We start from the raw sequence: 57,238 nt of genomic DNA, 5'->3' as shown, positions 1-57,238 counted from the left end.
TAAATTATATCTTTGCCAACTGGGACATTTTCTTCATTATTTAGTATTCTTAGTTGTTTCTGATTTTGGGTTATATCATCTGTTTCTTTTCTTGCGGCTCTTATCGAGTTGATTATTTCCTGGGTGTGTTAGCTGTGTTTGAGCCTCTTTTTGCTTACCTCTGGTAGGCCTTTATAAAATCATTTTCCTTCGCTGATCGAAAAAAAGGTAAACATAATATTCATTTGATAGGAATATTAATATCTCATTTACTTAGTTTCTCATTAGGAGAGAAATAAAAGGATAATTCTCCCCTATATATTCCACAAACTGCATTTGACTAGAAATAGATTTGGCATCTCGTTCAAGTCGTGGATTGGACGCACCAATGGGAGCTCCCACACGAGCTCAAGCCCCGACTAACCCTTCAAGTCCACTATATAAATTTTTAGTTTATAATTTTGTTCTCATCTATTATGTTAGCCCAAACTTTCACTACAAAACAGAAGGGCTTCAGGGACGGTCAGAAAAGCGTCCCAAAAGACCAAAATCCGTCCCAAATACTCATTTGGATGAGCGTCCCCTTATCCACCGTCACTAATGCTTCTGGGACGGCTGGGATCTCTTGGGACGGTTTTGAATGCGTCCCAAATGTATTTCTTACGGAAATGAAACCGTCCCTAGTCTCAAACTCCAACGTCACATATTGTCCCATGAGCAACGCTTTTTAGCCGTTGCTAAATTTTGAAAACACTGCAAATGAACTTTTCTGATTTCTTTGGACTTTCCGTTTACCCTTTTAAACATTCGTTCACACAACATTTTATCCTAAAAATATTCTCATTCATGAAATCAAGTTGTTCAGAGTAAAGATTCAGTCATTTATAATAACAAGTCTCACACAAAAACGAAAAACCGCAAAAAAAAAAGAAAAAAGTGATATTCTCGGACTAACGAAAAGGTGATATCGCGTACATTTATGGCCAAGAAGCTGATGCAATGGAGGAACAACATGAAGGTATACGATTAAGAAGCCTGAGTCCTGAGATCCAGACCAAGTTGTTTCTATTCATCAAGACTGTAATCTTCACCAAAGTACCTATCAACCAACCAATTTGCTAATATTCTGAGTCTTCGTTCTCATAGAACTGAAATCTTTCCTTAGCATCTTCCCGTTCGACAAGCTTTTGGCCCCTCTCTATCAGGCATCCCCTCATGACCTGCATAAATAATATAACCATTTATACAAGGCATTGGGAGAAAGCTCCAACATAAATCAAAAGGAGTCGGGTATTTGGTGCTTGAAATCACATTTGGATCTCAATCCTTTTTGATTTCGATGTAGGATCCAAATCTTATCGTTGTTATAATAGCATTTCAATATTTTCCTTTTATATGATGTTACAATGTAAACGCAGCTTCGATCAAATCAGAAGCTACGGACATCATATGGCGGAAGACTCGAGTTTTATTTTTTATAACTTGATATTATAATAATCCAGTATATTACGAAAATGGACCATGGTTATCTGTGCGAACTCCTAGCAAATAAGGAACACAGATAGAATCACTGCAGAGACCAAATGAAAATATTTATGCTTACCATCTCTAAGAACTAAAAGCCTAGCCTTGCGGCTTCAATATCAAGAGATCTGACCAAATTTACAAATCCTGGAATGCATCCTCCACTAACAAGTGAGCAACTGCATCATCAAACAAGAAAAAGGTTTACCCCGTTCAGGTTCTGCTTTGACCACTGATTATTCGTGTTATGCCTTCACACACATAAAGATGCTAACTTCAGCTTACTGGATATACAACTAATCAAAAACTCAAGTCGAGCTACCAACTAATATTCAGATAAGATAAAATGTAGGAGAAACTCAAGTCAAGTTGTTATTTTATCTTCATGTTAACTGCAAAATGGAACCGCTGAGTGTTTTGTTTGCCAGCTTCATTAACAAGCTTTTTAAATTTTCCGCTGAGTGTGAAAAAATGTACGGTATTTGGGTTCACGTGGATGCAGGATATGCCGGAAGTGTTCGTATTTGTCCCGAGTTAAGGCACTTCATTGATGGTGTGGAGGAAGCAGACTCATTTAGTCTGAATGCACGCAAGTGGTTGTTCACTACTTTTGGAAAATGCCTATAAGTGGATTGATGCAATCATTAAAAGTTGGAAATTCAGGATGGTGCACCCCATTGGAAAGAAGCTATGTCCCTTGACCCCAGTAGCAATATGCTGGAGCATTTGGAAGTCCAGGAACCCAATTGTTTTCGACAATGCTTCAGTCTCTATTTATTCAGTCATCAAAGAAGTTAAGAAGCAGGTGTACTTTTGGTGCAGCAGTTCCGTAGAACTCAAAGGGTTATGTTTAAATTATATCTTTGCCAACTGGGACACTTTCTTCATTACTTAGTATTCTTAGTTGTTATTTATTTTGGGTTATATCGTCTGTTTCTTTTCTTGCGGCTCTTATCGAGCTGATTGTTTCCTGGGTCTGTTAGCTCTGTTTGAGCCTCTTCTTGCTTACCTCTGGTAGGCCTTTATAAAATCTTTTTCCTTCACCGATCGAAAAAAAAGTTAAAGCATAATATTCATTCGATAAGCCTATTAAGATCCCATTTACTTAGTTTCTCATTAGGAGAGAAATAAAGGGATAATTCTTCCCTATATATTCCACAAACTGCATTCGACTGGAACAAATTTGGCATCTCTTTCAAGTCGTAGATCGGACGCATCTGCGGGAGCTCCCACACGATCTCAAGCCCAGACTAACCCTTCAAGTTCATTTAGAAGAAACCTATTTTGAGGCATACTCATTTTTTTTGAGGCATACCCATCCATTATATTATCTAGGGTGGGTTTATAAGGGGTGGTGTCTAAAGGTAGTGTAATTACCTATATATCCCTAAATAATTTCAATTTGTCATAGTTCCCTTATCCTCAAAAACCTAAAATTAAAAATCAAAATAAACTTTAAACTTAAACATCTAGGACTCCAATTCAATAAAGAAATTAATCAAACAAAGGAAACACGAATCGAAGTGAGCGATGTTGGAATGCGAAATCAAAATCTCAATTGCTCTTAGATGTATTTTAGAATGTATGCGTAACAAACCCATCTTGTTTTTGATTGATTTTATTTTGTTTGATCGGTAGAATATGATTTCAAAGATGAAATTAGGGTTTTCAGAAGATCAGTTCGGCTGATCTTGCAGTATCAATTTTGAGCCGAACTTAGTGTATGATTTAGAGAAACACTATGTTTGGCTAATGCGACTTTACAATATTTTCAGCCGAACCTCAATTTTCCAGCCAAACCTCAATTTTCCAGCCGAACCTCAATTTTTCAAGCCGAACCTAGTGGATGATTCAGTTTCTGAGTGAAGTTCGGTTGATAACTTTTGAGCCGAACCTCTGTTTTTTTGAAATTATACCTAGGTTCGGCTGACAAGTTATCATCCGAACTGTTCATCTGGTCAGCAGATCTGGGTTTTAAAAATTCAATTTTTTGGCAGATTCAACTTATAAAAGGAAATTAAACCTCGATAGAAGTTTACCTGTGATTTGAATCACACATTTTGGTCACTTCTAATCACTAAAATCTGAAAAGTCAAAACCCAAGCTTTTCTTCTTTACTTCTTCTTCTTCCTCTCAAAAATCCCAACTCTCTCACATAAATTTGATTTTTCTACTAATTCACCACTAATAATTTAATATTTAATCAACCCTTAAAATTCATAATTAATCAATTCTAATCATAATCATTTACACTAATTATGTAAGGGTAGTTATGCCATTATCAAAAATGGTGGATAAGGGATGATGTTGTTTTTTATTTAGTGATCCTATTTTGGCATTATCTAGTATGCCTCAAAAAAATCTAGTATGCCTCAAAATAGGTTTCATTTAGAATTTTGTTTTGGACTCGTCTAGTATGTTATCCCAGGCTTTTAAGCACACAGCCCAGGATTGAGCTGAGAGTGAATGGTGTCTCTGAGAATAAAAGGTTGCCAATAAACTTGGTAATGTAAGTTCTAGGGATCACTGTTCTGTCCAATCATAAAGTTAAATGACAAAGAAAAAGAAAAAAAACTTATAACAAGGAAAAGTTTCCAAAAAAAATAAAAAAAAAATGGGAAAAGATTAGTAAAATAAGAGAAGACTCGTACTTGTATATTTTTGCTTACTTGTATAACTGTTTATAGTTCGCACCTGTAAAATATATATCCAAGGTCATTTTGTGAAAAAATCATATTGAATTTTACAATTTCGAACGTCACTCAAAACTTTGAAATTTTTAATATCGATTGATTGGTTTTTTATTCAGAACTTGCAACTTCTATTAAGAAAGGCCGGTTGATGGATCAGATACATTATTAACAGCTGGTACAACACTGGTTCCTCATGGGTAAAGGGGTTCTATGACATGAACACCACCGTCTGATAGTCCCACTGCAAACTGATTCTTTGTTGGATGAGCGTCAATCACAACCGGATAAACACCGGGGCTGCAATACAATGAAAACAAAAATTATAATCACATAATTATCAGTGTATCACTTTTGCAGACATCAAAATATTGCTAAGAATGAGTATGATCTTATTGCTAAGAAAAATTATAATCACATGTCGTGTACTAAATATTCACGTTCAGTGGGTTAACGATTATCTTCTCTGACCATTATATTGCAGAGGCAATTATTGATGCCTGAGCTCCACTAATATTTTCTTAGATATAAGTACTTAGCCACCAGAATGTGTTGTGGCCTATCTTCTATGCGTATAAATTTCAATATTATGCAAACACCCCCAATATATCACACATATGCTACTTGTCATTCTCTTAGATTTAGCTTTATCAGTAAACAAATGGCTAGTATGTGTTATCTGGAAGTAAATATGTATCGACCAATCTGTGAATCAAAATAACAAATCCATACCTCGAAAATGCAGGGAGATAAGCAGGTGGTTGAATGCGGCACATAGGTTGAAGATGCAAAACATTAAAAACCAAAATGGTTGCATCAAGAAAACTGGCAAATACCAATTCGCTGTCGTATGACAATGTTGCATCAGTGATATGCGCCGTAGATTTAGGTACAACCCACTGCCAGTGACAAAACAGATTAAATTGAACTAAATGCTTTAAAATTAAATTAAAAAATTACCTCCAATTGATGAAAAAATTACCTGTTTTACACGCATCAAGGTTGTTGTCTCGTAGATAGCAAGGTGTATCTGATGCACCACAAGGAAGTGAATCTGATCTTTCTGATATTGCACACGGATAGCTGAAGCAGAATTCCTCCCTGCTGGAACTTGCAAACCGTTGTTCTGCATAACCCATGTATCCCATTTCCACACACAAATCTACACCACATAACAAAATCAGATAGTCGTCAACTTCAAGATTGACGCCATAATTCTGCAAAAGCCAACAAAACTTATAACAAGTGCCATGCCACGCTATACAAACCTGAGCCTCTTCATCCAATGAAACTAGCACTTTGAGTTCTGTAGAATATGCCAAACCTGTGATTTTCTTAAAGTGGCCTTTAAGAGTTTGATTAACCTGCAACAAAGAGGAAAATAACAACTTTAAGGTGATTCTTTCCAGATCATCATAGATGTAGATAATTCTTTGTACGCAATAACCATACCACATCTTGACGGACATCATATATAATGATTTTTGAATCCTCCGTGCCGATAATCAATATGTTGTTGTCTTCAGGGTAGAAAATGATGCAAGTACATGCAGGTGGTGGGGGCATGAACGAACTCATTATCTATGTTGCACGGAAAGAAATCAAGAAACAATATATCAAAATTCAGAGCATTACATAAAACCATAGTAAAATACTGACACAATTGTTTGCTAGATTACCTCAAATGTTGACGTCACGAATACGGAAATCGGTCCACCCGACGTTGAAATGAGATAAAGACCATTCTTTGACATGGCGAAACAAGGCTCAATTTCTTCATTGGTAACGTTTTCTATATCATTTAGCATCAGCTTACCACTTTTCGGCTCCCATATTTCAGGGAGAACACTGGCTGACGCCTGAAAAACAAAGCATCTTAGTATAAGAAAAAAACAGTGCTCATGTTCTAACCTTCACAGGGGACAGTAATGTTAAACATATTACCTCGTTTTTCCCCCATTTCCAAAGAAAATGCATCGCGTTTGATGCTAGCGCTAAAATTGAACAACCTGAATTAATATACATCAGCCTTGATATCTGCAAATTTTTTGTCGTCAAAGAATTAGTGGAAAGCAATTTTGTAAATCTATATAAGGACATGATTTAGCAATAAATCAGTTGGCTTTTGGCTGACCGTAATTATAGAATAGCATATTTTACAATTACAAGAAAAGGAGACAAATAATATGATGGAGCAATTATACTAAGAGTCTAAGAGAGAATCCTACCTTGTTACATTTCAACGTATTAGGAAGACGCAATGATCGACAGTGACCCTGTTCTTTAAGTTCATTGATATGGATAATATTGACTTCATCATCAGCTTCCTTGGCCAGTTTAAGCCATGGATTCTCCGAGTTCTAGCAAAATCCAATTCGATATTGTTCAAATTACTGGTTTGACTACAATATCTTAATGTTCTTAATATGAAGGTTATGATACAATATAAAGACATCGCGTGCAAGGAAAAACAAAGCAACATTACAACTATCAAAATCTCCAGAAATAATACATGATAAAATATAAAGAGCAAACCAGATTACCTACCTGATATTTCCCGAATAAAGGTACACTTCCATTGTTTTGTTGGCTATGAATTCCAAACCCTGCAGGGACGAGTCCTAATGCAAAGGGATTGGATATCTGGTTCTGTTGAGGTGGGACAGGTCCCAACGTAAAGGGATTCGACATCAGGGTGTCCTGTTGAGGAGGGTGTTGCTGCCTAATCAAGCTGCATTGTTACATACTTGTATCAATTACTGGTTAACGAATCCATACTAGCATACAGTTATAAACCATTCTTTTGGGCTAGTACAGAAAAAATGCCTCAATACATATAAAACAAGCAATCACCTCTGGTTAATGATAGATTTCAGCCTCGACTTCTCAAGGGTAGGAAAAGTTAACTTGTCCTTGAAAAGTGGATTAGCTTGAATCAATTCTTTGGCTGCATCAAACAAAGTTGCACGTGCAGAATTTTCATCGACATACATCTTAAGATGCTCATTTTCCCTACACAATAACCAAAAATTACACTGTTCAAATGCCTGCACCAGACTAAAAGAGAGATATACAGAAGGTTTTAACATAAGTTCATATACCTGAAGTTCTCCAACCCCAAAAGTCCAGTCATATCCGAATAAACAAGTTCGTCGAATGTCTTAAAAACCTTCAAGTCCTTCATCAGTAGATCTACAGCCTTTGCAGGCTCCTTCCTAAATATATTTAAAAGAATTTCCAGTTAGTGGGCACAGCAAAATTTGCAATCAGTATGCACAGTAGGATTTGCAATTAGCACCCGTAGCAGTATTCGCATTCAGTACTCACAGCAGCATTTGCAATCAGTATTCATATAGCAGTATCCGACCCAAAATTCGGGTATGATTTGCAAGAAATTACCTGTCTAATGCCTCCAAGTACCTTTGCTTCCTAATCTCAAAGAAAAGCTTAACCGAGTACCGATTACTGGTTAACTCAGTAAACCCAAGAACGTAATTCTCAACTTCTTCCCAATGTCCATGCCGTAATTCGTTTTCGAAATGCTTCATGTTAAAGTAAATTCCAGATTCTTGCTCAAACCTGTTCAAAGCAACAAGAATTCAATCAATTACAATATCAAAAACCCCTTTTAAAAACACTCTCGAGATTCGAAAGAAGCCCTACTGGTGAGCAGCCTTCATATAAGGCCCTTCATAGAGTGCTTGTAGTATCAGAAACAACGCCTGATTTTTATCAGAATTCGACATTATTCTATTAAATTTTTCGCCTTTCTTCTGCAAAAAAAACAACCATTGAATAATTCACCCAGAGTATCATACAACTATCTAAAATCAATGATTTTTGTACCAAAAAAATTAGGGCTTATAAAGATTACTAAGAACATGAGTCGATTACTAGAAATTCAAGAGTTGAGCAAGAAAAATGTAATGAAGATGTTCAAAAACTTAATCAGAAAGAAAAGAAAAATCCTTTGAAGGCGATACTAACCTGAGACGGTGAAGAAAGAAAAGATCGAATTTTTTTGAGAGATTAAAATTATCTGTGAAGAACATAGTCTGGGGAATTTATAGACCGAGTGGGTGATAAGAAAAAACACACACGCAAGGGTTTTATAATGGTTGTGGCTTATCATGTGATAAGTTATCAAACTGGGGTACGGAAAATCTTTAGTTTCGGAATTTGTGTCCGTGAGCGTGGGGTCGGGTTTTCTTTATCAAGGGTAGTTTGGTAAGGAGAGGGGTACACTAGACAGCTACCAACAAATCACTATGGGCATATGTTATCTATAATTTTGGGTACAGTGGATGTTGCCAAAGCTAAAATACAGCATGTTGGTATCAGGACGGAGCCAGGACTTATACGCTATGTGATTAACCGCGTCTACGTTTTCATCTAATCGGTATTTAAAATTTCAATTTTGTCATACAAAGTCGCCCCAGTTAATCGTTAAAATTACAGAAAAACCAAGCATATTTTTACTGAAATTCAAAATTAAGTGGTACATATATGGGCAACATGCACCTGCCTGCGTCCTTGATTGGTATTGACATTTATACCAAAATTCGTTTTGGAAAGGAGAGATTTGGCATTCGGAATTAGACGCAAGTCTAGCACCACATAACTCTCTTTCTAAGAGTGTTACAAAAATCTAGTTTCAAAATTCAGTATCAAAAAATGATACACGATATGGTCGGGTAACCCTAAAAGTGATATTAAAGGAAATTGAAGATGGGATAAAATTTGGTAAATTTATATTTTTGACCGTTACGAAATTTACGGATGTTAAAGCTAAATATCCATTGTGAATGATTTTTGATACTATGAATTTATATAATATATTTTAAAAATTATACGTAGTTTACGCTAAATACTTTACTACCATCCATTTCTACTTACACTTTATTGAAGCATATATTTTCATACTAGGCATTTCAACTGTTATTATTAAAAATTGAATCAATTAATTCTAAAACTTACTATATTTTAAATATTTTATCAGGACGGAGCCAGGACTTGTACACTATGGATAACAGTGTTTACGTTTTCATCCAATCTGTATACAAAATTTCAATTTTGTCGTATAAATTTCCTGCCATTGGTCACTAAAATTACAGAAAAACCAAGTATATCCTTACTGAAGATCAAAATTAAGTAGTGCATATAGACCCCACAGGCACCCTGCCTCCATCATTGATTGGTATTGTCGTTTATACCAAGATTCATTTTGGAAAGGAGAGATTTGGCATTCAGAGTTAGAAGCAAGTCTAGCACCACATAACTCGCTTTCTAAGAGTGTTACACCTAGACTATTTCAGAAATTTAGTTTCAAATGGATACACGATATGGTTAGGTGATTTTTGAAGTGATATAAAAGAAAATTGGAGATGGGATAAAATTTAGTGAATTTATAATTTTTTGACCGTTACGAAATTTACGGATGTTAAAGCTAAAAATCCATTGTGAATTATTTTTGATACTATGAATTTAAATAGTATATTTTAAAAATTATACGTAGGTTACAATAAATACTTATACTACCATCCATTTATACTTACGCTTTATTGAAGCATATATTTTCAAAAGTTAATTCCTAGACATTTCAATGGTTGTTATTGAAAATCGAATCAAAACTTACTATATATTAAATATTTTACTAGTTGATATTTGTATGCTAGACGCGTTTATTCTATCCTATTTTATATTAATTATAGCGAAAATATAGTACCAAAATAATGTAAATATCTCTTTGATAAGGGGAAATACATAATTTTATAATAATGGTTTGATTTATCTGACCGTAAATTACGGGATGATTATGAGCACAATCAAATGGAACATATACATTTTTTTGAGGTGTGTTTCCGGTGAGTTATAGGATGATCATGTGCATTGTAAGATGTGAGTAAAATTTAATTTCGCTTGGCTATAGGTGCTTGCGAATTATATAATGATCCAGGTGTTTTTGGTGAATTATATATTTTTATTTTTTATCGAGCAAAAAGACTTTATTGATAACAAAAAAAGGTACAAGAGATTGATCATCCTAAAACAAGGAATAAAAAGAAATGAGAAAAAATGGTCAACAATCAACGTTACAGTTAGAGCACTGCTCGGTCGAACTCGCATGCGTTGCTATCTCAAGCATGTTTGTCAATATTAGTGATCAAAACTATAAGTCTTGATTTCTAGCCTATTTATAGATGTCTCGGACTAGGACATAGTTTGTGTAGTTGACCTTAGACTTCACGACGCACATCACTTGAAGACAATGAACTACTAAGGAGAGCTTGTGGAACTTCATCGACAAAAGGTATGTGGAGACTTAAACTCATCTATCTCTTGGAAAGTCTATTTCTACTCTATCTCTTATATTTAGACATAAGTCGTGTTACGATATAGTTTCTCTATACACATTTGATATTTCGAGCTGAGTATATATCGCTTACATATTTCTCGAAATATGTGTTGGTAAGCTTTCGCTTCGACCAAGTTCATCTTATATCGTGAGAAAATTGCCGAGTAACATCTTAAATGGTTTGTGTGATATAATCATTTGGTATAAGACTTGGGATGTTTCGATAATGATTATTTCAATATCATGAAAATTGCTTTGATGCTAATATTGTGTGAAAACGGATATTATCATTATAGATGAATGTTTCAATGATTGAAATAAAGAGTTGAGATTATGTAACCATCTTTGGATATAAGCATATACAGTGTGTTCGCACATTAGTGTATAAATCCATACACCGGGAACCAAGAGTATGCATATGTGTGTATACGAAATTGGTGAAGAAGACGGGTTAAGTATGCGTACCCATACGCATACTGGCGGAAGTTTTCCAACCGAAAAATTCTGCTGAGTTTGGGAATTAACAAGCTCTTAACTAGTTACCTTAAGTATGCGTACCCGTACGCATACTGGCGGAAGTTTTCGAACCGAAAATTTCTGTTGAGTTTGGAAACTAAACCAACTCAAATCCGGTTGCTTAAGTACGCATACCAGTACGCATACTTAAGCTGGTTACTTTATCAAATCGGTCAGTTCATGAACTAAAAAATTAATCAATAAGGAATGCAATCTTTGCAAACCGTGGCTATAATGTTCATGTATCGATTTAAGTAAATCAAACCGATTTTTCTTTAATTATGTTCTTGTATAAATCCATGAGAATATAGCAGTTGATCAACTCTTTAACTAGTTTCATTTGAGTCATTTGAACTAGTTATGGTTAAGATGAATAAGGTTGATATGAGAGCAATCATATGGCTAACCTCGGTTAACTATTTGTGAACCAACATGGTGTACACGTTTAGGAATGGTTACATAAACCTAAATGAGAGTACATCTCATTTTTGTGTAACAAGCTAAGTTCGATCTAACGTTTGAAAGATATTAGCTTGGTTGAATCAGGTTTTTCATCTAACGGTGAATATTGAATGCTTTGTTACCAAGGTAACTTGGATTGCAAATCCTGATTTGAAAACCATATAAAGGAGAACCCTAGCAACCTGGAAACCTAATCCCCACACCTTCTGTGTGTTACTAGTTGCATAACTAGAGTCGATTCTCCTTTCACCTTAGGTTTCTTCTTGAGACCATGTAGGTTTACGACTTGAAGACTTCATTGGGATTGTGAAGCCAGACCCAACTATTTTCTTTGTAGTTTTGTGATCTGATCTTGCTGTTTCTATCGTGATTGAGTGCAATTGCAAAATTGGCTCGAGGTTTATATATCTGATAGGCAAGATAGAAAAGTAATCACAAACACCTTCGTCTCATCGTTTGTGATTCCACAATAACTTGTTTCGCTAGTCGATTAAGTTTATTGTGAGGTGATTGATAATACTAGGTTGTTCTTCGGGAATATAAGTCTGGTTTATCAATTGGTTCATGTTCACCTTGATTTATCAAAAGACAGAACAAAAACTCTTGGGTATTTCTGTGGGAGACAGATTTATTCAGTCCTATAGAATTTTCTGTGTGAGATAGATTTGTTTATCAAGTCTTCGACTTTGGGTCGTAGCAATTCTTAGTTGTGGGTGAGACCAGCTAAGGGAATCAAGTGTGTAGTATCCTGCTGGGATTAGAGACGTAAGGAGCGCAACTGTACCTTGAATCAGTGTGAGATTGATTAGGGTTCAACTACAGTCCAGTCCGAAGTTAATTGGTAGTAGGCCAGTGTTTGTAGCGGCTTAATACAATGTGGTGTTCAATCTGGACTAGGTCCCGGGGTTTTTCTGCATTTGTGGTTTCCTCATTAACAAAATTCTGGTGTCTGTGTTATTTCTTTTCCGCATTATATTTTTTTATATAATTGAAATATCACAGGTTGTGCGTTAAGATCAATCAATTAGAATATCCAACATTTGGTCGTTGATTTACATTGATTGACACTTGAACATTGGTCTTTGGTACCGTTCAAGTAATTCCTCTTATATTCAATCGGGCTAGCAGATTTCTATTTGCTGATTGCGGATTGAATTAAGTGTTAGAGATATTAAACTCTTTGATATACTTTATTCTAGATTGAGTCTAACCGTCTAGTTGATTCTATAGAAAGTGTATTGGAGTAAGTCCTCTCAGATTTCCAAACGAATTGTTGGATGTGGTTGTTAGACCCCCGCAATTTCAATTGGTATCAGAGCAGGAAAACACATTAAAGACCTTACAAGTCTGTGTTTGTAGAGATCTGATATGGACAGAAGTGCTATCTCAATAAATGCACCACCAGATCTAGGGATTCCAGATTTTTCTTTCATGACGGATTAATATGATATATAGAAGAAATTCTATCCAAACCTCCACCGGGTTTAAAATCCCTTGAAGTGTATTCAGGTCTTGAAAAGAAACTTGAAAGCTTATCTTCTAATGCTGAGTTATATCTCCAGAAAGAACAAAAATATCTTGACAAGCTAAATCAAGTTACGATGAATAATATCTATGTTGAAGTCGACATTGATTTACTAATCAGTGAGAGCATTGCTCATCCTCTTCATAATCCAATTAGTTGTAATAAACCAAACAATTTACAAGAGGAGTTTAAATCTCAGTCAGCTGAGTGTATCACCTCAAAGCATGAATCAATTCATTACTTAATTCCTGATACTCCCTATCAAGATAGTTGTATTGTCTTCATGTATGAAGAATTTAGGATGTCCTCTTTTCGAAAAGGGTTTCTCCTTGCTATACTATAAACTATCTACAAAAATTGTCTTTTATAAGTTGGAAAACAAGAAATCAGAAACACAATTTTTTTTTGGGTTCTCTTGAAGTTCTGTGATAGTCTTATATACACAGTTCCTTGGGTTTCTCTCGCTACTAGAAAATGTGAAAGTTGTTGGAAAGAAACCCTCTCTTGGTGTCATGGTGTGCAAAGTGATGGTCTTGTGAACTACGAGATAAAGTCTTTGAGCCTTGCTGCGAAAGTCCTGGTACATAGTTCTACAATGACTCACAAAAACAAACGATCCCCTGCTTCACACGTGCAGTTCACAAACCCTGAGCTCGTATGAATAAATATCGTTCCAAGTTCGAACATATCCGGTTCGAGTTCCACCTTTGTCACATTAAAAGAGAAAGTCTCTCTCTTCGTTCTCTTCATCTTCTTTTTCACAGTTCGAGTACGATTGAGAAACCCACCTGTTCATGTACCAATCTTCTCATCCTTCTCTTTTCATGATCAGTTTTTGATTGGTTTGTACATTTAGAATCAGAAGAAGCTTTTGCATGTTGGGTCAAGAACGCTTCTTATTTTGCTCACCGTTTTGGAACTCCACCATCAACAAAAGTTCACGGACCAAGTAAGTTTTTCATCCTCTCTGTTGTGTTTTTTTCCAAAAATGGCTTATAGGAAAAGGTTAAGCCGTTGTGAAAATTCATGTACTCAACCTAATCGAAGCTTTGATAGTGATAATGAGTTTGAAGATGATGATTTTGGTTTAGACATATTACAACCATTTTATGATCTTGCTCTTTAAATTAGCTTTACTAGTCTTCTTGCTAGGAACAAATATGTCAAGTTTCTTAAAGGGAATTTTGTCATAGAAAGGGTTTATGATCGTACCGTTAGCGAACCTGAGTTTCACCAGTTTATGAACCAACATGAGTGGGGTGATATTCATGATGGTCTTGGATCGTCATATCCTGAGATGACTTTCCAGTTTTATGCTAACCTGCATGCTGCCAACAAAATCAGTGTTGTTTCAAGATAATGGTTGGTGGGATATCGTTTGAGGTAAATCGTGGAGTGATTGCATACTTGTTGAATTTATCGCTTGATCGCTCTTTTGCAATTCCTCAACCTAAGCATCTCAGACCAACTTAGGGCCACCTATCTGAAATGCTCCTAAATAGAAGTGAATCATGGTCTGGGGGCAAGTTGTCTGTCGACAACATTAGCTTTCATTTGAAAGTTTTCAGTAAATTGGTTATTGCAAATTTGATTCCCAGTACACTAGATAAGAATCTATGGAGCAGGACACTTGCTGGGATGATTTTTTATCTCATCTCTGGAGAAGAGATTGACTTATGTGGTCTGTTTATGATGTAGTTTTTAAGTGGTAGTAAAGTTCGTTCAACTCGGATTATGTAGACTCGATTTTAGACTCAAATTAAAATAGAAAACTTAAAAAGAAATTGTATTCAAGTTCATAAAAATCACTGAGACTTTGGATTCCACCAATCTCCAATTTTTATGTGATTTAATCTAGTCAATATTTATGCAACTCTTTACGTTTAAAGTGATTCTAATATTTTCGCCTAGACAAGTAGATTCTCAAAACAATAGTTGTAAATCGAAAGCATGGACCATCAAAAGATTTAACCTAAGCATGACCCATCAATTGGGAACACAGCCACTTAATCAGAATCATATATTCGATTTCATTTCAGTGCAAATAATAATAAAAAAATTACGAAAATTAAATTAAATAGAATTTACCACATAATAATTGGAAAAATGGCTTCCTTCGTCGCCTCGGAAATGGGGTTTAGCTCCTCATATTAATCACTTGCTAAAAATATTTGTTTATGGTTCAAAAGTTGATTAAAAGATGAAAAACTATAACTCTGAATGTTTGCAACGGCGTATTGGAGTCGCAATACGAATGACTGACTGTGACAAAGAAGTTACTGTAGCAGAGTTACAAATTTGAGACGCTGTTCTTATTTGCAACGGATGTTCTTCAGCAGCAGCAGCAGAAATACGGGTTTCCTACAACTTGATCAATTCGCCTCTGTAGTGTTACAAACTCCTTTGCGACTGCTCCAATAAATTCGTTTCCTTCCCTGGGACTTAAACACACCTTTTATACTACTCAGAAACCTAAAAATAGCGATTAATTCTCTCTTTTTCTTTTCGTGCAAGCCACGGCAATAATCTCTTCTGCCGACTTCCTTAATCGTTTCTGAGACTTCCAAACCATCCTAAACTCTTCCTTAGATAGAATACTACCTTAGGAAAAAATATCACGCGTTTAGTCTCCCTGGAGATCCTAAAATAATTCCACAAAGTTTCCGTGCAAAACTCAAACTATGTTTCCTTTCTCCGGCTTATCCAGCCCAATTCGATTGATTCCAGCGCACATACCAGGCCTTTTTAGTTGAATCACGTCCAGCCCAGCAAATTTCAGTGATTGAATCTCACTAAAACATCTTCGAAAACCAATCGAAAGTTTGGTTCTTCGCTGGTTATTTCTTCCCGCCTTTTTCTGAATTTAAACGAAGAAGATGACCTCCCCCTATCCTGTGATGGTATCCCTTTAGCAGCTGCCTGGAAATGGATACCCCTTAGTAATTGGTCACCCCTTATCCATTTGAGGGGTCCGAATAGCAAGTGTCCTCCGGGGGTGCCCCGCGCAACTTTTCGAGCCGATTTTTCCAAAAATGTTTGTTGGCCAAAAATACCTACACACACATAAAACACCATAATAAGTACAAAAATGAGCACTATCAATATATAGAATCGAGACAAATTAGACACAAAAATGTGTCTATCAAATACCCCCAAACCTATTATTTGCTAGTCCTCAAGCAAAAATAAAATAAAATAAAATCCTAACTCACTGACGCAGGCATCGTCGATTGCATTTAGCGTATGCAATAAGCCTTTAAACCCCTAAGTGTCCCTAGTGGCGGAGTGTTGTCTCCGGAGGGCTTACAAGAGGTATACCCACAAAACCTTTACTCCAGACCTTAGCTATCTACGCAGAACCTTGGAAGGCACTAAAGAATCTCCTTGGTTGGCATACTTATTGACTACAGGAGGAAGTACCCTGATGCGAAATTCCAATTGTTGTACACGAGTTTGCACTCAAGCATACTAAAATTCATATAAAGTGACAGAGCTCTACTCAGATAGTCGCACTATGGACATCAATATCCAGAGTCAAAATTAATCACATGGATAGATCAAGAAGATGGATATAGAGAAAAACATAGATGGTTTTGATGTTTACTAAGTGAACGACGTTTCCCATATCTGTCTGAAGGCCTCCGCCAAAATGAACCTATCCTAATGGATTGAGATGCTAGTCTGACTAATATCAACACAACTGGCATATACAAGGGAAACAGTGATCGATAATCCTAATTCTAGTTCAACACAACTGGCATATACAAGGGTACCAGTGGTCGACTTTATTCACTTTTTTTTTCTTTGTAACTCAATCACTCTAATTCACCCTAGCATTGGTAACAACTTGAATCGTGGGCCCCACCTATCACTTAGAGAAACATGGTTTAAAAACAAAATAAAATAAAAATAGAAGTGAAAAGGACTCAACGAGATATGGTGAAACTATCATGTTATTTCTAACACCTGAGCTCTGTGCTTTTATGAATAGACTCTTCTAGATGTTTCCATCTAATCAGATTGGTTCCTCAACTCCTACGATCAAAATGCTTCCATCCACTTAGATTAGTTAGTGCAATCCTCAATAGGCATAAATTTCTAGGTTCTGGAGTTTATTTATTCATACTGCAACTAAAAAGTTTCTCCCATACCCCCAAACTTAAATCTAACATTGTCCTCAATGTTTAAAAGATAAAATTAAAACCATGAACAAGGAGAAATTGTTACCATTTGAAGCAAAAGAGATAAGGAAAGATATTACTATGTTGCATGAGATTGGGTTACCTCCCAAAAAGTGCTAAATTTAAAGTCTTCAGCCAGACGTCAAATACCACAAAATGGCTAATTACCTTTCAAATCATATATCAATAGTCGAAACAACTGTGGGTCAACAAAAGAAAATAAAATTGCCACAATTATCAGACAACTGCACCAAATCAGAAAAATGAACAGACATAGCACATCCTCATCCAAGGTTTCCTGCAAGACAACTTGGTTTTTCTGTTGTTCCCATTTGGGATTCATATGAGTGTCTTGACAAATTGACTCATTCGAACAACAAGTCTTTAGAATTTCCTCCTGGACAATATCAGGAGGATCCGGTTGCGGAGTCGGAAGTGACTCAAGTAATACCTCAGGTACACTGGATCGAATCCCAAGTTAGGGACTTCTAATGGAGATAATTGACCATTATTACCCCCAAACTTAGGGTAGTCAGTATTCTCGGACAAACGTCTAACTATTGCTTGAATTTCTGGATCCTCAGAGTCTTTAAAATACTCAAGAGCTTCTTCTAGTTCATTACCCCCAAACTTAGGGTCAACACTACTCTCCGTAAGGCCTAGCACTATGGCTTGAATCTCAGGGTCCGTAGAGTCTTTAAAGTACTAAAGAGCTTCTTCTAGTTCAAAAGTTTGGTCACCTAACTGACTTAAGAGAATTTCCTCATCAAGTTCATCTAAGGAATCACCAAATAAAGTGTCGTCCCAATTATCCTGAGTTAGATCCTGAACTAAAGTGCTAATCATATTCACTTCTCCTAAATCATTGGAAGGTTGTCTATTAACATTAAATACATTTAGTTCAGTGGTAATATTACCAAAGGATATGTTCATAAGTCCGGTCCTACAGTTGATGACAGCGTTAGCTGTGGCTAAAAATGGGCGAACTAAAACCACCGGTATTTGAGCACTAGGATCCTGAACAGGCTGAGTATCTAGAACAACGAAATCCACTGGATAAATAAATTTATCAATCTCAATCAAAACATCCTCTATGACACCACGAGTTATTTTGACAGACCTATCAGCTAATTGCAATGTCATTTTAGTCGGTTTCAACTTACCAAGACCTAGCTGGTTGTATACATGATAAGGGAGTAAGTTCACACTAGCTCCTAAGTCAAGCAATGCCTTATCTACTGAATAATTACCGATCACACAAGATATGGTGGGGCATCCATGGTCTTTATACTTAGGGGATGTTTGGTTCAGAAGGATTGAACTTACCTGACCAGCTAAAAAAGCTTTCTTATGGACATTAAGCTTACGCTTTCGTGTACAAAGGTCCTTAAGGAACTTGGCATAAGCATGCATTTGCCTAATTGCTCCTAATAAAGGGATGTTAATGTTTACCTGCTTAAATATTTCTAGTATTTCGTTGAAAGTCGACTCTCTCTTTGTTGGAGCTAACAACTGTGGATATGGGGCTTTGGGTACAAAATGAGACCTGTCGGGAACCACATTGGAATCACTAGAAATTTTATCGGTTTCTTCAGTTAGTGGCTCCTTATGGGGCTCATCTTGGTAACTAGAAGGTGGATCTACAGTATGTACACTATTAGGCATGGCTACCTTATTGTCTACCGTTTACCACTCCTAAGGGTTGTGACAGAATTCACTTGATTAAATGGTTTTGCGCCTACTTCATTAACTCCTCTAGGGTTGGGTATCGGTTGACTAGGGAACTTACCTTTTTCTCTTAGAGACTCATTGATCAGACTAACATGGTCTTTCAATTCAGAAATGGCCTGACTATGTTCTTGTCCTATCCTATTACTAGCTTCTATGCTTTGTGAAAGCAATTGACGCATATTTTCAGTATTTTGAATAAACGAGGTGAGAGTTTTCTCTAGACTTAAAATTTTCTTATCAGACTGATTCTGAAACTGAGTTGATCCTGAAGTATTCTTAGTATAGCCAAAACCTGGGGGAACATTATAATTACTAAACTGACCTTGGTCCTTAGACCATGAAAGGTTCAGATGGTTTCTCCAACCAGGATTATAGGTTTCTGAATATGGGTCAAACTTCTGACGGTTATCAAACCTAGTGTTATTATAGAGAGCATTGGCTTGCTCTTTATTATTCTGGCATTCCCAAAAAGGCTCTACTCTACCACTAGTGTGACCTAATTCTAAATCTTCTAACCTTTTTGCTATAGCAACAATTTTGGCATCTGATTCATAGCCTCCTTCTACCCTATTAACGTTTCCTCTACCTAGAAGAATTGTTCTCTTGGATTCCCTAAAATATTCCCATTGCTGGGTCTTTTCGGCGATTTCATTCAAAAATTCCATCGCCGCATCAACAGTTTGGTTTTCAAAACCACCAGTGCATAGAGACTCAACCATGGTTGTTGTCGAATAATCTAAACCCTCATAAAGGATCTGAACTAGCCTAACGTTTTCTAAACCATGATGAGGACATTGGGCTAATAAGTCATTGAACCTTTCCAAATACCTATATAACGATTCTCCTTCCTGTTGAGAAAATGTGCAGATTTGCGTCCTAATAGACGATGTTTTATGCTTAGGGAAAAACTTGTTCAAAAAGGCAGATGTAAGTTGCTCATATGTTTCTATTGAACCGGAAGCCAAACTATATAGCCACGATTTGGCTTTATCTTTCAGGGAAAAAGGAAATAACCTAAGTTTCAAAGCATCATCACCAAGGTCTCTAATCTTTAGGGTACTACAAATTTCCTCAAAATCCCTAACATGGAACTGTGGGTTTTCATTTTCTTTCCCTAAAAAGATTGGGAGCATCTGTAGGGTCCCAGGCCTAAGTTCATAATTTGCTTCAGTTTCGGCTAACCTGATACAAGAAGGACGAGTAGTCCTAGTTGGGTTCAACAAAGCTTTCAAAGTTGCCATTGCTGGCACTATCGGGATATTTGGGATTCTATGCAATCACAAAACAAGGCTGACTCAACCAAATAAAACTTAATTTTCTAGCAAACAAAAAGCATGATGGTTCCACTTAGATTGTTTCTAGACCAGCTTCTATTCTTTCGAAAAGGAACTTGTTACAATCTGAGAAAACCCCTCTGGAATCAATCCGAGTCAAAGTAAGTTGAATCGAGGCGAGGGAAGCTCAGTGGAGCTTTGATACCCAAGGCCTCACCGGTTACAAGGTGGCGCAGTCACGCATTCAACTCACAGAAACCATCATGAACTTCGAAGGATGCTCAAAAGAGTAACCAATATTTTTCGAACGACTTTCCAATTAAGCTCGTTACCCTATCGGTCTCGTTCTAGTCAAAATTTTAGACTTAGGTTCTCGTTTGGTTTCATTTTCCTAAGGCGGGCAAGAAGAGAACGGTGATGAAATCCGAACCATTATCTTGTATGGCCAGTCCTTGCCCTTTACTAGGAAATTAAAGCAGTCGTTTTCAAGTCCTCAGCATATATGCAAACGAAGGAATACAGTAAACCCACTGACAGGGGATTCACGGGTGTTTCGAAAAACTTACCTCCCGTACCAGACGGGGGAAGAACCGCTGAAGTCGACTCGGGCCACGACTCCTATGTCATGTACGAACCCGAGGGGCCGAGGCGATATCGTAATCACCATCCTTCTCTGCACACAGTTTTTATTTAAACCAACCCTTCCGTAGGGTTTAAAAATAATAATGTCCCATTCCAAAAATAAAGTCCAAAAGTGTTCAAAAATAAAAAGAAAAATTACAAAAAATAAAACCCTATTTATAGTTTCTAAAAATAAACCAAAATAACTATATACAAAATCTTCTTCTTCACACCTTTCGGATTCCTCTTTTCTTTCCTTCTTTGGCGATGCTTTCCTTTTATAGCACTTTTTCTTTCCTTGTAGCTTCGCTCGAAATATGAAAAGAATCAAAAAATACCAAAGGCGTAAAAGAGAACAAAAATTCTAAAAGAAATAAAATAAATCTAAAACCTAAAACCTAATACAAATCCGCGTCGGCGGCGCCAAAAATTGATGTAGTTTTTAAGTGGTAATAAAGTTCGTTCAACTCGGATTATGTAGACTCGATTTTAGACTCAAATTAAAATAGAAAACTTAAAAATAAATTGTATTCAAGTTTATAAAAATCACTGAGACTTTGGATTCCACCAATCTCCAATTTTTATGTGATTTAATCTAGTCAATATTTATGCAACTCTTTACGTTTAAAGTGATTCTAATATTTTCGCCTAGACAAGTAGATTCTCAAAACAATAGTTGTAAATCGAAAGCATGGACCATCAAAAGATTTAACCTAAGCATGACCCATAAATTGAGAACACAACCACTTAATCAGAATCATATATTCGATTTCAGTTCAGTGCAAATAATCATAAAAGAATTACGAAAATTAAATTAAATATAATTTACCACATAATAATTGGAAAAATGGCTTCCTCCGTCGCCTCAGCAATGGGGTTTAGCTCCTCATATTAATCACTTGCTAAAAATATTTGTTTATGGTTCAAAAGTTGATTAAAAGATGAAAAACTATAACTCTGAATGTTTGCAACGGTGTATTGGAGTCGCAAAACGAATGACTGACTGTGACAAAGAAGTTATTGTAGCAGAGTTACAAATTTGAGACGATGTTCTTATTTGCAACGGATGTTCTTCAGCAGCAGCAGCAGAAATACGGGTTTCCTGCAACTTGATCAATTCGCCTCTGTAGTGTTACAAACTCCTTTGCGACTTCTCCAATAAATTCGTTTCCTTCCCTGGGACTTAAACACACCTTTTATACTACTCAGAAACCTAAAAATAGCTATTAATTCTCTCTTTTTCTTTTCGTGCAAGCCACGGCAATAATCTCTTCTGCCGACTTCCTTAATCATTTCTGAGACTTCCAAACCATCCTAAACTCTTCCTTAGATAAAATACTACCTTAGGAAACAATATCACGCGTTTAGTCTCCCTGGAATTCCTAAAATAATTCCACAAAGTTTCCGTGCAAAACTCAAACTATGTTTCCTTTTTCCGGCTTATCCAGCCCAATTCGATTGATTCCAGCGCACATACTAGGCCTTTTTAGTTGAATCACGTCCAGCCCAGCAAATTTCAGTGATTGAATCTCACTAAAACATCTTCGAAATCCAATCGAAAGTTTGGTTCTTCGCTGGTTATTTCTTCCCGCCTTTTTCTGAATTTATACGAAGAAGATGACCTCCCCCTATCCTGTGATGGTATCCCTTTAGCAGCTGCCTGGAAATGGATGCCCCTTAGTAATTGGTCACCCCTTATCCATTTGAGGGGTCCGAACAGCAAGTGTCCTCCGGGGGTGCCCCGCGCAAATTTTCGAGTCGATTTTTCCAAAAATGTTTGTTGGCCAAAAATACCTACACACACATAAAACACCATGATAAGTACAAAAATGAGCACTACCAATATATAGAATCGAGACAAATTAGACACAAAAATGTGTCTATCAGTTTACTCGACAAATGATTCATATGGTGTCTCAGAAGAAAAATCTTGGGTTTCCCTGCCTCATTAGCAGAATTAGCAGTCACTTCAAGGTTATTCCCATTGGTACTTGCACTGATCAAGCTACTCCCCTATCTCAGGGAGACATTAACAAAATGAAGAAACCTGCCAATCCTGAAGTCGCTCGTCTACTTCAAAGGAATGAGTGCTTGGAGAGACAATTGACTCATGCTGTGACAGTCCACCCTGACCTAGATGAATCAATATCCAAGATTGCTGAGAACTTTTATCGCAATCTGGACTAGTGTCTTTGCCTTGATTTCTGTTTAAGCTCTTTGTCAAGTTATTATCTGTTAAACTTCTTGTGTGATGATCTATGTCTAAACCTTTTAATGGTTGTAATAACTCTTATGTTTAGACTTGAATGACTTTCTTTCAATTAAACTGCTACATATGTTAGATCCATAAGGAGTACAAATACTCTTGTTCAAAAGTCGGTATAAAAGTATTGATAGAAGATAGAATGAACTTTTGACATTACAAAAGTTAAAGCCTTTTATGTCATTGTTTTGATGGAAGAAAGGATAAAACTTTTGTTTACAAGGATTAAGTCTATTGTATGTCATTGTGCAAATAGTGATGGAAAATAGAATGAATCCTTGTCTATTCCGCAATATTGGTCGATCTCCGATCCACATTTTTGTGCATATACTGTGTTGCTCCATAAGTTTTCTTATGTTTGAGCATGACCAATTGAATTGATCATTCTCTTGTGGTCAGTTTAGTTATTGCTTCGTAAGTTCTCTTATGACGAGCATGACCAATTGAATTGATCACTTTCGTGGTTAATTTAGTTGTGTAATTCCAATTGAAATAATTATGGGTTTTCTTGTGGTTAATTTAATTGTGTATTTCGATTGGATTAATCATGAATTCTTTTGTAGATAATTTCAAATTCATGTTTTCATATGATTTGGTAATGTCCAAAGAAATCCTTCTTTCCTTGTGAAAGTAAGGTCGCCTTTGTTGTTCTTTCGGGAATGACATTTAATGGGGGAGAGTTATTTTTGAACTTGTTCTTAATTGCCAAATCTTTGTGGGGTGTGAGGCTGTGGAATATTATAGGGTTATCTTGTATCTTTATAAACTCCTTGATGAATGCATTTAGCTTCGGCTTTATGATGGCATCTAAATAAGTTCATATGGTATTATCTTTTGGTCATGAAGTATCTCCGTGAAAATTTCATTAGGACCCCACTAATTTTCGTACCTTTGCCAATTTATATTGACAAAAAGGGGGAGAATTAATGTATAGTGTGATACTGCAAATACATATGGTTTACGAATCATTATGTAAGGGGGAGTGGTTTTCATGTCAAGATGAAGTATTGACTAAGGGGGAGTGATACATATCACCATAGTATTGTTCTCAAAGTTGTGATACAATTGAACTTTGATGTTGTGTAATAATACTATGACATTGTTATCGCTACGGATCTTCAAAAACTATGATGCTGAACTTACAACCTTTAGGATCATGGAGTACTTGGAAGTGACGAAGATTTCGAGTCGAGTTGAAGATGCAAAGGAGATCAAGCATTTGGATGAGAAGCTACAATTTTTATTTATTTTGTAATCCATATGTATTGATAGTTTTGTCACTAAAATTGACAAAGGGGGAGATTGTTAGAGCACTGCTCGGTCAAACTCGCATGCGTTGCTATCTCAAGCATGTTTGTCAATGTTAGTGATCAAAACTATAAGTCTTGATTTCTATCCTATTTATAAATATCTCGGACTAGGACATAGTTTGTGTAGTTGAACTTAGACTTCACGTCGCTTATCACTTGAAGACGAAAAACTACTAAGGAGAGCTTGTGGAACTTCATCGACAAAAGGTATGTGGATACTTAAACTCATCTATCACTTGGAAAGTCCATTTCTACTCTATCTCCTATATTGAGACATAAGTCATGTTACGATATAGTTTTCTCTATACACATTTGAGAATTCGTACTGAGTATATCTCGCTTACATATTTCTCGAAATATGTGTTGGTAAGCTTTCGCTTCGACCAAGTTCATCTTATATCATGAGAAAATTGTCGAGTAACATCTTACATGGTTTGTGTGATACAATCATTTGGTGTAATACTTGGGATGTTTCGATAATGATTATTTCAATATCTTGAAAATTGCTTTGATGCTAATAGTGTGTGAAAACGGCTATTATCATTATAGAATGTTTCAATGATTTAAATAAGGAGTTGAGATTATGTAACCATATTTAGATATAAGCATATATAGTGTGTTCGCACATTAGTGTATAAATCCATAAACCGGGAACCAAGAGTATGCATATGTGTGTATACGAAATTGGTGAAGGAGACAGGTTAAGTATGCGTACCCGTACGCATATTGGTGGAAGTTTTCCAACCGAAAAATTCTACTAAGTTTGGGAATTAACAAGCTCTTAACTAGTCACCTTAAGTATGCCTACCTGTGCGCATACTGGCGGAAGTTTTCGAACCGAAAATTTCTGCTGAGTTTGGGAACTAAACCAACTCAAATCCGGTTGCTTAAGTACGCATACCCGTACACATACTTAAGCTGGTTACTTTATCAAATCGGTCAATTCATGAACTAAAACATTAATCAATAAGGAATGCAATCTTTGCAAACCGTGGCTATAATGTTCATGTATCGATTCAAATGAATCAAACCGATTTTGCTTCAATTGTATTCTTGTATAAATCCATGAGAATATAGCAATTGAACAACTCTTTAACTAGTTTCATTTGAGTCATTTGAACTAGTTATGGTTAAGATGAATAAGGTTTATATGAGAGTAATCATATGACTAACCTCGGTTAACTATTTGTGAAGCAACATGGTGTACACGTTTAAGAACGGTTACATAAACCTAAATGAGGGTACATTTCATTAGTGTGTAACAAGATAAGTTTGATCTAAAGGTTGAAAGATATTAGCTTGGTTGAATCAGGTTTTTCATCTAACGGTGAATACTGAATGTTATGTTACCAAGGTAACTTGGATTGCAAACCCTGATTTGAGAACTATATAAAGGAGAACTCTAGCAATTGGGAAACCTAGTCCACACACCTCATGTGTGTTACTAGTTGCATAACTAGAGTCGATTCTCCTTTAACCTTAGGTTTCTTCTCGAGACCCTGTAGGTTAACGACTTGAAGACTTCATTGGGATTGTGAAGCCAGACCCAACTATTCTCTTTGTAGTTGCATGATCTGGTCTTGCTGTTTCTATCGTGATTGAGTGCAATTGTAAAATTGGCTTGAGATTTATATCTCCGATAGGAAAGATAGAAAAGTAATCACAAACACCTTCGTCTCATCGTTTGTGATTCCACAATAACTTGTTTCACTCGTCGATTAAGTTTATTGTGAGGTGATTGATAATACTAGGTTGTTCTTCGGGAATATAAGTCCGGTTTATCAATTGGTTCATGTTCACCTTGAATTATCAAAAGACGGAACAAAAAATCTTGGGTATTTATGTGGGAGACAGATTTATTCAGTCCTATAAACTTTTCTGTGTGAGATAGATTTGTTTATCAAGTCTTCGACTTTGGGTCGTAGCAATTCTTAGTTGTGGGTGAGATCAGCTAAGGGAATCAAGTGCGTAGTATCTTGCTTGGATCAGAGACGTAAGGTGCGCAACTGTACCTTGAATCAGTGTGAGATTGATTAGGGTTCAACTACAGTCCAATCTGAAGTTAATTGGTAGTAGGCTGGTGTCTGTAGCGGCTTAATACAGTGTGGTGTTCAATATGGACTAGGTCCCGGGGTTTTCTGCATTTGCGGTTTCCTCGTTAACAAAATTCTCGTGTCTGTGTTATTTCTTTTCCGCATTATATTTTTTTATATAATTGAAATATCACAGGTTGTGCGTTAAGATTAATCAATTAGAATATCCAACCTTTGGTTGTTGATTTACATTGATTGACACTTGAACATTGGTCTTTGGTAACGTTCAAGTAATTCTGATAGACACATTTTGTGTCTAATTTGTCTCGATTCTATATATTGATAGTGCTCATTTTTGTACTTATTATGGTGTTTTATGTGTGTGTAGGTATTTTTGGCCAATAAACATTTTTGGAAAAATCGGCTCGAAAAGTTGCGTGGGGCACCCCCGGAGGACACTTTCTATTCAGACCCCTCAAATGGATAAGGGGTGACTAATTACTAAGGGGCATCCATTTCCAGGCAACTGCTAAAGGGAGACCAGCACAGGATAGGGGGAGGTCATCTTCATCGTTTTAAAAACTGAAATTGGCGGGAAATTTTGTGCATGCAACTGGCAGAGTTGGGGATTGATTTCGAAGGTGTTTTAGTGAGATTCAATCGCCAGAATTGATTGGGCTGGACGTGATTCAACTAAACAAGCCTCGTATAGTCGTTTGTTTGGATCGAATTGGGCTAGAAACCGAGTTGGAGATAAACAGGGAAAGTGTTTTTACACGGACCCTATTGAGATTATTTTTAGAAGTTCTAGAGAGACTAAAGACCTAAAACTCTTTCCAAAGATACATATCTATGTAAGGAAGAGTTTGAGACAATCGGGAAAGCTCAGAAACGCGTGGAACAATTTAGAGAAAAGATTATTGCCGTAACTGTCAAGGAAGGAAAAAAGAGATTTCGATGAGTTTTTGGGGAGATTAAATCGCTCTGTTGGCATATATAAGTTGCTGGGAGTTCAAGGGAGAAGGTCGAGACTTTGGGGGACCGAGCTGAGGGCTTGGTGAAGCTGCAGAGGTGAAAATCAAGAGTTGCAGAGAAGACGTTTTTGCTGCTGAAGAACAACGTCGTAGAACACTTCGCAACTTAGCAAGAAACCGTTACCTAATCTTTCAAATACAATACCTTTGTAAAAGCTTTGCAACAACTATTCCTGTTAGAATTTATTTGTAAGGGCAGCTTCCGTAACAGTGGATTCTGTAACAATTATATCTGTTACAGATTCACTTCTTCAATAAAAACACCTATTTGAGCCATGATTAAATATTTTGAGCGTGTTTTTGACATGAGGAGCTAAACCCAAACACTGGGATGATGGAGGAAGCCCTATTTCACAATCACTTGGTAACTATAATTGATTCTTTATGACTTTTGCACTTGTTTTAATCGATTTATGATTTTTCTTGATTAGTTGTGATTTTGTTTGATGTCGCATGCTGGGTTTTAGGAACTTTTGATGCGTCATGCTTGTGATTTACATCTAATGCTTTATAAAATCTACTTTTGGCAAAGAAAAGAGTCAACAAAAGAGCTAGAATTGTTATGAGTCATCATATGAACCAATTGAATGTGATTAGTGGTGAAATCCTAAGTCTCAGTACCTCACGATATTCGTGACAACCTTGTGAATATATTTTTAGTATTTTTATTCTTATTTCTTAAATCAAACCTTTACACAATCCGAGTTGAACGAACTTTACTACCACTTTCAAAACAACATCAAATTCCTCTTATATTCAATCGGGCTCGCAAATTTCTATTTACTGATTGCGGATTGAATTAAGAGTTAGAGATATTAAACTCTTTGATATACTTTATTTTAGATTGAGTCTAACTGTCTTGTTGATTCTCTAGAAAGTGTATTGGAGTAAGTCCTTCCAGATTGCCGAACGAATTGTTGGATGTGGTTGTTAGACCCCCACATTTTCAGTTACATTTGAGAATCTAATCTCTAAAAAGGAGAGTGATATACCACCAATATTTTCGTTCATGCACCCATAATACAACCCCTAGATAATCGTTGCTACAGATTGTAATCAACAAGTACAGTATCATTAATGTACTTATTTTCTTTCACTATAATTAATTATAAATGAGTTTATAAAGCGGAAATAAAAATAAAGCAAACACACCAAGATTTTTTTTAACGAGAAAAATACAATCTTGTAGAAAATCTTGGTACCTGGTCCAACCTAATAAACATAGATTTAAATTGTTACACCTCTTGCATAATATCAGACTTAACCATAGATGTAAAAGAGACAAAGTATACTCTTAAAGTTTCCATGCTATAGTTATATTTTAAGCATCCGTGAAACTCCTAGCAGAACATAAATTTTAGAAAATTCTCTTGTGAATCTTCTAGCATAATGCACGTTCTCTTCAGAAGACGCTCTTGTAAAATAAAACTAACATAATATAGTTTCTCTTTAAAAGATGATCCACAGTCCTCCATGAAAACTATTGTTAACCCCACCTCCAATATGATATCTATTTGATGTCCTTTAAATATTATAATCAAAGTAATGTAAAATAATTACCAATTAACCCTCAACAGTTATGATTTAAATTGTTTAAAAACTTGTATAGATTCTAGTTAATTCTATCTCATAAGATCCATCTAAGTACAAGCTTAGATCCTAGTCTTGTGGAACTAACAAGGTCTGAGACAAAGAACTAGCTTCTTATAGTTTCTATAAATCTTATTCCTCAATCTATAGTTCTTTAATGGTCAGTCTATATCAGAAAAGACAGGCCTCAAAATAAAAAAATAACTATAATAATCAAGGTAAGATCCCGGATAACAAAGATCCATCAGGTAAAAGATAGTCTCACCGGACTTCATAAAGCACAAGTAAAGACTTAAAATTTGTAACATAATTATGTTTCTCGGGGAAACCTAGGTATATGGAAAACGACTCTTGCAGTAACTTGAATGTGCATCATGCATGGATTACGAATCCTTGTTCTAGAGAGTCTTTTATTTATAATGAAATATAAGCCTAGGCTTTTTAAAGTTCAAGTAACGATTACTTGCTTTCCTAAGTTCGTGAACTATTTTCCATGTTTACAAATTACTTCGATCCCAAGTAATCTGAATACTACTTAGAGTAGCTTTTTAGTTTGGTCCCAAGAAGACTTGTTTCCATAGTCGGAATATTCTATCAATAGAATTCTTTCCTTTGATAGAAGTCGTAAGAGTGGTGATAAAGTACTTTCCAAAGAAGGATGCTTCTAGAATTTAGCTTCTATACGATTAAAAAAAGCACTAACTTACTCACAATAGCATGGTGCCAATAATGAAAACTATTAAGCGCATGAAAAGTTTGTCTTATGATACAAAGAAGAATGGTGCATACACGTATTTATCAATAAAGGCCATGAACCGTAAGTTCACGAGTTAACCAATATGGTCTGTGAATAAATCAAGTACCATACGGTTCAGTAACGAACCTTACAGTATGGGAACTGAAAAATTCAATTCGCAAACTCAAGAAACTTTGGTGTTAACTGAAGCAGCCAAGCATTTTACTATTCACTAACTTCATAAATCAATTGGCGAACGCAAGTACAATTTGGAGTTCAACAGAAAACTCGTAGAATCGAAAAATTTACAACCTCTAGTACATATTAGACGTCTAAAATTTGTACAGTTCATGAACTCAAGTTGCAACTTAGAATGTTAGGCACTTTTTGTGCAAACATAGTTTTTTTGAACAATTAGATTTGTTCTCAACCTTAAGTTCATCTGAAAATTCATTCCTGAAGTTCTAATTTTGGGATTAGTCAAGTACAAGCTTGAACTCGAATCTTATTCTTTGTATCTCATTAATAACTACATCCAACGATATTGTCTTAGACGATAGAAAAAAATGAGTCAAATAATATAGTTAGTATTCACTACCTTTGTTAATGAAGTTCTTACTGATATTTTTTTGTGTGATCTTCATCCTTTAATCTTCAAGGATATTCGATGGATTCTGACATTCAGCTACCTAAATCTAATCATATTCCGAGACTAAGGTTAATTAGTAGACTTAAATCAAGAAATTTTTTGGTCATCTAACATTGACAACAAGCTTGAATACCTTAAATCCCTAGAAAAATGGGACATATGAATATACATTATACTTGGATTTTATAAAAAATTACAATCTCATTGTTTTTCTAATTACAAAATACTCTCGAATTCTTTCAAACCATAATAGATTACTATAGGTATCTTGTTCCAGATATTATCACTTTGGATATCATTATAAAGCTGGAACTGTCAAGAATGAATCGTCAAACTGAAACTGGCGTCGCAGTGAAATGCCAATTAAGCTTGTCTTAAAAATACAACCAAATATTTCAAGCAAAAAGTCAGTGCATTAGAATATGGCGAGAAGATTCATCTTGAAAAAAAAAGGAAAATCAGAGTACACATCAATTCCTCTTTTTTCCAGCAAGTCCCTAGCAAACAAATGATTATACATCAAAGACCCCATTAAACAACTCATTTTGTAAGATATTTCTTGCTTCAAACAAAGGATTAATGGGTTCAGATAAATTGTTGTTGGTGAGACTATCATAGGTAGACTTTATAGAGTTTTTTTTTTTGCTAGGGATAACCCACTCTAGCACAACATCTTAGATGTTTTTTAAATTGACAACATCTAAAACACATGAGACCCTTCTATTTCATTTATATCTTCAACACTGAGTCTTCTAGGAAAGTACAAATGCCAATTGATTATTCCTACATCCTCAGTATATAAGTCAGCAACATGTTTTCATGTGGCTCTGGCCAAAGAATAAAGAGTGGGAAACATAGATTGAATGAGAGTGAAATGACGAGGTTACCAAGTACACCAAAATCTTCCAATATCAACCTATGCAAGACACACCTTGTGTGATCTAATATAGATAAGAACTATCAAGAAGATGACAACAACAAGGTGTACACTAGAGTAAGTTCGGAATTCGAACCAAACTATGGGATCAAATACTTAATGTATTTACTTTAATTATAAATGAAAAGCAATATAACGCCGAAGTAAAGTAAATCACACAACGCACAAGAATTTTTTAACAAGGAAAATAAAATACAGAAAACCCCGGGACCTTGTTCAGTTTCTAATACTCTCAAAATTAAGCTGCTATACAAAGACTACTACAAATTCATATAGTTGAAACCGAATAAACTAACTCCAAGTCAGTTCCTTCAGTATCCTCGCACCTACTACCAATTTGGTCTACCCACGTGAGTCATAATATAGAGTCCACTATATTAAGTCGCTTCACCTGTTGTGAAGACTTCAATCACTCAACTCTTTTGCATCGTATCCCGGAATAATAAAGGACTAATATGTTTCAGTGACTGCTTGTCAATCTCAGGAAATTAATTAGAGATATAGTTGAGCACGCTCTTCCATTTATTCTTTATTTTCTGTTTTGTAAATATTCCAACTATAATCTAACTAATATACCGAAATCTCTCTTGGATGACGACTCAATATTAGCTAGCATGTAAAACATACTTTATTGGTATGTCAACCAGAGATGTGCTTTTCCAGTGAGATATGAATGACACATAAATTTTGAATATCATAAAGATATTTAGAAAATTTTGGTTTGGGATCTCATTGAGTATGAAGGAAAATACTTGAACATTAATTCATAAGAGTTTAGCATATGTTCAAATACTATGTCGACATCGTGTGAACTTTCCATATTAACCAAACCATATCTTCGACCGCTATCTGAACCCTAAGTTAATAGATGAAATTGAAATACATCTTATTTGGTTAATCATTAAGATCAGTACAACTAGAAATCCTTGCTAATGATCTTTGGGACCGGTCCTTGTAGAGATCCTTGTTTAAGGTATTGGTCATATTAGAGATCCTTATGATCGATCCTAGTAGATATCCCTTTTTAAGGGATCGGTCCTAGAATAAATCCTTTGATTCATTTTAACTACGAACAAGTTTCTAGGTACAAATCAACCCAAAAGTTTAACACACTAACTAGTAAAAAAATTACCAAATAGTGTTATGTTGAATCTACGAAGTTCAAAAGACAAAATTTATATTTCATAACTCAATATACCAAAGTTTTATGATACAATTGGTAATATACTTCCTTAACACTTTGACCATAATGGAACGATCACGTCATTAATACTAGAGATACATAAACATACTTTATATGTTATATTTTAATCTAAACATCTTGAAAAAAAATGTAGATATAAATAGAAAAAGTCAAATCTGTATTACTAACCTCGAAGAGAAAGATGATTCATTCGTTGATGTCGATACGTCTTTGGTTTCTTCTGAGTAACACCAGCAAGTTCCAACATTTGTATTGTTCTTAGTCTAAGCTAACAAAGATGAATCTAGTAATCTAATCAAGCATCCTTGAGTTTTGGAGCTAAAATATGACAACCAAACTTGACATACCAACGCTTGTTGGGTTCAACCGAGCAATGCTTTAACATGGAGCATCTAATTATCAACCCTAAAACGGATACCAGTACCCTTGTTTACTTTGAATCTGATATGTCTTGGAAATAGAGGCGCACTTTATAATATTTCTCCACAAAAATCAGCCATGAGAAGTTTTAAGGGTTCTAAAGAGTCATTTGACCATCTTAGTGCCATATTTTTCGATATTTACATTCCATCAAAGAGTATCTTATTCCTTCGCAAATGTCCACGACCATTTAGTATGGAGAGACTTAATCATCTTCCTTGAGATTTTGATACCTAATCGTCCATACTTTTTCCTCGTACAAGACACCTCATGTTTTACCATATGCATCTTTTTTATCCCTTTGTTATCATTCCAAAAAAGTCTCTTTTGAGCTTCCCAAGTTTTCTGAGACCGAGGAAGGAATTTCATAAAGAGATAAAAATATATCAGCTAGCTAGCATGTAAACTGGAATGAAAGTCATCTTGCCTGCTTTATTTAACAAAGGCTTTTTCCATCCATCAAGTTGAGAGTTAAAATTGTCAATTACTAGATCCCGTTTTGCAGTACCACCACATTTATCACCAATAGGCAATCCCAAATATTTTGTAGGAAGTGAATCAATATGACAACCCAAAAGAGAAAAAGATTGAGTTGACTCACCCTCGAAACCCAATCCATATTCATTTTTAAGCTAATTAATTAATAGTGTTGAGAAGTAAACCAAAATACTATGAAAAAGATAAAAGGGATCAACAATGTATATTAATACAGTGTGAAGAAAGTGATATGGATCAACAGTGTGTGTTGATCCAGTATAGTATGGATCAACTGGGACAGTTGACATGAAGTGGATGGATCAACAAGAGTTGTTGATCCATGGTACGATATTTAGAAGTTTACTTGGGTTGCAAGTATTACTGGTTTTAAGAATTTGTTTATGTGAGAATTGTCTAGAAGTTTCTTGTTAGAGTTTATTTTTTATTAGGAAAGTCTTTTTACGTAAGAGTCAAGTTTGTGAGTCATATAAATAGGTTGTTGAGCCATGAGACGAAATACATCAATTGAAGAGAGTTTGTTTGAGTTAAGTTTTGTGTTCTTTTCACTAAGTCTTTGATATCAGATTTTCTACATCTGGTATCAGGTTCTAGGACTGTGGGTATGAGAAGTTAAGTTGAAGAAGATGACAAGTTTAAGTTCAATCAAGGTGCCGGTGTTTGAAGGTAAAAACTTTGAACACTGGAGGTTGCATATGGAGAATATATGCATATTCCAAGAGGTTTGGGATATTGTGAAGGATGGTTATGTAGAACCAGCAGAAGGATTTGTACTTGAAGGAGCTGCGCAAACTCAATTAACTGAAAACAAAAAGAAGAATTCTAAAGCTACATATATTCTTCATCAGGGCATTCATGAATCTCTCATGGACAGAGTTATCTATATCAAGCAAGTTAAAGCAACATGGGATGGTTTGGTTAGCTATTATACAGGTTCTGACAAGGTTAAGAAGGTTAGGTTACAAACTTTGAAAAGAAAATATGAACTGCTGCAGATGGAGACAACTGAAACAATATCAGATTTTTTTCTCAAAAACACTGAATCTTGTCAATGAGATGAAGGCCAATGGTGATACTGTAGAAGATTCAACAGTTGTAGAAAAGATTTTAAGAAGCTTGCCTGAAAAATTTGGGTCAAAAGTTACTGCTATAGAAGAATGCAACACAGTTGCAACAATGACTCTTAATAAGTTGTTGGGTTCATTACAAGCTTATGAACAAAGGTTGTTGGAGAAGACAGTTGTTGCAAAACAAGTTGAAGAAGCTCTTCAAAGTCAAGTTAGCTGGAGAAATAATCAAGGAAAACCTAATGCTGGAGGTTTTCATAACGGAAGTTATAGGAAGCCATTTGTTAGATCAAAAATACAGTGTTATAACTGTGGAGATTTTGGACACATTGCTACTGAATGTCCAAAACCTAGAAAGACAATTGCTAATAACTACAAAGCAAATTTCAAAGCTAATATTACACAAATCCAAGAAGAAGATGAAGAAGAAAAGAAAGCTGAAAATATGTTGTTGGCTTGTCATACATCTGAAGAACAACCTCAACATAAGTGGTATCTAGATACAGGTTGCAGCAATCATATGAGTGGAAGAAAAGATTTGTTTGATAATCTTGATGAATCCGTGCGATCAACTGTGAAGTTTGGAAACAATTCTACCATTCTAGTTATGGGAAAAGGTAGGATTGGAATTTTTCTGAAAAATGGTGCAAAAACATATATTATGGATGTGTTTTATGTACCAGGTTTGCATCAAAATCTTTTGAGTAAGGGTCAATTGTCTGAAAGAGGTTATTCTATGAACATCTTTAATGGTGTTTGTACATTTCGAGATCGTTTTAGAAGACTTATTACAAGAGTGCAGATGACTAAGAATAGATTGTTTCCTTTGAATATTCAGTATCAAAAGGAAATCTGTTATAGTAGCAGTGTTCATGATGATTCTTGGTTATGGCATAAAAGTATGGGACATGTAAACTTTAACAGTTTGCAAACTTTAGCAAAGAAGGAGATGGTGTCAGGATTACCCTTTATTGAGGTACCAGAATCAAGATGTGAAAATTGCATCTTTGGCAAGCAGCACAGAGATCCATTCCCAGTCAACAAAGCTAGAAGAGATGATCAACAATTGGAGATTGTTCATAGTGTTCTGTGTGGTCCTATTGAAGTAACTTCACATGGAGGTAATAATTATTTTATAACTTTCATTGATGATTTTAGTATAAAAGCATGGGTTTATTTGCTTAAACAAAAGAGTGATGCATTTCAAGCTTTTAGAAGTTTCAAAGCTTATGCTGAGAGACAAATTGGTAAGAGTATCAAGATCTTGAGAACTGATAGAGGTAAAGAATATACTGTTGTTGAAAAGTTTATGGAAGAGCATGGCATTCAGCATCAACTAACTGCAAGATATACACCACAACAAAATGTAGTTGCAAAGAGGAAGAATAGAACCATAATGGAGATGGAAAGAAATATAAGAAGAACAAAAGATTTACCAAAAAGTTTTTGGGGTTATGCAGTTGACACAGCTGTGTATTTACTCAACAGATGTCCTACAAATAGTTTGAAAAACATAACACCAGAAGAAGCTTGGAGAGGTGTAAGACCAAGTGTAAGACATCTGAAATTTTTTGGGTGTACTGCATATGCACATGTACCCAAAGAACTAAGAAATAAATTGGATGGCAAGAGTGAGAAGTGTATCCTTGTTGGTTATAGTTCAGTAACCAAAGGATATAAATTATACAACCCAGAAGCAGGAAAAGTGTTTACAAGTACAGATGTGATCTTTGATGAAGATTCACAATTGAACTGGAATAATGGATCAACAAGGGATGTTGATCCACATAATATTGGATCAACGAGGAATGTTGATCCACATGCTGCTGTCAGAACAGTTCCAGTTGAAGTTGAAGAAGAAGTGCAGATTCAAGATAATGTTGAAGAGAAACATGAAGAAGCAAGAACAGAAACAGTACAACAACAAGAAACTACAAGACCAAGAAGAAAATATATCATACCTGCTAGGTTGAATGATTATATTGTATCAAGAGATGATCAAGATACTGATGACGAAGTAGTGAATTTTGCACTATTTGGAGATTGTGATCCTGTAACTTATGAAGAAGATTCAAAAGAACAAGGTTGGATTCAAGCTATGAATGAAGAACTGAAGTCAATTGAGAAGAATGATACATGGGAACTAACAGAACTTCCACCAAGGAAGAAACCCATAGGTGTTAAGTGGGTTTATAAAACAAAATACAAGTCAAATGGTGAAGTGGATAGAAAGAAAGAAAGGTTAGTTGCTAAGGGATATAGACAAAGACAATGAGTAGATTACTCAGAAGTATTTGCACCAGTTGCAAGATTAGACACAGTGAGAGTGATAATTGCATTAGCTGCACAAAAGGAGTGGAAGATTTTTCAGATGGATGTGAAGTCAACATTTTTGAATGGAGTATTGGAAGAAGAAGTTTATATTGAGCAACCAGCTGGTTACATTATGGAGAGGAAGGAGAATGAAGTATACAAGCTAAACAAAGCATTGTATGGTTTGAAACAAGCACCAAGAGCTTGGTATACAAGAATATATTCATATTTCATTAAGAAATGATTTACAAGATATCCACATGAGCATACTTTGTATTTGAAAGCTGATACTCTTGGCAATCACATCATAGTGTGTCTATATGTGGATGATCTTATATTTACTGGAAATAGTTCTGAGATGATTAATGAATTCAGGGAGGATATGGTGAAGGAGTTTGAGATGACAGATCTTGGTTTAATGTCATATTTTCTTGGCATAGAGGTACAACAAACTGAAAAAGGAATTTTCATAAATCAGCAAAGATATGCAGAAGGAATACTAAAGCGTTTCAAGATGGATAATTGTAATCCAATCTTAACACCATTAGAAGAGAGATTGAAGTTGACAAGAGAAGGCTCGGGAGAACTTGTGAATTCAACAGACTTTAAAGGTCTTGTTGTATGTCTTAGATATCTGACTGCTACAAGACCTGACATTATGTATGCAGTTGGATTGGTTAGCAGATTTATGGAAGAACCCAGACAATCACATTTACAAGCTGCAAAATGTATTCTGAGATATGTCAGAGGTACAACCAGTATGGGAATTCTCTATAATGTTTCAGAAGATCCAAAACTAGTTGGTTTTACTGATAGTGATTGGGCTGGTGATACATAAGGAATAAGAAGCACATCAGGTTATGGATTTCATTTAGGAACTGGTTTTTTCTCTTGGTCATCAAAGAAACAACAAGTTGTTGCATTATCTACAACAGAAGCTGAGTATATAGCTGCTAGCAATTGTGCTACACAAGTTGTATGGCTAAGAATGATGCTGAAGTCATTGTTTCAAGAACAGAAGACGCCAACAACAATAGTTTGTGACAACAAGTCTACAATTTCATTAACTAAGAATCCAGTGCTTCATGGAAGGAGTAAGCACATTGATATTAAGTATCATTACATTAGAGATCTTATCAGTAACAAGGAGATAACTGTGGAGTTTTTTGAGAGTGAAGAGCAAGTAGCGAATATTTTAACCAAGTCTTTGAAGTCTAACACTTTCATTTACTTGCGTGGAAAGTTGGGAATAATTAGAAAAGAGTATCTTGGTTTAAGGGAGGATGTTGAGAAGTAAACCAAGATACTATGAAAAAGATAGAAGGGATCAACAATGTGTGTTGATACAGTGTGAAGAAAGTGATATGGATCAACAATGTGTGTTGATCCAGTATAGTATGGATCAACTGGGACAGTTGACATGAAGTGGATGGATCAACAAGAGTTGTTGATCCATGGTACGGTATTTAGAAGTTTACTTGGGTTGCAAGTATTACTGGTTTTAAGAATTTGTTTACGTGAGAATTGTCTAGAAGTTTCTTGTTAGAGTTTGTTTTTGATTAGAAAAGTCTTTTTACTTGAAAGTCAAGTTTGTGAGTCATATAAATAGGTTTTTAAGCAATGAGACGAAATACATCAATTGAAGAGAGTTTGTTTGAGTTAAGTTTTGTGTTCTTTTCATTAAGTCTTTGATATCACATTTTCCACAAAAAACTTAACTTTCCCGATACCTGCATCCAAAAATATTATAACTTAACTTTTCCAATACCGGCAGCCGAAAATAGTATAATTTTCAGTTTAATGGAAATCACGCATCATGGCAGAAGGGTTGATTTGGACGAATGAAATTTTATTTCAGTTGTTCTATGATATGTCATGGTTGTTGAGTTCCAAGTCACTGAATTATCGTTAATACTCACTGTAGTAAGAAGATTATGTCCTATCAATGAATTAAGGTTTTAATTTTCCATCAACTGTACCTGGAGGAAAAATAATTTTTCAAATTGTCACAGCTTTTAGAATCCTAAAAAAATTCACGTCCTAAATAAATGTTCCATAAAAAGAATATAAATAGTCTATTGGTTTTTTCGGAAAATGGGTCATTTGTCCAAATATGTTTAAAACATGGTTCAAATGGATGAGTAAAAATTTGTATGGGTGAAATGGACACCAAAAAAATAGCAAGGATAAAACCGGATTCATCCCGACTTAAACTTAAAAATTAGCAAGGATGAAACCGGATGCATCCTGATGTAAATTAAAAATAAGAAAAAGTATTTGAAAATGGATAGGTGAAACTGTTTACATCCTGGCTATTTTTACATTTTTTTCCATTTAAACAGTATCAAAATCTAAATGTCCTTTTCACCCCGAAATTGCTGATTTTGGTCTTTTTAACCAATTTTGTGATTTTTTTCAGATATCAGAATATTGTCACAGAGTTATTAGCTCATGAGAGCTTTTTGTATGAAAAGGGAGAGAGTCGAACTCACAAACTCGCTTAGTCTTTCGTTGTGTTTTCTTTTCATTGACCTGCTGGTTTTGATTCGACCTCTGATTAGGCACGAGTTTGATCAAATCCTTTGTTTTTAGTTTGAGTTAGGTCTAACTCACGACTTGACATAGATCTAACTCTGATCTTTTGAGTCAAGAAATGAAACGCCCATAATATATTGGACCAAGTCATTGACTCACATATCTGTTCCAGACTAGCCTGGAGATTGCAATCCAATCTAAAAGAAAAAAAACATGATTAGAACCCCACTGTACTGCCTAGTGGTTCCTATTAGTTTTTTTTTTCAAACAATACACTTACATTTGTGTGGGTCCCATTCCTGCAGGGCCCAATACACCCTAAAGGCTACGCACTGCCAAAATAGTCTGAATTCGTGATTTGTCCGGGGGAAAAATATGGTTCAGTCCAAAATCTCATCCAAATATACTAGTTAGTCCACACCCGTTTAACTAGGTACAAATTAGTCCTTTATTTATTTGAAATATGAAAAGTACACTACTAACCCTTCATATTTACAATTTAACCCAAATATTTTCAGTTTAGTCCATAGTGACTCATGATAACGTCACCAATTTCTAAAAATATAAAAACAATTTAAAAACGATTTATCTTTCGAACCACTCGTCCAAAATTTATAAACTTTATATATTCGGAAAGCTCTTTCCAATAGCTACAAAAAGAGTACCCATATGACTATATAATTTTCACTTTTAAAAAATAATAATTTTCACTTTATTATTTGATGTGTACAAAAAAGTGCACCTGCACGAAAATTCAAAAGTTTATGCAGTCAGTGTTTTACATGTGCACCACTTTGTCCATGCCTACAAAACCTGGATGAATTAGTCATTCATATCCACTGTCAGACCTACTTTTTCATGGAAATTACACTGGTATGTACAACCTTGCGAAACATGCATGAAACCGGCTACTCATAACCACACACAAACCTATTTTTTTACTGGAATTACACATATGCACCAATATGCACATCCTACAAAACATTCATATATTAAATCGATCATTCATAACCACACACCGACCTATATTTCATTGAAAATACATTGGTGCACATATATGTACACCCACACAAAGCATGGAACAAACAATTATATTCGCCTACAAATTAAACTATTTCATTGGATTTAGACAAGTGCAGTAGTATGTACACAGCTACCTTTTGTATAAACGTAACATGAAAACTCAGATGGATTTGAACCATCAACCCCCACAAACCTTGTGATAGGCTTGGGTGCTCTACCATTTTGAGCTTGTGAGTCTCTAAATTAGATTCATAACGAAAAGAAAAAAAAATTGATGCCAAAGGTGTCACTATTTACACATCAACAATCTACATTGTATAATTATGTACACATTAAGAATCAACAGATGTACAACTATGTACACATTAACAATCAACAAGCTACAACTATATACACATTAAGAATCAACATGTGTATAAATCCTATGACCCAGGTTATTATCACCAACAACACGACAACCATTTTGGTATCCACAAAAAAAAATGTAAGCGAAAATACTATTAGGAATCTCCATAACCATCTATGTGTCATTTTCTCATATCTGCGTAACTTCGTACACCCTGATTACGAAAAAAAAAGAAGGATAAACTCACCTAGATTAATAATTTTCCAAGTCGTTTGTTGTACATCTTGAGTAATGTCTGCAGCTTTCTCTTTACCAATCCCTAGCTGCAATAATTTTCACCCAGCTTAAAATCCTCAACATCACACTTGGAAATAAAATCATGTAATAACTATCCGAATTCTTAAAAAAGTAAAAAAAAAACCTCGACTGCTGCATCACATGATTTCACTCCTATATGATTCACCGAACCCTTAGAACAAATATCATCAGATGCCCCGATGGTCAGAAAATCCTAATGTGAAATGGCACCATATCACTTACACAAACTCTCCTCAATGTTTATGTTGTGCCACTATGGAATATCAGAAAAGAGAGCAACAGTAATGGTGTACACGCTTACAAAAATCCATCATCTATACCTACAAAACATGCATATACTATTGACATAGCATAGTGGTGTACAACTATCTATACACCTATAAAAAAAATTAAAAAAATCCAACATCCATACCTACAAAACAAGTCATATATATTATTGGGATTGTACAATGGTGTACAACTATGTACACACCTACAAAAACCTAATAAATCCAACATACATACCCAGGAAGAGACCATAAAATAGTGAAAGAGCACAATGATGTACAACTATGTACGCACTTACAAAAAAATCCATCATTTATACCTAAAACATGCATATATTATTGAGGTAGCGCACAATGGATGAAAAAAATCTAATGAATCCAACATTCATACAAGCAAAACAAGTCATAGATTTTATTGAGATTATACAGTGGTGTACAAACTATGTACACACCTATAAAAATCAACCAAATCCAAGGCCATAAAATCATGAGAGAACACAATGGTGTATAACAATGTACACACCTACAGAAATCCAACATTTATACTACAAAACGTGTATTTATTATTGAGATAGCACAACATGTATACCACAAAACATGCATGTATTATTGAGATAGCACAATGGTGTACAACTATGTACACACCTATAAAAAAATTCAAAAATTATACACATTAGTGTTTTCCCTAATTTTTGGTTTGTATTACAAATACAACTATATACACCTAAATTATCAACACGTGGACAACTATGTACACCTAAATAATATAACGTACATGTTAGTGCTTTCCCTAATTTCTATTTTTGGTTTGTATTACAAATACAACCATATACACCTAAATTATCAACACGTGGACAACTATGTACACCTAAATAATATAATGTACACATTAGTGCTTCCCCTAATTTCTTAGACTTCAAAGTGAATAACACATGTAAAACTATGTACACCTAAATAATCAACATGTGTACAAATATGTACACATTGATAATTCAAAAACAAAATGTGCACAAACTAGTAAAGTAAGTGTTTAAAGTATGTGTATATTGAGATAAGAACTCGGAGTAGTGGTTTCTCTAACATTTGATAAGTCTCTCTAAATATGTACATATTAATAACTCAAAAAAAAAATGTGCACAAACTTGTAAAACAAGTATTTGAAATGACAAGTGTTCAAAAAAAAAGATGGAAACTCAAAGATGTTTAGGAAAAAAAAAATATTTGATGTATTAACCTAGTCATAAACAGGTAGCTAGGCAAACACTTGTAAATTCATCTGACAAGTGACAAGAATATTAGCATCGTTTCTCCAATCAGGTAACAAAGTACATACATCCGAAAACCACTTGCTCTAAAAAACCAAGGACATTGATATAAAATAGTCTTAAGCTCGTAATACACTAAACACGCTGAAAAAATAGCACAAATACAATCTGGACTCACAAAGCCTTCGTACTAATTCATCATGGAACAACCAAAAAGACATGGAGGACTGACATCAAAGACCTGCAATTTTTTTATTAACTCAATGTTCGCTAATGCCGCACTCACAATAGAATTAATTATAGACAAACATAAATCGGTCTCATGCTACAGGCAAAACCTATCAAGATAATTGAGCCCTTATACTCGTGCATTAATTAATAATCACACAACTAGAATTCCCGGTGTTCATGACTGATGTAAAGTGGACTAAACCTCCACTAATTGGCATATAAAGTAATCAAGACACATTTTATAAATAAAAAAGTGATCTTGCTGCATTTGGCCTAATATTGAGAAATAATGCATGGATATTCTTGGCAGCTCAAGGTAACCTATCTCGTTTAAAATACAAACTACAGTGGATGCTCTATCTGAAGCAATTGAAACTACTAATAAAACCTCTTGACTCGTTTTGTAAAACCAATATTTCCAATTTAACAAAAAAATCTGCATTTATCCAAGCTGCATGAATCACGAGCACCACTCCATTCTGTCAAATTTTGTTCTAGAATTTCCACCAGATTTCAGTATTTTCAAAGGCAAAATGAAAAATAAACCTCTTACCCCCAAGCTCATAAAATCAATCAAACACACAGAAACAACATTTCATTCAAATATACATCCGAAATTTCCCATCATCAAAAGAACCACATAATTACTCAAAGTACATGATATCAATGAAACACAAATATCTTCAAACTAAGCAAGGAAAAAAAAATGAAACCTAAATATTTAGGTTTTCGAAATCGTACATAAAATTCTGAAATCGATTCATAAATTAATAGTTGAGATCAAACTAAATGATAAGAATAGGTTACACTTATCTTTCCAATCGCTTTCAACGATGAACTCTTCAATGTTGAAATTGAATCTCATCAAGTTTTCCCCTAGATTGAGTATCTTGAAAAAGAAAAGTATCGTCGTATCGATGATAACGAATCAAGTCGAATCAAGTCCAATCAATTGTTTGTTTGATTCCTAGACCTGTGTTTGGAGTTTGAAATTTCATTTGGAAGAGATTATGATTAGGATTTTTTCTTCGTGGGAGAGTTGATGGAAAATGAAAAAACAGAAAGTGAATTACGAAGAAGAAATATGAGTGATGGGTATTTTCGGCAGTGGAAAATATTGATTTGGATTGAATCGTAAAAAAAAAGACTGATCCGTTTTAAATTTGGTGAATTAGGATCTCCTGGTACTAGGCTTTGAAGGACAGGACTAAAGAGTCTAAGGCCCAACAAAAATGGGACTAAACGTCAATTTCTACCTTGTCTAGACCGGCGCTGTGCCGCTGTTATTATTTTTAGTAGAACCGGAAATAAGAGTTTGGGATTGAATGTTGCAGTCTACCGAACAGAATGTTTGGTGAATCACACAGCCCGACGACATAGATATTTCCGGCAAACCAAGAACATGAATGTGGAATGATTCGTCCTTCCCGATCTCTAGCAGTAACTCAATGGACAATTGTTGATCAACAAAATAATGTGTCCACGCAGATTCTTCCCTTTTCCACAAACTAATATTGTAATTCAGTAGGTAAAGGAGTTGCAGTTTTTGACAAACAATAGAGGGAAAATGTGGGATGAAGGTTTTATTTTCGTGTAGCTGCTTTTGCGCATCTTATTGCTTCTGAATCTCTGATAGTGTTTCTGACTTGGGCTAATTAGGATTTGGCGATTTCTTGTACGGTGGGTAGGGCATTACATTCTAGCTGCAACTCTTTGTTAAGTGAGAAACCACAACATTTAAATCACATTTTCACCATATCCTGACCGGCAGGCACTACAGACAGTTCATTGAAAAGGTCACCCAGCCAGACGCACAAATGCGACTGAGCTTGGTGCCATAACATGAACTGCAACTACATCCGGGATAAATGGAGTGCTCGGATCCCGTCATGTTTTGTAGCTTATGCCTTGTTGAAGAACTTTAGAGCAAACACAGCTTTTTATCGGGGCAACATGGTAAAAAAGGCTAATTGTTTTCCACTACTCTCTGGGTACACAAATTCTAGATGGTTCCTAAAATCTGGCAAGCTTTCTTTTACTTTGATTTTTGGTTCTCTTCATTTGAATCACCAATTAAAATAATACATTGAATACAAGACCAGCTCTTGCTAGGCAGAAACATGCATTCTTTGCTTAAAAGATTTCCAACCAGAAAAGATTAGAAAGAAAAGGAGGTAGGCAGGAGAACCGTGATAATGTTAATGACACCCCCACTTTCCTGGTAGGATCGACATGTTAATGTGGCAAGTACTTCGAGACCAATATAGGTCACTTCCAGTGTCAGGCACATAGGAATAAACATTATACAAGAGAAAAGAACCATAAAGCTGTAAAAGCACAATCATTCAGGGAAATCCAGGATTGAAAAATGGATTCCAGGAGGTAATTACAACAAAACTGAAATGGAAAAAAAATGTAACATAACCATAAATATCTTAAATGGTGATAACTGTCAACGAAATACAGACTTCAATTCCAAAAACTAAAACCTGTCTAAAATATGCTAGACGGCCAAGGGCATGTTTTGGAGTCCCTTGGTGGCACCAGCCCCAAACAAACAAAAAAAAAGAGTAATGTAAAGTATTATAACCATCAATTTGTTTTTCCAAAAGACGCAAACCGACACATGAATTTTCTGAGATTTTACCTGGACTGAGAAAAGAATGATTTATCTGTCTATAATGATGAACTTTTTATCCTAACTCAAACACACCAAAGGAAAAGTATGAATACATAAAACTCACAAATTCTCTAGAATATCATGCAATTTTGGTGCCCGGCGTCGAAATAATGGTTCAAGTCGGAAAGATGGAACCCCAAGCTGCCATCTTTTAGCATCATACATCTCGTTCCATGCCTGTACTATCTCATCAATTTTGAACTCCAGACCTGTGTATTATAAGATTTAGTGTGTCAAGGTATTAGCTTCAAACCCTCCGGTAAATATACTGAGAAAAATTAAAGAACAACTCATATCTACAGATGCAAACTTGTGTTAAGTATTGCTTACCATCAATAGCAGTTTCACTTGCACAGTGGTTCTTCAATATGACGCTAATATCAGTTGTAGAAGCTCCAGCAAGTTGAAATTTCTCAACAGAAACCTCTAGACATTCTTCCCAGAGTGGAATTCCTAGTTTGAATTCCACAACAGATCGCTCATACAGAATTGTACCCCATAAGACATTAATCTGACACTTCATATTTGTTGACCTTTCTGCAGTTTCTTCGGTTGAGACATCTGTAAATAGCCCATCCAGCCCCATTTCCTTCAAGTGCAATTTAAACTTATCTTGTTTGGCTTGTTTCTTGCTCAGACGCTGCTGCTCCTCTATGTCTTCCCACATTTGTAAACCATTTTCCATGTTATCTTCGGCACTGTTGAAAAGTTGGAGAACTTCTGTAGATGGCCATGTTTCCAAATCAACCCCGCTTCCATTAGCATAACACCATACAAGTTTTGCTTGCTCAAATTGTTGCTGCCCAAGTGCTAGATGAGCTTCATAGAAATCTGGTTTGATCCGTAAAGCTTCTTCGTATCTCTTTCCAGCCTTTACATATTCTTTCTGTGCCCACTCATATGTGCTTTTAGCTGTCATAAGTACGGATTCTTTTGAAGATTCTTCGGCGAAGGAAAGTCTCTTTCTTGCCTTAGACATATGAACATTACCCCAATTGAACATGGCCAAAGCTGCCATTTCTTGGAACTGCTTTTCCGCCAACTCAAAAAGATCTTGAGCTTCTTCACTAGTAACAGTATCCTCTATTGCTTCAGAGTAAAGCTTCATTCCAAGTTCATGGAGGTTAAGATAAGCATCAGAGTCTAATCCAACATGATTCTTGAACATCCCAGCAAATTGGATGATCCAATCTTGAATATATGACCCTTTTTCACCTTTTCCATTTTTCCGAGTGTTGCCATTCTCTGAGCCATTACGGTTTGCTGTAAGCACCGGCACCTCGGAACGGGTCTTCACTCCCAAAAACAGCGGTTCCTGGTCGGAATTAACTTCAACAATATATAACCTGATTGAACCATGTTGCTCAGCTGATACTTCAGCCCATCTAAGCTCCTCTGTGGAAGTGATAGTTATCAAGTCTCCCTCTTGATCCCTGTATTTGATGAGAAAAGCTTTCGAGCCTGGAAATCGATCCTGAATTATCTCCCTTACACGTTGAACACTGCAATTAGTAGGGATTTGAGCCCATCTTATATCTTCCCCGAAAACCAATTTCACAGTCTTTAGGGTATCTACTTCCTTAACAGGACTCACATCAACCTCCACAACCACCTTATCCTCTGCCTTCTTATCCTCAAGATCTGCTTTAAAATCCTCAATATCTACCTTCTTCTCCTCAGTCGCTTTATTGCTCTTTTTCTTTCTTAGTTTCTGCTTCATTATTTTGCAAGTGGGAGAAGCAACAGGAGGATCTAAGTTTGGAACCGAAATGACCCCTTTATCATCAACTGTGAGACCTTTTTTCTCGAGCGTCTGCCTCACCCTTTGTGCAATCTCCACTGCAGTGAGATTATTTGGCTCTACATTCAAAACCAAGTTGACATCTCTTAAGGCCAAATCCAACCTATTTAGAGCCTCGTAACATCTTGCTCTCTTCAAGAGAGCTTTGCTGTACTTGGGAGTGGATTCTAAAGCCAGATTGCATTCATTGATTGCTCTAGGGTACTCACCTATACCCATCTGCATATAACAAGCTGCCATGTTACTCCGAAGATAGGCAATGTCTATGTGGTTTCTAGGAAGCAACTTAAGGGCCTTTTCATATTTTAGCATAGCTCCTTCATGATCCCTCTTCTGAAACAACCTGTTTCCTTCATCCTTCAATTCCTGCGACATCGTAACAAAGACAGCTTCATCCTCATCAAATGCTTTAGGGGTCGGCTCTCCTGATCTGCTGTGCTTCAAACTTGCATCACTCTTCTTCTTCTTGCCACTAGGTTTTCCCATATCCAATCCAAAATCAAAACAATGATATTGCCAATGAAATGCAAAGATAGGCCAGATCTTTTTTTCTTTCTCTTTGTCTGTCTACTGTTTTCACAATTCTAAGTATATATTCACACACAAAATGGTAGGATAATTGATGCCACAAACACAAATTCTTCACAAAATCGACCGAATATTGTTCCAAAATCAGTGACCTCAAAACTCGGCCCAAGTCAACTCCGTATCAGTCAGGTTCGTCTCCACCATATCATCAGTTACACTAACCTGAAAAAAGTTTTGAAGACTAGGAAGTCAGTGAGAAAACCTGAGAAGGCAGCAGATTAGGTTCAAGGAAACATGGTGAAGAAAGATAAGGGGAACACTAGAACATTGCTCGTGATAGAACAAAGCTAAAGTTGAGGGAGTAAAATTTGTATTGCTGAGTTATTATGTATTGCTGAGTCAAAGCTGCACAAAGACATCATGTTTGAGGTTGAGGTTGTGGGGGGATAAAATATGAAGCTATTCACTCCATAAATGATATGAAGGGGGGCAATCAGTGGATATGGTGGCGCAGAGAGCTAGAAGTTCAAGTAACGGTAAATAGTACTAGTAGTAGTGTTTTGGTGATAATGGTACTACTTCAGAGTGTGTCATTTTTTTCTAATCAATGAATTTTTGGAAGACCCAACAAAAGAAAAACATTACACTAACCTGATCCAATTGACGAACAACTCGGCCGAGTCAATCTACAGTATCTGTTTACTCAGCCTTCAATAATCTCACTGTTTGGAATCCATACTGTGTAACGTATATATATAATCCGGCCGAGCAAACTCAGCCGTTTCTTTCCCTTAAACAACACCCCTGCAAGATTAGCTTAAGACAATCAAACCCTAAACCCATTTTTAAAATCCTCTTAATAATCCAAATAAAGCATGTTCCCAAGAGAATGAACTACCTAATTATTTATTAATAAGTACCTGATAAAAAAAAAGTCTACAGAACAAAACCAAAAGTATGAACATGGGCATAAAATTAAAAACTAACAGTTATTACTTTCATATATACCAAAAACAACTAAGATATTATCAGATATTACCATTATTTACATATCAATCACATAATCTTTCTTTTCCAGAAATGAAAAACAAAAAATAAAAAAAATGGAACTTAGAAACTAGAATCAGACCAGGTAAATGATGAACAGAATCTTAAGGGAAGATGAAAATGAAAAAAAAAATAAAAATAAAAAAATGAAGAAATATAAGATTATGTTACCTTTTTTGTTTCAGAGAAAATCTCTCTGAACCAGCTGGTACAGCTGATAATCAGATCTTGATGATGATGAAGAAGAAGATATTAAAAAGTTGACGGTATTCAGACAAAGATTCTCCGGAGAAGAGCGGCTCCAAAATGGACGGAGGAGGACGGCGGGTCTGCGTTTGTGTAAGAAAACTGGTTGTTGTTTTTTCTCAACGTCTCGACCAAAGAAATGAACGGTTACGACATTCGTGGATATAAATAAGATCAATCTCTATTACGTTTATACCCTTTTTTAAATATGGAAACCACATTTATGGACAAATTTGGTTGACTTGTTTGATATTAAGGTGTCAAAAACTTGACCATTCTTGACCTCTGATTTGACCCTCTATGGCTAGATAAATTGAGATGGCTCCACCTAGGGATGAGACTTGGGATGGATGGTTTGGTTAGGAGGCTTGGCCTAACTTTTTTTTTAAAAAAAAAATACGAAAGAAAATACACTAACAATTAAATAAATTAAACTAGATTTACATAAGAGGAGTATTTCACGAGATCTTCAAACTCGTGAGCGGAGACTCAATCCGCTGATCTCCTACTTGAGAGTCAGGCTCGGCCTAAGTAGATAGAGTTAAAAATTCCAAGTTGCACACAAAGTAGTTAGTATCGTGTATCTATTTGGTATTGGCCGAGTCTGATACACCTATACAAAAGATTATATCTGTTTTTATCGGTGGTACATCATTAAGACTGGAATTTTAAATATTTATAAATGTTTTACTCTAAAAAATTTGGTGCCATATGATGCATTAATTCTAAGATCAAAAGGTTCATAATACAAATTCAATCACATTCCATCGTCATTAAGAAAATTGAAATATTTGAAAAGTCTTTACTAAATCGGATTGAGTTTTGAAGGGTATAAAGGAATGAATATGATTAGGAGGCAGAGTTCTGTTTACAAATTTTTATATCTAAATAATTTATTCTTCCAAACTACCCTTGTCAACATTATCAGCGTATCGGTGAATTCGATATATTGGTTTGTACCGGCTGATACGAGCATTTTTATCGTTCAATCCTTGTATCGCCGATATTCTAGATATCGTACAGTTTTTTCGTTATACGATAAAAACCGATAATATCGACCGATACAACAGATATTGACTACCTTGATTGCACATCGAACTTATGGAATCTTTGAAAATGTTTCCCAAGTCTTGACAACTCCGTATTTTGCTTTTTTCGAGTTTACTGAGTTGACCCAAGTATGAATGCATATAATAATTACTTTAATCCAGGTTTTAAAAGTTACTTTAATTTATTGTAAAAATAATAAATCTTAGTAGCACTTAGGTTAAATTACTCATTTTATGTAAAACGTTTAAAATTAATTCAACATTAAATTTCATTAACAATCACATGGACGTAACAGGTAAGTGAGCAACAATTCGTCCAGAAACCAAAACAACATGAAAACTATTGTCTGAAAACCACCTCCTCCTCCCCTCCCACCACTACCACCATCACCTCGATGGTTTAGGGTTGTGTTGGGGTGTTAGGGTCCTTGTTTTTTTATTGTTTTCCACGTCGATTCTTTTCTTGTGAACACAACGGTTCTTAGTACTTTTATAGCTTTTAATTTATGTTAGAGCATCTCCAATGAAATGTGGTGTGTTTCCTACGTGGTTGGTGCAGGAAGACATCCATTGTAAGATATGAAATCCAAAATTATCTACATTTTAGGTATCTGAGAGAGGTCATCTCCAACCAGTAGGTGTTTAGGTTACAATTAATATCTATTTGTATTAATCTAATTGGCTGAACTATTTTTTCTTCTTTATATAAATGTTATTTTTTAAGTTAATTTAACATTAATTTGATTGGTTGGAAAGTTCGACTAGATTTAGCACATCCTCTACAAAAACCACTAAAACTAGAGGTGAAGTAGAAGATATCTTAATAACTAACCATCCACTTCATCTTAACATTCTAATTCACATCTCTGTTGGAGAAGTTTTTTTGTGCAAAAAGTATATAAATCCTAGATAGCCTAAAATATAGGAATTTAGAAGAGTCCCATTGGAGATGCTATTAATTTTCTTGGTGTATAGTTTTCATCTTATTTTTTTGTATGTTGTTCTTGGTGCCGCACGAGAACTTCTTGTCATCTAGCGGTGCAAAATCCAATCTTAATTTAGCTTTTGTTGAAGCTAAGAGTCCCATTGGAGATGCTCTTAGTTTTCTTGGTGTATAGTTTTCATCTTATTTTTTTGTATGTTGTTCTTGGTGCCGCACGAGAACTTCTTATCATCTGGCGGTGCAAAATCCAATCTTAATTTAGCTTTTGTTGAAGCTGCAAGTGCTTCTCCTTTTCGATATTGTGTCTGAATGACCTCCACAAGTAAAGGAATCATGTTACCCTTTTATAGATTTTTATGGGTGTCCTGATGGAGGAATTGGGAGTAAGGGGTTTACATATATGATCCGTCATTTGAGGATACTAAATCTCTGGAACAAGGAAATGAAGAATACACTACAACATGCCATAAGGTGTGACTTGGATGTTTGTGCTGGGTGAGAGGATACTTTGAAGACCTTGAAGCAGTGGTTATGTTTTGACTGTATGAGCATTCAGGCTTGGAGGAGGGCATGTAAACACGAGGGGAACATTGAGGTATGACCTGCAATATGTGAAGTTTCTGGAAATATGGTTGAAGTCACCATAAGAGTACCTCGGCCCTGCTCACTGGAAGGTATAGTTTAGTTGGAGGAAGACGACTTTGAACTTAATGTGGAGACATTCTTCAGAGCTTCGATATATATGGTGAAAAGTATTCCAAGGGGATGGAGACTAGAATTTTCACACACCCAAAAGAAGCACTCCAGAAAGTTACGACGAAATCTAAGTCTATTACACAGTGCGTTAAACTGTTGCTGCTTCCTCACCGTACGTTGAGGGTCTTTCAACCTAAAGGTAGGGCAGAATGCAAGTCCGGAAATCGTAAAGCAATTCAGCAAAAAAAAATCCTTAAAGCTCTGGAAACTATGGGAGAATCTGGTGGGGTATATAAGCTTGTAAAAGAGGTTTTAAAGGTACCGATGACATGAGTGCAAGGAACGATGATGACAAAGAAAAATACGACAGAGTAGACTTAGATTTCGTAGGAAAAACATCCAACCATGCCTCCTCAACGGAAACAACTATCCCATTACATGAGACATATGTATTTTCAGAAGAGGGCACCATTCTAAGTTGATTAAATTATTCCCTAAAGGAATGTCATGTGAAATGGATGGTCTTCAGGCACAACATATCATGGATGCCTTTTGTGGGGAAGGTTGAGTTGTTGTTGTTGTTGACGTAATCCTCGCGATAACAATGGTTGTTAACTTGTGGCTTGGTGGGAGATGCCCACTTAACCTTGCAGAGTTCATTGCATCATCACATTTAACACCTCTCCTTAATCCGGATAATACCATATATCTCGTTGTTTTTGGGACGATTTTGTATCAAAAGTTAGATATGAAAGGGGTAGGCAAGGACATGGAAACATACCTACATGACTTTCAGTTTGGAGTAGATATCTTTGGAGGTACGGAGGCAATCCTTTATGTTGTGGTTAGGTTTGTCAGTAAACACCATACATATGATAGCCTCACCATGTTAATTATAGAATTCACAAATGCAACCTAGTCGACCATATATATATGATTATCGAGATGCGCACGCCATGGTTAATATATCTATATGGTCAACCTGCAATATTGTACGTGGAAGACTACCACATTTATTCATCTGCATAGAATAGAAAGTTGACCCCTTAGAGCCATTATAATTTTGTTTGGTGCTCCATCAGCTTATAACAAAGATAAAAGAACAATGTACATTATCCTTACATGCTTGGTAACTTGACGATAGTATTGTTATTGGTGACACTATAGAAGTGGCAAAGACACTTAAGGTCGTCCGAACGGAAGGGCCCGCGTTGGGTCTTATATTTAATATTAGGAAAATAGAAGAAAAAAATTTGGCCCTCTTGTGACATACAAAAGTTAAGTGATAAGATGTTTACTACTGGAACTTCAAGGCAAATAATGAGGTTAAATTATTAGAAAACGTTGTTAGTCTAAATAATGGGTTTGTGAAGGAACTTTCCATTAAGAGGGAAGAAAAGGCAATGGAACTGATGTATGTTCTATCAAAGCTATGTGATCCTGGAAGTGAATTATTACTATTACGTGCATGCTTGAGTATTTCCAACCTGTTATTTGGACTTCATATTTGCTAGTCGGAATACATCGTGTAGGAAGTAGATATTTTCTTACAGAGGCTTGATAGAGGTTATGGGTGATATTGTGGTTTGTGGTAGGTCGTTCTTTGGAGAGCTACAGTGGAGGTTATCCACCATACTTATTAGATATAGAGGACTTGGCTTATATACTGCTAGTAAGGCATCCCAGTATGTCTTTATAGCATCACATGTCCAATCCTGAGGGTTATAAGATAATACATTAAGGAGTGCTGGGGTGGAAGGCGTGGTTGAAAATTTGTACAAGGTTTTGAATACGTTGTAAGTAATTTTCCCCCATTTTGAATTTAATAGATTTATTCAATAAATACACAACCCCCGTTAAATCCCAAAGTACTTTTGCGAGTGGTTTTTTTGGTAAAGTAATTAAAGATATGGACATATATTAAGAGTTATGGAACGGACAAAAAGCAGCTTTTGATTGCCTAGGTAGAGGATGCCCAGGATTTCCTCCTCGCTATTCCTATTGAGGGCCCTGGACAAAAGATGTCACCGTTGGAATATCGATCCATTCTTAAATACAGGTCTATGATCCATTTATACCCATCGGATACACATTGTCCTGCTTGTATCACAGGTTGTTTGGACGCTTATGGAGAACATGCAGTTCATTGAAAGGTGGGCCCCTAGTTTAAAAACGAAAATGATCATGTGAGGGATACTTTGTATGATGTATTACGAAGAACCAGTATTTCAGAAAATAGGTACTTTTACAGTCGGAAAAACAACACAGTAGGTTACCTCGGGCAAGATAACGAAACATGAGAAAGCATGTCATGATAATGGGTATGCTTGTATTCCCTTTGCTTTTTGTACATTTGGTTTTTTGGATCCAAAGACAGTTGGACTTCTTAAGAGAGTCCAGAAAGTCATGCATAGTAATATCATGACTCCTGGTTCGTGGGAGCTTGTTTGCAAACGAATAAGATTTGCAATCTGAAAAGGGATTTTATGTTAAATATTCAAATAACTTAAGATTATTTACATTAATATAATTTTTTCATATTTAATTATTAATGAGAAAATATTATTTATGTATTCTGATGAAGGGAGATTTATGTAAACTAAATCTATTATTTCCGAAAATTATTTATTTTTATACTAAAAATATCATTGATAAAACTCAAATAATAATACGAAAATAATAGATTTAGTTTCCATAAAACTCCCTTTATCATTCTACCGATGTTGGAGAAGATTCGTCCCCGAATCTTGCCGTCACCATGTTCTTTAAGTGTAACTCGTTGACTACAATTTTCATACGTGCGAATTGATGTCGTAAAAAAATAATCTATGCACCGTAAACAATCATGAGGTATGGTAGAAACCAAAAACGGATCTTCATAAGTTGATTCAACAAATTCTCCCTTGTTAGGATAGATATTTAGAAGTCGAGGGTACCCAAATATACCTCAAGCTAAAACTTTTCCTACCTATAATTCCTTTCTCCGAAAGTGATTGTCTATGGACTGATTCGAGACAATATAACTAATCGGTTCACACTTCGTATGATCGTCTATGGATATGAGATCGAGACAACACAACAACGAAGTATGTTACTTGATAAAAAAGGTTCGGACTTAACCAAACACAATAGGATTCACTTATCAAGTAAATAGGAATTAACGTTTGTGTAATTTACTTTAATTATAATAAAACAATTATAATGCGGAAATATAAAGTAAATGACACAACAAGATTTTGTTAACGAGGAAACCGCAAATGCAGAAAAACCCCGGGACCTTGTCCAGAATTGAATACTCTCATGATTAAGCCGCTACACAAAATTACACCTAACTTCGTATAGTTAAGACCAAACAACTAAACTTATAGTTCACCTAGTTCTGTCTGTATTCCCACGCCTCCGACCTTAGTCACGTACTTGTAACAATTCCTTTGGTTAGTATTCCAAACATTAAAGGAACAACAAATCTGTTTGGTATCAACTCTCTTCAACCAAGTGATATGAGCCGGACAAAGGCTCTTTTGTTTATCTTAACATAAACTCCTTCGTCGGGTTCTTAGATCTATCTTATATTCAATTACCGAAGTAATCGTTTAAGATTAAGCCAACAACAATATTAATCCAAAGAATTGGTGTTGATGCCGATATACTCAATTAATCAATCAAATCTATCACAAGGATAAACCGATTATTAATTGGATCCTCTTTTACCGAAAAAAGTATTGTGCACACCAAAGAGACCACAAATCAGAAATCTTCAATATATTCTTCGTATTCAAATCTTCTTATATCTTCAATAATAACCTGCACACAATCACTTGAATCTCTTGTGATCAATCACGCACAGAACGGAGTCTGTTAACAATGGATTATCACAAGATCGTCTTTAGAACTAACAACAGTCTAAAGATCCTTGTCGAAACTCTGAACTAGTTTGAGTGAATCTTATATCAGAAGAGAAGATTCTCAAGCATAAACAAACTAGGTGCAATCAAAATTCAACCATCGTTAGTCAATCAAATCAATAAAACAAAAGATAAACCGCAATTATCTAGTTTCCCACCAACGATACACGCTAGAGCTTCTCAATCCCAAAGAAGACTTTAAACTGAGCGGCTGTAAGAGATTTCTCCTAATTAGGTTACCCTCCTCTCCGAATAGGCGGCTACACCGGTAACAACACAACAAAGAGGAAGCTTGTTGTTACGAAGGATTAGTTTTCTAGAAAGACAAACTTCAATTATTTATAGACAAGGAAGTTTGGACACCAGGGAATTTCCAAAACCGAAAATATTCTCAAGATATTCATTAAAGCACAAATTCGGTTTTCATAATTCCTGGCAATGCTCTGTCCAAAAATAATGATTGAAATCTCTCGGAAAATCTATAATTAGTAAATGCACATTACTAATTCTTATTTCCCTAAAAAATGAAGTTAAATATCTTAATTAAAAGATTCTTAACTTATTTATGTTTCGATCCTGGGATTCTCTTCCCTTAGCTATTAAGGAATAACTTTGAATAATTAAATAATAAACATTCATAGCACGTGTTCAATGTATGTCGACATCCTTACTTTGTAAGTTATCTTTCACACTTGCAACCTTGAAACCGATTTGCCACACTTCCAAACAAGTTTAGAATTGGTTCATTTGACTTTCAAGAACTATGCGATTGATCAAATAACATTCAATCACAATCATGGGTTTATCGGTTCTACCAAAACAAGTTTCGGTTCTACCTTCCATGTGAGTATTGTGCATAGTCACACTCGCTTCCCAAAATTCGGTTGACTAGGTACTAGGATCGGTTCCCCACATATATATGGTATCTAACTTATATTTCTTGCGCAGGTCCATAGGATCGGTTCCCCTTTGCCTAAAAACGTGTTGCACATGTTCATAGGATCGGTTCCCCTTTCTGCTATAAACCTTGTTGCACCTCATACAAGGATCAATTCCCTTTTGTGATGTACTGCACCTCTTGCTAGGATCGGTTCCCCTTTCCATATTTGGTCAGACATAAAATCACAAACCCGATCATACCATCTCAGGTGATTACTTAAGATCGGTTTCACTAATAAAAGTCATACCAATACATAAGTCAGGCCTTTGTGAATAGTTCTACCAAGAACACAACAAGTCTTGAACAGCTATACTCAATCACATATATTGGTTGTTCATAAGATATGCAATGAATAACAAAACCAATAACGCCTGGCAATTTCCTTTTCGATTCACAAACAAGTTTATGAACTTACTTCCTTAGAACACATGTAAAACATTGTTCCCTAGGATGAAATCCTAACCTCATACACATACATAATCACAATAGCATTCAAATGATTATGGCGAT

The 57,238-nt window shown here is 35.5% G+C and overlaps 2 protein-coding genes across 2 annotated transcripts; both read right to left on the bottom strand.

Moving 5' to 3' along the window:
• Window positions 1–4,146: 4,146 nt before the first annotated feature.
• On the bottom strand, window positions 4,147–8,258 carry LOC113277812 (protein TOPLESS-like). The gene is made up of 14 exons (XM_026526804.1): window positions 8,181–8,258; window positions 7,857–7,966; window positions 7,593–7,772; window positions 7,295–7,408; window positions 7,047–7,205; window positions 6,741–6,924; window positions 6,422–6,553; window positions 6,138–6,230; window positions 5,873–6,052; window positions 5,646–5,774; window positions 5,462–5,557; window positions 5,176–5,355; window positions 4,926–5,092; window positions 4,147–4,493 (listed from the first exon to the last, which is right to left on the bottom strand). Exons 2-14 carry the CDS (start codon window positions 7,937–7,939, stop codon window positions 4,388–4,390), a joined length of 1,803 nt encoding a protein of 600 aa, XP_026382589.1. The 5' UTR covers window positions 7,940–7,966; window positions 8,181–8,258; the 3' UTR covers window positions 4,147–4,387.
• A 37,033-nt stretch (window positions 8,259–45,291) lies between these two features.
• On the bottom strand, window positions 45,292–49,342 carry LOC113282719 (protein PHOX1-like). The gene is made up of 4 exons (XM_026531776.1): window positions 49,121–49,342; window positions 48,554–48,706; window positions 45,904–48,124; window positions 45,292–45,782 (listed from the first exon to the last, which is right to left on the bottom strand). The coding sequence occupies exons 3-4, from the start codon at window positions 47,858–47,860 to the stop codon at window positions 45,634–45,636; spliced, it is 2,106 nt and encodes a 701-aa protein (XP_026387561.1). The 5' UTR covers window positions 47,861–48,124; window positions 48,554–48,706; window positions 49,121–49,342; the 3' UTR covers window positions 45,292–45,633.
• Between the last annotated feature and the right edge of the window lie 7,896 nt (window positions 49,343–57,238).

This window comes from Papaver somniferum, chromosome 5, assembly GCF_003573695.1.
Source record: "Papaver somniferum cultivar HN1 chromosome 5, ASM357369v1, whole genome shotgun sequence".
In the NCBI taxonomy this organism is placed as follows: domain Eukaryota; kingdom Viridiplantae; phylum Streptophyta; class Magnoliopsida; order Ranunculales; family Papaveraceae; genus Papaver; species Papaver somniferum.
This window is presented reverse-complemented; position numbering and strand designations above follow the sequence as displayed.

Bases quoted from the DNA above. Each gene is read 5' to 3' on its own strand.
- LOC113282719 (XM_026531776.1), bottom strand. From the start codon at position 47,860: ATGGGAAAACCTAGTGGCAAGAAGAAGAAGAGTGATGCAAGTTTGAAG. The intron at 45,783-45,903 runs GTAAGCAATACT...TATAATACACAG, and splicing joins AAGTGAAACTGCTATTGATG to GTCTGGAGTTCAAAATTGAT.
- LOC113277812 (XM_026526804.1), bottom strand. From the start codon at position 7,939: ATGTCGAATTCTGATAAAAATCAGGCGTTGTTTCTGATACTACAAGCA. The intron at 7,409-7,592 runs GTAATTTCTTGC...AAATATATTTAG, and splicing joins TACTTGGAGGCATTAGACAG to GAAGGAGCCTGCAAAGGCTG. The intron at 7,206-7,294 runs GTATATGAACTT...GTTATTGTGTAG, and splicing joins TTGGGGTTGGAGAACTTCAG to GGAAAATGAGCATCTTAAGA.